Source organism: Ruditapes philippinarum, unplaced genomic scaffold (genome assembly GCF_026571515.1).
Source record: "Ruditapes philippinarum isolate M1 unplaced genomic scaffold, ASM2657151v2 ctg517_1_1_1_1, whole genome shotgun sequence".
In the NCBI taxonomy this organism is placed as follows: Eukaryota; Metazoa; Mollusca; class Bivalvia; order Venerida; family Veneridae; genus Ruditapes; species Ruditapes philippinarum.
In genome coordinates this window covers 276,408-348,496 of record NW_026862442.1, presented here as the reverse complement: position 1 = coordinate 348,496, position 72,089 = coordinate 276,408, and the positions used below count along the sequence as shown (strand labels likewise).

The 72,089-nt window shown below is 32.2% G+C and overlaps 5 protein-coding genes and 2 long non-coding RNA genes across 7 annotated transcripts in view; 3 read left to right on the top strand and 4 right to left on the bottom strand.

Annotated features, from left to right (window-relative positions):
* Positions 1-6,532, bottom strand: part of LOC132719103 (large ribosomal subunit protein P2-like) — a 16,591-nt gene extending 10,059 nt beyond the window's left edge. The window contains exon 1 of the mRNA XM_060702844.1: positions 6,379-6,532. The gene's annotated coding sequence lies outside the window, so the exon portion shown is untranslated. The remainder of the gene's footprint in view (positions 1-6,378) is intronic.
* Positions 3,806-4,360, bottom strand: LOC132719101 (uncharacterized). The gene is made up of 2 exons (XR_009624170.1): positions 4,075-4,360; positions 3,806-3,936 (listed from the first exon to the last, which is right to left on the bottom strand). It is a non-coding gene; the product is annotated as an uncharacterized LOC132719101 (long non-coding RNA).
* Positions 6,533-22,868: 16,336 nt separating the features above from the next.
* LOC132719090 (D-erythrulose reductase-like) lies at positions 22,869-24,579 on the bottom strand. Its single transcript, XM_060702834.1, has one exon. It carries the CDS (start codon positions 24,560-24,562, stop codon positions 23,801-23,803), a length of 762 nt encoding a protein of 253 aa, XP_060558817.1. The 5' UTR covers positions 24,563-24,579; the 3' UTR covers positions 22,869-23,800.
* Positions 24,580-32,311: 7,732 nt separating this feature from the next.
* On the bottom strand, positions 32,312-33,516 carry LOC132719089 (L-xylulose reductase-like). Its single transcript, XM_060702833.1, has one exon. It carries the CDS (start codon positions 33,235-33,237, stop codon positions 32,710-32,712), a length of 528 nt encoding a protein of 175 aa, XP_060558816.1. The 5' UTR covers positions 33,238-33,516; the 3' UTR covers positions 32,312-32,709.
* Positions 33,517-43,171: 9,655 nt separating this feature from the next.
* LOC132719084 (guanylate-binding protein 1-like) lies at positions 43,172-48,219 on the top strand. Its single transcript, XM_060702829.1, has 6 exons — positions 43,172-43,240; positions 44,460-44,638; positions 45,287-45,414; positions 45,600-45,709; positions 47,317-47,744; positions 47,942-48,219. The coding sequence occupies exons 1-6, from the start codon at positions 43,218-43,220 to the stop codon at positions 48,217-48,219; spliced, it is 1,146 nt and encodes a 381-aa protein (XP_060558812.1). The 5' UTR covers positions 43,172-43,217.
* Positions 48,220-48,489: 270 nt separating this feature from the next.
* LOC132719088 (meiosis-specific nuclear structural protein 1-like) lies at positions 48,490-50,514 on the top strand. Its single transcript, XM_060702832.1, has 3 exons — positions 48,490-48,706; positions 48,879-48,975; positions 49,758-50,514. Exons 1-3 carry the CDS (start codon positions 48,491-48,493, stop codon positions 50,228-50,230), a joined length of 786 nt encoding a protein of 261 aa, XP_060558815.1. The 5' UTR covers position 48,490; the 3' UTR covers positions 50,231-50,514.
* A 20,146-nt stretch (positions 50,515-70,660) lies between these two features.
* On the top strand, positions 70,661-71,324 carry LOC132719087 (uncharacterized). The gene is made up of 2 exons (XR_009624167.1): positions 70,661-71,055; positions 71,239-71,324. It is a non-coding gene; the product is annotated as an uncharacterized LOC132719087 (long non-coding RNA).
* The last annotated feature ends 765 nt before the right edge of the window (positions 71,325-72,089 follow it).

Here is a 72,089-nt window from a genome sequence, read left to right as displayed (position 1 = left end):
CAAGTTTGAAGTTCCTAGGCCTAAGGGTTCTTTAGTTATTGATCCGAAACTGTTTTTACCTAAGAGGTCAATGTGACCTTGACCTTTGACCCCTTGACCCCAAAATCAATAGGGGTCATCTACTGATCATGACCAATCACCATATCAAGTTTGTAGTCCCTAGGCCTAAGGGTTCTTTCGTTATTGATCGGAAACCGTTTTTACCTACAAGGTCAATGTGACCTTGACCTTTAACCCCTTAACTCCAAAATCAAAAGGGGTCATCTACTGATCTTGACCAATCACCATATCAAGTTTGAAGTCACTAGGCCTAAGGGTTCTTTCGTTATTGATCGGAAACCGTTTTTACCTACAAGGTCAATGTGACCTTGACCTTTGACCACTTAACCCCAAAATCAATAGGGGTCATCTGCTGGTCATAACCAATCACCATACCAAGTTTGAAGTTCCTAGGCCTAAGGGTTCTTTTGTTATTGATCGGAAACTGTTTTTACCCAAGAGGTCAATGTGACCTTGACCTTTGACCCCAAAATCGTTAGGGGTCATCTACTGATCATGACCAATCACCATACCAAGTTTGAAGTTCCTAGGCCTTAGGGTTCTTTACTTATTGATCGGAAACCGTTTTTGCTTACAAGGTCAATGTGACCTTGACCTTTGACCCCTTGACCCCAAAATCAATAGGGGTCATCTACTGATCATGACAAATCACCATACCAAGTTTGAAGTTCCTAGGCCTTAAGGTTCTTTAGTTATTGATCGGAAACCGTTTTTGCTTACAAGGTCAATGTGACCTTGACCTTTGACCCCTTGCCCCCAAAATCAATAGGGGTCATCTACTGATCATGACAAATCACCATACCAAGTTTGAAGTTCCTAGGCCTTAAGGTTCTTTAGTTATTGACCGGAAACCGTTTTTGCTTACAAGGTCAATGTGACCTTGACCTTTGACCCCTTGCCCCCCAAATCAATAGGGGTCATCTACTGATCATGACAAATCACCATACCAAGTTTGAAGTTCCTAGGCCTTAAGGTTCTTTAGTTATTGATCGGAAACCGTTTTGCTTACAAGGTCAATGTGACCTTGACCTTTGACCCCTTGACCCCCAAAATCAATAGGGGTCATCTACTGATCATGACCAATCACCATTACCAAGTTTGAAGTTCCTAGGCCTTAAGGTTCTTTAGTTATTGATCGGAAACCGTTTTTGCTTACAAGGTCAATGTGACCTTGACCTTTGACCCCTTGCCCCCAAAATCAATAGGGGTCATCTACTGATCATGACCAATCACCATACCAAGTTTGAAGTTCCTAGGCCTTAAGGTTCTTTAGTTATTGACCGGAAACCGTTTTTGCTTACAAGGTCAATGTGACCTTGACCTTTGACCCCTTGCCCCCCAAATCAATAGGGGTCATCTACTGATCATGACAAATCACCATACCAAGTTTGAAGTTCCTAGGCCTTAAGGTTCTTTAGTTATTGATCGGAAACCGTTTTTGCTTACAAGGTCAATGTGACCTTGACCTTTGACCCCTTGACCCCAAAATCAATAGGGGTCATCTACTGATCATGACCAATCACCATACCAAGTTTGAAGTTCCTAGGCCTTAAGGTTCTTTAGTTATTGATCGGAAACCGTTTTTGCTTACAAGGTCAATGTGACCTTGACCTTTGACCCCTTGACCCCAAAATCAATAGGGGTCATCTACTGATCATGACCAATCACCATACCAAGTTTGAAGTTCCTAGGCCTAAGGGTTCTTTAGTTATCACTCGGAAACCATTTGGTCTACGGACCGACAAGTGCAAAGCAATATACCCCCTTTTTTTCAAAAGGGGGCATAATTAAATGTGTAACACCTGTAGTCATGATAGTTACCATTTGTGCTACAATCCATCAATAAATGGTGACTAAATGGTCCCTATAACCATCTTCAAATTTTTATCTGAACTTTGACCTCTATGTGTAACCTTGACTTTGGTCGCAGGGATCTGAATTTTGCATGCGACACTCAGCCTCACAATGGTGAACATTTGTGCCAAGTTATATTGAAAACCCCCTATGAATGTAGAAGTTTTGCTCCGGACAAGCGTTTTTCAATAAGCTCTAAGTGTGACCTTGACCTTTGACCTGGAGACCTGGATCATGCATGGAGCAATACATATCATGGTGGTGAGCATTTCCATAAAGTATTATAAAAATTCTTCCATACATGTAGGAGATATGCTCCAGACAAAATCTGGATATTTCACCATCTTTAGTGACCTTGACCTTGCATATATTGACCTAAAAAGTACATGTGTCACAGCCGTAGTCATTATAATGACCATTTGTGTTACAATCCCTCAATAAATGATGATTAAATCGTCCCTATACACATCTTCATATTTTTATCTTTTTTTTAAACGGGCGTATAAAAAGTACATGTAATTTAATAACTAAAAATTTCTGATTTAAGATTTTATTCTAGGGAAATACATTTCATTACAATTCTTAATCTTTGAATGAGCTGAACTGATATTTACTTGAAAATCAAAATATAATTAAATTTCTATGAGAAAGTATTTACATTTGATAAGGTAATTACTGTATGATCTTTATGAACAAATACCAAGTCTACAGAACACCATAGTTATCACAGTTAAGTATCTTGACCAATGAATGAAACATGTGTAAATAAATGTTACAATCTTACAACATACTCAAGTCCAAGAAAGAGGATTATTTCATGCCCTTTGATTAAATTCTATTTTTAGAAAATAGATCAAGGGGAGTAATTGTGTAAGTCATTTATGAACAAAGTAATAACTTTGTTGTCTCCCTTTGATTAAATTCTATTTACAAAATCTGGATATTTCATCATCTTTAGTGACCTTGACCTTGTATATATTGACCTAAAAATTATATGTATCACAGCCATAGTCTTGATAATGACCATTTGTGTTACAATCCCTCAATAAATGATGACTAAATGGTCCATATACACATCTTCATATTTTTATCTGAACTTTGACCTCTAAGTGTGACCTTGACCTTGGCCGCAAGGACCTGAATCTTGCACGCGACACTCCGCCTCACAATGGTGAACATTTGTGCCAAGTAATATTGAAATCCCTCTATACATGTGGAAGTTTTGCTCCGGACAAGCATTTTTCAATGAGCTCTAAGTGTGACCTTGACCTTTGACCTAGAGACCTGGTTCATGTGCGCGACACTGCTCCTCATAGTGGTGAACATTTATATGAAGTTTCATTAAAATCCCTCCATACATGTAGGAGATATGCTCCGGACAAAATTGGACGCCGCCCGCCCGCCCCGCCGCCCGCCAGGGGCGTTCCCATAATACGTCCCGTTTTTCAAACGGGCGTATAAAAATGTTTGGAGGGAACGCCGTGTTTTTCTTACCAATTCGAGAGTGTTATTTTCAGAGTAAAAAAACCTAAAAATTCCATACATCTATTTAATTCATTTTTATTTCCGAGGCACTCATAGAAAGCTTATTGAGTAATCTTTCATTTGATACCAATAATATTGGACTTTTTATAGATCTGAAATAAACTAGAACTGCCATTATCATGGCGTGAATACCCCCGCACACCACTTTGTCAGAATCAACAGTGGCCATTTAGAGCTCAAGGACAACCTCCCTGCCAAATCTGAGGTTACTAAGCCAGTGCATTGCTAAGTTATGTATTCTACATGCTTCAAATGTGAAAATGTCAAAATCAATACATTGCGGACAGGACATTCTTTAACAATTAAGAAGAAAAGCTTTTTTGTCAAGGTCCCTGTGACCTTGAACTTTGACCCAGTGACCTCAAAATCAATAGGGGTCACCTTATAGTCATGATCAACATCCATGCCAAATATGAAGACTGTGGGTCATAAATGGGTGGACAAACTTTTTGAAGTCAAAGTCCCTGTGACCTTGACCTGGTCACCTCAAAATCAATAGGGGCCATCTACAAATCATGACTAACCTCCATTCCAAATATGAAGACTGTGGGTCAAAGGAATCTTAAGTTATTGGGCGGACAAGCTTTTTGAAGTCAAGGCCCCTGTGACCTTGACCTTTGACCTGGTGACCTCAAAATCAATAGGGGTCATCTACTAATCATGACTAACCTCGATTCCAAATATGAAGACTGTGGGTCAAAGGAATCTTAAGTTATTGGGCGGACAAGCTTTTTGGAGTCAAGGCCACTGTGACCTTGACCTTTGACCTCAAAATCAATAGGGGTCATCTACTAATCATGACTAACCTCCATGCTAAATATGAAGACTATGGGTCAAAGGAATCTTAAGTTATAGGGCGGACGAGCTTTTTGAAGTCAAGGCCCTGTGACCTTGACCTTTGACCTGGTGACCTCAAAAAATCAATAGGGGTCATCTACTAATCATGACTAACCTCCATACCAAATATGAAGACAGTGGGTCATAGGAATCTTAAGTTATTGGGCGGACAAGGTTTTGAAGTCAAGGCCCCTGTGACCTTGACCTTCACCTGGTGACCTCAAATCAATAGGGGTCATCTACTAATCATGACTAACCACCATGCCAAATATGAAGACAGTTGGTCATAGGAATCTTAAGTTATTGGGCGGACAAGGATTTTGAAGTCAAGGGCCCTGTGACCTTGACCTTTGACCTGGTGACCTCAAAATCAATAGGCGTCATCTACTAATCATGAGTAACCACCATGCCAAATATGAAGGCTGTGGGTCATAGGAATCTTAAGTTATTGGGCGGACAAGAAAAAACCGACGGACGGCCAGACGGACAAGCTGATTCCAGTATACCCCCCTTACAACTTTGTTGTGCGGGGTATAAAAAGTTAGAATGGACGCCGTGTTTTCCTTCACTTTACTGAGAAATAGGAGAGAGGCGATGGGTATTATACCTGTCCGTACATGTCCGTGATAGAAGATCGCAAATACTCAGAGGCGGGGCGTCATGCATGACTTAGAATCGTCTAACTTTGTGAATCTACTTTTGTCATTTTAAACATGTAACTGTGTAAACGTACTGTTGTAGTTCTACGACTGGAACACGTTTTATTAAATTATATTTTCTGCATTCGAGTTTTACATTTCATTTGTGTTTTTCAGGTACAGATATATATATCTACAAGTGTGTAAACATGCTTATGTATTATATGCAATGGTAGATACGAACTTGTAAATGTGTTGTTGTTCTCCATGTTAGGTCAGTTGTTAAGATTTACATGTAAACGTGTTATTTAAAAGCGGGTGCCTTCAATTAAAAAATTGGATTAAGAGGCATATCATTTGCTGTGCACGAATGCAATAAAAAATGCTAGACATACATGTTCGCATTTTCAAAAGTAGTTTCCAAAAGGAACACATTACATGTCTGGAATTTTGGCAATGATCGCCCTCCATAGTAGGGAACGTCCACCAATAATCGTGCCAGGAATCTGACACGCTCGTATTCATTTATCGAACATGCCATGAAGTAAAGTGAAGCATACCTTGATAAAACTTTATATAATCTGTTGTGGACAAATTAAAATCTTATTACGGACATAAACTACCAAATAGTTTCCGACAGGTAAAATTTTTGGCACTTGGCCGCCATATTGCCAAAATGTTTGACCACATGATTATGAGATTGACCTTTATGAACCCATGTGCTTCCAATATTTTTATAAATTATTTTTTTTAAGATATTGAAAAAGGTGATTTCAGGACTCAGCATTTTCAGACTGGGGCCAGGGTCCATGCAGAGGGGGAATTTTGCATGATTTTCAGATATATTTCATTCAAGGGGGATTTTTTTTTCCCGGTAAGACTTGAAATTGTGCGACATGTTGGAATGCTAAAAACTGTACACTCACAACCTTTTCAATTTCTGTTTGTAATTGAGTGTAATTCTGAGTACTTTTATAATAATTAACTACTCCTTAATTTTTTATAAACTAAGCAATCTAAACAATCTACATCCTAATATAAGTTTTTAATAGAGGGCCGAGTTGACCCGTGCCGAGTTGACCCTTTACCAAAGTATGACGGCCCCTGCTATAGAAGGAAAAAAAGTCCAGACTTGTAAATTAAGTCAACGAAAATACTCAAAAACAACCTTTTAATTACAAAGTAATTGTCTTTTATTACATGATTAACACAAAATATATCAATGGTTTGAAGAGTGAACTGGTCAACAGTTTTCCCGTTCCGAATTAGTAAAGGGACGAGTTGAGAGCACGTGTTATTTTTAACTGCAAAATATATCGAAGAAATTGACATTTCTCCACATATATTTTCTTATATATTTTGACAAAACATATTAGAATGACAAATGATATATTTATATGTATATTCAGCTAAGTAATTACTTTCAAATATAGGAAAAATATACTTTTTAAGTCGTTCGACACGAAACGCAGTCACACCAAACACAAGATGGATGACGAAAGGAAGCACATGGGCCGAGACTCTTTAAACTTGAAATATTTTACTGAATAATCATCAAAATGTAACAAAAATAGTAGAAATCATTTATTATTTTAAATACACATAATAATGATACACAAAAAGTATTGTCATCTTATAAAATTATGAATTTACACCATAGTGTTATTTAGAGATTATTTTAATTTGAAAAACCTTTACCATACTAGTGAGTACAGAACATCAATTGATAAGTATTAGCCAGTATTTAAACAAGTAAAATGGTTCCCTGCGGTGAACTTTTTAATGATATAAAGATATTTCATTTAACTATTTTCAACATTATTTGGGGGTAGGGGGAATCAACGTTTGTATCAGAAATTTTGTTGACAATTGAATAAACGATATAGAAGAAGGTCTTTGGAAACTGGTGACCATTGAAGACCGGAGAAGGTCGAACATAAACAATTATTTCTTTTTAAGAAAATGATTAAATAGGACTACCATTATATGAATAATTCCGAGCAAAAAATAAATAAAGTAAACACACAAGTTTACGCAGAAAATATCTCTATTTATTATGGCAGATGGCACTACGCATATTTTAATTTTGTAGATTTTCACTGGGACATACTATATATAACGACTTATCGTATGTCCCAGATTTTCAGTTTAAACAATTTATTGTTTGTAAATAGCCTGACCTTGCTCTAAACACTATCAGGAAGGAAGGTCGTTTATATAGGATAAGAAGAGGCAAGGTCCCAGGACCGAGCCTTGGGGGACACCAGAGAGAACAGGTAGGTTGTCAGAGGTTTGACCATCAACAACGTCCTGTTGGGTGCGACCATATAAGAATGACCTAGTCCATGAGATGACCTCTGAGCTCAACACCTAGTCTGTGAAGTTTAAGGAGAAGTTTATGATGGTCGACTTTATCAAATGCTTTGCTGAAGTCCATGACAATGACATCGATCTGCTGGCCTTGCTCTAGATTGTATGAACTTCCTGGGTGAAACTGATAAGCTGGTTTCACAGCTATGTTTTGATCTGAAACCATGTTGGAAATTGCTGATAATATCATGCTTGTCATAGAAAGACATGGTATTGGAGACAATTATAAGCTCCATTAGCTTAGAAGCAATGCAGGTTAGTGATATAGGCTGTAAGTTACTAGGCTTACATTTTGGGCCTTTCTTATAAACAGGGGCAATGAACTGCGGACAGTACCAGATTTTAAGGAATTTGGAAGATGTGTGTGAGAACTGGAGGTAATTTCAGTATGAAGTTCTTTCAATAAACCTTGGGGAGAGTTGGTCGGGACCAGAGCTTTGCTCGGGTTTATAAAACCTCTGAGGAGTTTCTTACTCCTTCCTCTGTTATGTTTGATATTTGGCATTTGTTGGATGATTTTGTGGAGAAAGCAATTGTTTACATGACTGGTTTAGACTTAATGGTTGGGGGCGGAGAAGACAGACAAAATTGTTTATTTAGTATGTCTGCTTCATTTTAGGATCCAGTAAAGGTTTGATCATCACTCTTTAAAGGTGCTACTCCACAGTTTTTCTGTATTGTTTGATTTGATGAAAGAGTAGAACTTGTCTAAATACAACCAGTATGAGTTCCTTATTTCTTTTTGTATTTTACCGCTAAGCTTTTTTTTTAATTTGCTAAGCAGGGAAGGGGTATTAGACTGTTTAAATTTTGAATACAGTCGATGACGTTTCCTTATTTGGCCAATGATGTTTGGATTAAACCATGGTAGATCGTAACGTACCTTAGTTCTCTTCGAGGGGAATATGATTAAACTGAGTTGCGTTAATTCATTCTTAAATAAAATCCAGCATGTTCATTTATCTATTTAATTCTATCTATCTATTCTTCCATTAATATCAAACCCTTCGCGGGGACGAAGACATGACTCTAGACTAGTCACTTGAGAGAAAGCTATAAGATACAAGGGAATATGGGAACTAGTCCTTAGCTCTTTTGGTTTTTTTACATGCCCATTGTATAGCACTGATACATTACCTGAATTTCTTACCAATACACCTCTATTTAGGTGGGAAACACTGAAAGTGTCTCTAAAAAATCCCAAGGTTGTTGCTGGGCGGAGGCAAAATTGTGTGTGAGTGTGTGTGGGGGCTATCCTAATATTAATAAAACTGGTACAAAAATAACCGATCAACTACATTGATATATCTTACGCAGGGTATGGGGGTCCTTCCACACGAAAGGAATACAACAAACAAAAACTGCATGTCCTATGGTGACAGCTGCTCTATTTTAGGTGCACATTTTATAATACAAGTTTCTACATATTTTTCTCATAATTTCCAAATAATATGCAACCTGTGGTTTTAGACTTTAGTCGATATTTGATAAAAAAATCTTAAAATTTAATAACATAGAAGTTTTTGATGTCATATTTCACGTACACAATTTAAAAATTTGTGTTCCCTACAATTTCCAAGAAAAAAATATTTCAAGACTTCTTTTGAATACTAAATGATGCTTCTGATGCAGTTTCTACATTTTCCAGATCTTACATTTGTTTGTAACTTTCATAGTTTACTATTTCATGAGAGAGATCCATGGCAATAAAAGGATCAAGGGATTCCTAAAATAAATCTCATGCAAGGATTCATTTCATTTGAAAAAAATAGTGATTATCGATCCCTGAAGTGTAAACAATATTATCTGAAAGACTCTCTATGTATATATTCTGTGTCTATATAATTTTATTGTATTAATACATGCAGCTTCTATAGACCAAATGGTAATATGCATTGATCTATATCATGATTCAAGACAGCTAGTGAATAAAACATAAAACAACGAGAAGTACATGTAGGATGTTTACAGTTCATTATTGCTACGGATAACGAAATTTACCGTGACAAAATTTAAACATCAAATGTAAATTTTTGATGTAAATAAACATTTATGTTGACAATGAAATTATTATATAATGGATTAATGGAAGAAAATCATTGTCCGTTCGTCCGAACTTTCGCCATTTCGTCCATAATCTTAGTTTAAAAGAAAAAGCCGGTAAAAATATGTGTAGAAATGGCAAATAAAGATCGCAGAAAAGCCCATAAAACCTCAGATGTTGGCACATCCGCCGTATGTCCGTCCGTCATGTTGTTGAAGCATAAAATTTAAACACTTTCAGTAAGTAACCTAAAACGTCATGTCTGGTCACTAAGAAATACGTACAGTGTCAAAGAAACATAACTTTTGTAAAATTTTGAAATTGCTGTCCTTTTCTTTATATTTCTGAAGGACATAACGAACGAATAGGTCTATATTCATATATAGATATGTATATACATTATTCGAGAGTTCTATGTGCAACGGAACTGTCAAAGTGTTTTTTAAAGAAATTATTGCCATTTCATTTTTTTAAACTTTAATTATCGGCAATAATAAAATACTACTGTAGTCACTACACACATATTAGGGCTAATCAATTATACATGTATTCTGTAAAATAGAAAAAACATAATATACAGTTCTATCTATATATACTGTAATCAGAATCGAGGTATGAATGTTGTGTACTAAGTATTCGTTTCCTGGTGTAATATACATGGATATATAAAAATTTATTCCTGTAAACAGTGTTAATTTGCACCCAACCTGTGAAGATTGACGAATTTATTCATCTTCTTAGATCAAACAAGTTTTCAGTATAGCATTTTTCAGAAGAACTGTACTGTATTATTAAAAACTATTTTAAATAAGTTTATTTCAAAACAAATTCGTACTTACTTTTAAAACTATTTGATCAATCTATCATTTGATTATTATAAAGTCGTCTGGTTGCGTATCCACATGCGTAATCTATTATTTGACAAGATATATATATATCTGTATAGTATATCAATATATTATTGCACAATAATGTGATATAAGTCACTGTACTGTATGGTGTAGGTTTTTAAAAAAGGAAATACGAGAGTAATCGAACTTTTGTGACCCGGAAGTTAGAAATGGCGTAGTTGGAAACAGGGAATTCCGTTTAAATTAAAGAAGAAATTATGTTATTAAAATCAGCTGGGCTAGATTTTTATCCATTAAGGTCGATAAAAGTTTGTATTAAATAATATCTCAGTTTCAATTTATTGCATTAGGTCGTGTGTTTACAGATATTGTTAATTGATAATAGATATAACCAAACTCAAAGAAAATTTATTATGAATTTATCTATTTAAACTTTTTAACATTTTAACTTTCGAATTTATTGTAAGTATTTGTTACACTACTGGTCGAGGACCATCAAACGGACACTATTTGAACATTTTCCCTAGACAGATTTTAAAACTTTATAGCTAGAGATCTGAAAATTTGAGGTTCTCATAACTAACAAACTAGGTTTGTTAATTTATGATTATCATTATGTTGACACTTATATCCGAGTCTTGTCATGGAGGGTATCAAAATTAGCAGATTTTCTGAAAGATGTCCGACCAAGGGACATGTACGACGTAAGCTTAAATGGACAGTCTGACAGGTTTAATTTTTAGATTCAAGGGAGACTAATATTTAGGAAATAGATATCAATTCTGAGTGCATTGTTGTAGAATAATGCACGGTTTGAGTTCAAATGCGTAGTAATAATATAATCACGAAGGCCGATAGGCCTTAGTGATTAATTACAAAGCATTTGAACGAAAATCGTGCATTATACAATAATGCACAAAGAATTAATATCTATTTCCATTCTAACACGTCAAGAAAAAATATAATTATTATTATAAAGTTGGGCTTTATGTTTGGTGGTTAAATTTGTTTTTCGCCTCAGAGTTTCCAATAGAAATGTTTTTTAAGGCTGTTCCAGTGGGTTGAAAAAAACTGTCGTTCAATCTACCGTGTGTAGAAACATTTTCAGAATAACGAATTTTAAAACGTTCATAAAACTTTGTTTGTTTATTTTATTTCACTCTATAATTTTTCAAGCGAAATACAAATTATTAAAAGTTGAATAAATTTTAAACTTAACTCGTTTGCGACAGTAAAATATCGTATTTGATTTGATTGCTTTGCACGTGCTGTTTGGCGCTACATTGTGACGTCATGACACAACACTTTAAACGTCTGTACAGCATTAACGACTGAATTAAAGATATTGGTGTTCGGATTCATTTTCTTAGTTTGACCATTTTCTTTCATTCTAGATAGTTTTCACAACAAAATTCCACAAAAAATGTTTTTATTTATCAGATTTTTTCAAACAAAATGAATGGCGCCCTCAATGTGAAAATACACAGGGAGATAATAAGAACTGCGAGTGCATTGTTGTAGAATAATGCACGCTTCGGGCCTTCTTTGTTTATATAGAAAATATTCCTATAGTGTTAGAATGATGAATTACACAATTTTTGCTTGTGAGATTACTCTTCCTTGAACATTGCACACTGTAAAAATTATTTTCATGCAATGGCCGATATCATGAAATAAACCAATGACCGATAGCTGCACAATTAGCGTTTACAGCACAAGTAAACATGGCATGCTTGATGTATTACAGGGATTGAGTTTAATTTGAAGGTTAAAATGTTATCTTACACCTTGCTTGTTTTCAAATTGCTGAAAAATGTGTTGGGCTGACAGATTTTTTGTCAGTCTGACAAAATTCAAGGGTTTGTCAGACCGAATGTTTGATACTTTTTTCAAAATCTCAGGAAGTCTGATATTAAATTACCTAAATTGTTCCAGTATTGGAGTTTGGCCCTTTTTCATGTACTATATGATACAAATGTATGTAGAGAAATATTCTTTTGTGTATTACACCTCTCCTGCATTCAATGTTATGTATGTATTTCCAATAATAACAGACTTTTCAACAAAATTTTGAATTTTGTTATCTGTTTTAATGTTTCAGGTTTTGAAACAAGGGGTCAATGGGTGCTGGTGTTGTTAAAACCAGATTTACAGAATGGAATTCATATTCAGATTCATACAGGTAGAAAATCCAGCCAGTATGGGATCACATAATTCATCAGAACTGAAGTGCGAAGAATGTACATCTAAGTTCTCACAGATTAGAAAACAGGTATAAAATGCATAAAGATATATAACCTATTGAATTACTCAGATTGGGATCCAAGGTTTCAATTGAGGTAAAACTGGGGTTCTGATAGTTAATGCTTTTCTCTATATTGGATTTATGATGGCTAGAATATTATCTTATTTTATTACCCAATCAGCTTGTTCATGTAACCAAATCTTTGTGATTTACATGTTTGCCATGTTCTTATTTTACTATCAAGCCAGTGTTCTCACACTATTTGTGCTATTTTTTGTTAGACTCACTGAAATTTTAAAAATTAATTTTTCTTTGCCTTATTTTTTATTCCAATGAGAATGCAAAATTTTAGTATTTCTGACAGTGTGTTTTTGCAAAAACTGTCTTCCAGTAGCATTTGACCATTCATTTAAATGTCACATCTAGATAAACACTTAATGTGCCTATGAAAAGCACATCAACAGCTACAAAAAAAAGGGAAGTCAATCCTTATCTTTTTAAATACATATTTTATTAATATTTTTTTTTTAGCGGGGGAACTGTTCCTTTTCCCAAATTTAAAAGAATCACATTTTTTTTTAAAGATTTATTATTTTTAAATTTTTTAGCTTCCATGTAAGGTTGTTGGGGAAAGGGAAATTTTGCTCCCCTGTGCTACAACAGTGCTTTAAGACAGTGCAAGAAATGCCAAATTTCCCTGCCCGGGAAATTTTACTCGTCCACAGTTTAAAACCCAATTTAAAACCAAAAAAATTTAAAAGCATTACGGGTTTTAAAAAAAAGGTAAAAAAACAACCAAAAATGCCGGGGGGAAAGATGCCCCCTTATTCCCCCCTTTTTTCCCCTTTTAAATTTTGGTCCACTAATTAGGGGGGGAAAGAAACCCCAAAAACCCCCAAGGGAATTTCCCCAGTAAAGTAGCATTTGGGAAAACTGAGGGGTTTTTGTGTAAGTAGGTTGCCGATTTTAAACCCAAAGCAAAATTTCAACTTCGCCCGTTTTCTTTACTTAGGGCTGAAGATCTTAATTATCCCCATTAAATTCCCTTCCGGGCCCCTATATTTGTAACTTTTTCCCTTTGGTAACACATTTTCGTTTTATGTAAACATGATATCCCAATCCATTAGCCCAAATTTCCCCTTGAAAACCCCTTTAAAACTTTTTTTTTTATGTTTAAAAATTTTGTTTTCCCCCACAATATCCCCGGGTTTTTAAAAAAAAAATTCCCTTTTTGTGGGATTTTTTAATTTCCCCCCAAAAAAGGAAGGGGGGTTTTTTTTAAATACATTGAAGAAACTGCCCGGGTTGAAAATTTAAAAAATTTTAAGGGTTTTGCCCTAAAAATAACCATTTCCAATGAAAACTTTGGGTCAAATTTAATTTAAAAAAAAACCCTTTTAATAAAATTAAAAATTTATTTTGTTTTTTTCAGAAATTCATTCGTCAAAAAATACTGTAAAATTTAAATTTTTATAAAATTATTATAAATTTTTTTTGAAGACAAAATAAAGCTGGCACAGGGGCTGAGTTTGGGTTGTGTATTTGCGTTTTTTACTCCCCCACCGGTTCCCCAAAAAAATTGGGCATTCCGAAGATTTTTAGTCATTTTATTTTTTCGGAAAAATAGTGAAAAATTACAGATAAAAGGAAAATTTGCCCAAAATTAAAGAAGCTTCTCCGGGTTCTTTTAGCGTCCCAATTTTTAACCCCCATACACGGGCCCTCGTTTTAAAGGGTTTTCACCCCGAAAGACTGTTTATTTAATTTTTATTGGCCGGGCCGGGGTTTCGAACCCACAAGTCGAGATTAAAAGGGTCTCGCGCTCTAACCGTTTTGAGCTATGGGGCGGGTTTGGGGAGCTTTTTTTTACATTTTCACTCCCCGCCGTAGAATTTTTAAAAATTTTTCCCCAAAAAATATATGATAGTTTTGCCCCAAATTTAAAAAGGGGTTTAAGTTTTTTAAGTTTTGAGGATAACAAAGTTTAAAACCTTTAAACTTTTGTTTTGATTTCGGGATGGGGCCCCAAGAAAAAAATTTAAAGGGGAGCAAAAAATAAAATGGGCAGGTGCTAGCCCCAAGTCGGGGTTAACCCCCAAATAAAAACAGAAACCCAATTTTCAAACAGGAAGTGGTAAGGGTTTGGAACCTTTCCAAAAAAGGGGAACCCCCAGCAGATCAGACAGGAAAGGGATTAAATAACCAGTCGGGAACTGCGTACACTTTCCAGGAAAAAATGACCAATTCAGAACCCATGGATACAAATGAGGTAATTTTTTATGAACTGAAGAGAAATACACATAATACAATTAGCTGTGTATAATCTTATTTACAGTTTTATTAAATGACTTATATGGAAAAAAAGACTTAATGATTTTCTGCTGCCTTTAGCGACCCAACCACAACTATTTACATCTCTACATTTTCAAGGTTTTTGGTTTTTACATTCAAAGCACCTTACAGGCTTACAGATTTGAAACAAGGAGCACCTTACAGATTTGAACAAGGAGCAAATGATAAATGGTCTATTGAGCAATCAGTGGGTATTTTTTACCTACATGTGCATAACAACGATCACATAAAACATGTTTTTTCAGTCTATCATCCTCTTTAACAACACATTTTCTTACATGCCCAAACCCTTGGGTAAATCTTTTACTAACAGAATAAAATTATTATTTTTTTCATCGTTTATTTTTCAAAAAAATTTTGAGATGATATTTACTAAAAAATTAGAAAAATGTAAAACCAGAAGAACATAAAAAACCCACCCCAATTTTAATTCAAACGTCAAACTGCTCAAAAATTTTTTTTCGCCCTATGGGTTGCTGCGGGCGCGGGGCCCCGGGAAACGAGTGAAGCAATTTGGGAAAGAGGATCGGGCCAAACAAACAGAAAGGAAATTCAAATTTTTGATAAGATTTTGATTTTAAGCCTGCCTTGTAAAAAGTTAATACAACTTTATGTAATCTTTTCCTGAATTTCCTGTTATGATGTATTTGGGGGAAAAAATTTCCCAGGGCCTTTAAAAAAGGCTCCCGCCGGAAAACCCAAAAGTTTTCTTTTTTACAGTGCAATGAACACACATTACTTAAACAAAGTGCATGAACATATGGTTTAGATATAACGCAAATTAATTTAGTTATGCATATACTTTGAATAGCTTTTCTTCACCATTTATTTTTTAATGAATGTGCATAAACAGCTATTTCTGAGTCTATTTTTATGTTCCATATTTTTTTCTCAACTGATTTTAGAGCTGTTTCTGTGCACTTTGTTTGATCAATTCTTTCTCTGACTTAATTGGTTGGGAAATTGTCATGGAAAATGTAAAAGAAACTTTACTCAGGAGTATGAAACAGCCAAGAAAACAGAACCTGAATTCACCATTACGGATGTTATTTGAGAAAAAAGTTGTTAAGGCCTAAAGAGGACTCCAATCCACATAGATATATAGAGTAATGGACCAACATGATGTGTTTATGTTTATGATCTTGCAAACATGGGGTTTTGACCCTGTGTTCAGACTTCTAATTGTCTTTGAAAAACAGTGCTGCATTTGTTGAAATGCCATTTTCTGTCAATTAAAGTTTCAACAAAAGAACTAGTATTTATTATATTAAATTCTGTGTAATTTAAATGTTAACTTAATTGAAAGCTGTTATGTTTATACTAAAATCTATTTCGTCTAATTTTCGGTATTAAATGAGATTGTGTATGGGCATCAGTGAGCCTCCGCCCTGTTGAAGGACAGGAATAGAAATTTATCATTAGCAATATATATCTCTCATAGAATTATTATTGAACTTAAACTTCCTAAAGTAAGTCTTGTTTAATTTCAAATTATATCTTATTTGTCTCTATGTTTTTGACAGCTGATCAAGCAGAGAAAAGTGTCGGATGACCCCCATCACTTGCCACAAAACATGTCTTCTAACAGTGAGGATGACCTGTGTAAAATATGCATGATGCAGCTATAGATTGTGTCCTCCTGCGAGTTGGTCACATGGTCACATGTGACACAATGTGGCAAAAGACTGTCCGAATGCCCTATATGTCGCCAGTACGTCGTTACGTGCTGTGCACATATTCAAGGTTTAATTTGTGTGACTTTCACAAATTTATTAAGTCACAATGATGTGACAATTTGACTAATAAAGTGACAGGACTTTTGTCTGATTTTGGTTTACATGACAAATGGTTTGCAGTGTGATAAAAAACCATAATTGGCAGTCCATTCGAATCAAGTGTGATATTTTGTATCAACCATTATGATGTTGGTGCTGATGTTTTTGGTTGTGATAGTTACTTGAATGTTTAATCTTAAAAACAGGTTTTTTGAACTTGTAAGTGCATAGTTAAAGGCATTCTTAACTTTGGGAAATAAAAGAATTTTATAAACATTGTTTTATGATGTTTAAATAATTTTGATAAAGAGCATGTTAAATGTGTATCATGTGAGGAAAGTAGCATTGCATGTGACATAGTATTTAGTGTTTTTGTCTTTGATACAAAATATTAAATCACTATAAACTTTACCAATGGGCAAAACAAAGAGAAAGATGCTTTACATATGTTGTTAAGGAGTACCCATTTTTCTATAACTCTTGAGTATGTTTTTTAACAAAAAGCGTTTTGATGAATTAAAATAAAAGCACATTTGTTGCATTATGAGCCTTTTTAAATATATCATTTGACTTAATGCACAAGTTTCATATGAAATACAGCACCCACCACCCAAAGGCAAATAGCAAAGACATTGACTTTGGATTTTCAAAACCTTGTTAAGGCTTTGCACTGCAGGAACAGATATAAAATCCTCAATAAATGCCCCCCCCCTACACTGTTAATTGGACATTTTTGGGCACCCAAACAAATCACCGCTTGACCCAACAGTGCAGCAAGAAGATGGAAATTAGAAATTGCCTAAAATAACTCCCTTCTCCCCCACTCACACACTGTACTGCTGACACAAATCCCTGCACTGCCTTTGGGATGGCTAAGAGGGACTGGTTTGTAACAGTAAACTAATGGCATGATAACTGTCGGTTTCATTTTATAATGTTTGATATAAAGGAAAATGTTGTTCAAATTATTGCATTTATGCTTCCTTATAGTAAAATGGAAGTTATATTTTTGTTTATTTTGGCCTATGCACTTACCTGGGCAAAATCATGGTTAATTATTTGAAAGTTGGCATTCACTGTATTTCTGTATATCAGTAAATTCAGGACAAAAAATAGCTTAATTTACCAGGAAGGGGACCAAAATTTATTTTGTATCTATAAATATTTGTTTTGTTTCTATAAATTTTTGTAAATTTAATTATGTAAGTAATTTATGATTCATTGTACCAAAAACAGACCTGGTTTGGATTTAAAAACTTTACACTGCTTTACATAAGTGTATTTTTTTAAAATTCTGTTTTGTATTCAAACAGTCTGTTTATAAAAGTGTAAACTAGAACATGTCATAGCTCCATTGTGGCTTAAGCGTATACTTATTTTTAAGAAATATAACACGAAAAACATGGTTATGTTACCAAACGAAGGCTTTAATACATGAAATAAGGCTAATTTTATTATAATTGAATTATTATTTTTGATTACTTGATTGTTTACTAGATTGATTTCTGTGTCATTTTTGGGACGTGAAACCTTTACTTGCAGGATAAATAGGGATAACTTTCAAGAAATATAAAAAACAAGTAATCTTGATAGGAAATGATGTCTCTGTTAAAACTATTTGTGTCTTGAACAGGTTCACTCAGGTTTATTTATTTGAAGAAATAAACCTAAAACAGACATTAAACAGTTGTCGACTGAGGTCAAAAAGCTTAAAGATATAAGTTTAAAATTCTTACATAGATCAGGTGAAGGTATTAAAATTGGAAAATCTGCAAAGGATAAAAAAAGAAATGTACTTAAAATTAAATAGAATATTGATTTTTGTGTGATTCTTAGCCTGATTTGAGCATAAGGCGTTGCAACGCTTTTCATTTTTTGGTCATATTGCACATGTAGTTATGATCTGAAAATTTGCACACAAGTTATTGGTCCAGTCTTACATCAAATAGTGCAAAAATATCGGAAATATATTTCCAGTCCTGTCATGTCAAAAAAAACCTCAGTGGAGTCCCTCATAAGCTTTCTACTCCAAAGTAAAAAAATTACCTTCCTTGTGTTATATACTTTTTTTTGCTTTCATCAAAAACAGGAAAAGAAAACTAAATGGAGATACTCTGTATTTGGCAAATGTCAGGTTTACCAATATAATCCCAGGCTGCCAGCAAACTTTTTCAGTAACAACTTTGTTAGATCACTTTATTGTGAATGGTTGACGCAGTGATACTTATAAGTTTGTTTGTAACAGGGAATTAGATGGGAAATGCCCACCTTTACCGAGTTTCCAAATAACATTTGTATGAGTGCCACTTCTATAGATCTGTTTATATTGTACTTGGTATGTAAATTTGTTATTTAATATTTTGAGACTCTTTTACATGTTTTAAGAAATATATGCAAAAATGTCAAAACTAAATACCATAATCTAACTTAAACATGGTAGTATGCAAATATGTATACATTTGTATATAAGATTATTGTATTATAAAGTGATTTTGAAATCGTTTTGGTGACAGTCTGCAAAACTATGCCAATAAACCCCAAGACCAAAAATATTTCAATGGGTTTATTGATTTTGTAAAAAGTAAACCCTCAAATTAATTGTTTTCTGTAACTAGCCTTTATAAGTTTCACTCAATATTGTTTATTTAGAAAACAATGATATTGGATGTAAGAATGATTTTGAAAATAACTTTAATTAATTTCAACAATTTGTTGGAGATTATATCGTAAATATTTGAAACAAAATGTGTTATTTTAAAATATCTGTTTTTCGATTTTCAACATCAGCCCATTTTTTAAATATCTTTAAATAACTTCATTTTGAAATAATTCATACTTGAATAGGTTTTTTTTAAAAAAGGCTCATGTTGCACACTGTTTGAACTTAGATAGTAAGATACTTGTTTTTATTTCATTTTCAAGTAATTTGCAATACTTTTTTAAAAGGGAACACCCCAATTTTACATAATTAGGTTAAATCAGTACATGTATCTTATTCATTAATCAGCTTAGCCTTTTGGAGCCAAAAGTGGTCAGCCTTTTCCACCAATATAAACCAGTCTGCCTCAGTCTGACCTGGTTTACATTTTTTGAAAATTTTATAACATCAAACTTTGATAATGAACATTCCAAAACTTACGGCTTGACAAAGTACATTTTTGGGAATTTGCAATTCAACCCACCCTTATTTTCTAACCATAACTAATTAACTAGTATATTTTGGTGTATTAAACCTTGAAAGTATGATGTTGAAACCTTGAAGATTTGATAACCCCGACCTTTTGGAAAGGTGTATTATAAGTACAATGTTGACATTGTTAAGGATAATTTTTTGAATATTTAGATAAGAAAAACTATCTTAAGTATATACATTTTACTCATAGCATTTGGCCATAGGTTCTAGGTATTTAATTTCACATTGTTTTACATAAAAATTACAGAAAGCAACAAGGGGGAAATTGACTAAGGCATTTTAAGGCAATTGTATGGAAATCTTTTAACAGTTATTCCACATAAAGTTGAACTACATTATTTGCAAAATTTACCATTTGAAATTGACTTTTTCAAGCAGAATTTTACTTCCCCAGTACTATACTTTTAAAAGCAAGGGCCAATTTTTCTCAAAAGTTTGTTTTCTTTTCTATGTAAGATAATTTATTTCTTTAGGAGTTTCTAATGTTTATGAATATGTTGCAATTAATAATTATTTAATTACTTTTCAAGTTGCAATTTTACTTCAGAGAAACAATTAAAAAACAAGTAACACCACCATCCTAAATTGTTTAGACTTGAAATTTAAAAAAAATGCCAGTATTGTTTTGTTAAGTTTATTGTCTCGGTTCTATAGTTTGTTTCTTTTTTTTATTTTATATAAAATAGATAAGTTCTTAGTAGTTTAATATTCTTCTGTTTATCATATCATTGAGATACTGTTAACATTTACTTACCAGTGACTATGAACTTACCTAAAATATTTACAGTTTTCTGTAAAGGTCACTGTAACAAAAATGTGTAAAATTTTTATTTTGCTTTAATTATTTCTTAAGTACCTAGCTATGTTTATTTTTCAAAATCAAATTCTATGATTTTAGATTTTGATCAAATAAAAGTTTCAATCATTATTTTATTTATTTTTGTTCTTTTTGAAAAAAAATTACCTAAACGAATTATTAGAATTATCTTTTACGCTCAATTGTTTTTTTTATTTATATGAGTTTTTTTGTTCTACTTTGTTTATTTTCTAAAAAACCATTATCATTTCTTTTCACCATGTTTAAGGTAACACATGTAATTTTGATTTTTATTAAAAATGATTTTGAAGTTTAATGATGTTTTATTTCCTCATATTGATCAATTTAGGCTCAACTAGTCTTAAGTTATGTTTTCATCTACTAGATCTTCAAAGTCGATCGCATCTTCTCAGTCCTTTCCATCAAACTTTAAACTTCGGATTAGAACCTCGAACACAATCGTAAGAATACACAGAACAGATATATCTGTCTAACATATGGTAAAAAAGTGAACATGTAAACTTATAGTAATTTAATGCTAGTAGTTGTTGACTATTTTTCCCCCAATATATTGAGTCTATCTAAGTTAAGTATATCCATAGATATGAAAGTAAGCAGTACATTATTTGTATACTTATTACTTACTATTATTGAAAGTACAAAATTGTACAGATTTGGTTATCAGTGGGCATTTTTAAATTAATTATGATTGTTAGACATATTTCAATCAGTATTTTACCGACATATATACTTTATTTTCCTTTGGATGTCAAATATAATCATTCGTTACACGTCAAAAATTATTACACCCTCTGTTTTTGTTAACATCTAGAACTAGGTGGTAGAATTACTTTCAACCCGGTTATTATGAATAATATCCGACTTGTTTCGATTCCTCCAAATCCCTCTCGCGGAGAAGGCACACGACAGGTCAAGGTCAAATCATCTCGAGTACCAGAGATGATTTGTTGACCTGTCGCGTCGTGACTAACTCGGAAGGGTGGGACTGACAAGAGCCGTTTTATGTTACTGCCTGTTGTCCGACGGAACATTCTTTGCCATTTTTCAAGGAAAAAAGGTTTGAGGAAATCTTTAAAAAACTCCCCATAACCCACATGGATACCGCATAACCTAATTTTCGAAAAAAAAAATTCCCGGCGCCGAGCTAAAATAAAACTAGACATAATAATTGTTTCGATAACGGAATACGAATTAACATCAACATGTTAAACGGGTCTCTAATGACCAAAGCCTATAATTCTAATATAGCATTGTAGCGAATTAGGAATAAGGGCAATGTTAGAGTGAAATAAAAAAATAATAGTAAACTTATAAGCAAGGCAGACCTGGATAAATAAATAATATTCAAATATGACATGATTCAAAATTCACATGAACCGCAATTAAAAAAACAATTTAGGATGATGTACGTCATACCATGGCATCATGGCATCCGAAATGATGAAATATTCTCAATAAAAACGATTGAAATAGCCTAACATGTACAAATATGGACTTACATGTATATATATACAAATGTTACCATATTTCACTGTTATTCAATTTTTCAAAGTTTGTGTCATTATTACCTTGATGATTTGATTGTCTACGCATTACATACTTTAATATGGTGGACAGGTAGAAATTTATTAATTTCATAAGTTTGTAGATTTTCTGTTAGTTTAGAATCGATGTTACAGAACATTTATTAGTAACACTTCATACTTGTTTTTCACTCGTACATACTTTTTTCTACCTGATCAAGAGTTAAGTCTAACTGGAAAAATGAAAAATATTTAGATGAAAGACACAGGTTACTACAATATATACAATACCACATTCTAAATATCATTTAAATCGCTGTTTGATCATCGTAAAAGCAAAATCAATACGTCGTCCATTGTTTATAGTTTAATTTAAAGTGTATAAAGCTATATATCTGATGCAAAAATAATTGTTTGGATTTTAAAAAAGCATACTTCCAAAATGCTTGTATGAAATAAATATGGTAATTTATTGCCTTAAACGCGAATGGCGCATGCACAAAATCATTGATAAACGGATAAAACCCTACTTAAAATAGCAATATAATATTTTGTTCCGGAAGATTTTATTCTGTTAACGCACATTATTCTTATTTTTCGTGTGTATTAAATAACAGAGGCATTCTGTGGAACAACTTTTTCGGGAATCAACCATATAATAATGGAACTAACATAATTTTGCTGTTGATAAATTTTATTAAAATATTTCAAAAGATATAGATTTATACCCTAGGTCTACTGAGAGAAAGTCAAGATAATTGCAACGCAAGATGAAGAAGTCCGACGCAAAGAGCAATCATAAATGACGTAATTAGAATCAATTTAAGAATGCATTGAAAATACTGTAGTAAACTTGAGAAATACTCTGCTTAAGGTTTTGATAAACAGAAAATTATAAAACAATGTAATATTTGAATCTCTTTTTCAAAAGTAATATCATTTACATAGAGTTATGCTTATGCGACTGAATAACACAACACTATATATTTTTCTGTCTTGATAAATGAATATTTCGTAGTTAAGGCTTTATATTCAAACTTCCTGTATAAAAGGATCTTTTTTGTTCAAAGTTAACCACTTACTCCGATCAAAACTTGATTGCGTCTCCATGTCTGTTTTCACTTGGTATACATAAAGTAGTTTTTCATTGGATTCTAACAGTTATCATATCCATCATAATCCTGATAATAAATGAAAACTAATGTTTCACATTCAAACGAATAGGTCCATTGAATTCCATTCTTTTTTGTTTCATGTAAAAAATACAATCTTTTCATGACTTGAATAATACTATTTTATTCAATTTAAATGTAGGTAAATAAAAAGTAAATCAACCCGTATATGCTTTGTTTCGTAATATTGCACGTTTGTGACGTCACTTATTATTGGATAGTCTTCACGTTTATATAGTTTTATATACATTTTTCCGTCAATTTATGAAAAAAATGTTGCTTTTTATCGCTGTATTATAAATTCGTTAACATATTCCTGTCAGGTTATATGAACGAATACAAATTATTGTATGGAATATAATCCTCTGCTATATTTACGAACGACCGTTTATATAGAGCCATATAACCTGACCTAAAATCTTTATAACTTAAAATGTAACGAAATGAAGTCCTTATGAATACATTTTGTATTTTTTTTTCACTCCAAAGGCATGTAAATAGCACTAGTAAATTATGCAATTCAAGGCTCCACCATCTATGATGTTAGCAGTTGCCGTCACCATCGAAGAAAGATCACTAAGGAAGTAAATCACGGTACCTGTGACGTCATCAAGCTCTACAAGCTTTTTCATTGGCGTTCTATATTCAATTTTTTCACGAAGCTCCGGATTGCTTTTCAAATTCGCATTTGTCATGTCTGTTCCCCAAACAAGACCAGGATTTACAGAGTTAACTCTGATGCCATGTGGTCCCAGTTCGTAAGCAAACTGTCGCGTTGCTGCATCAAGCCCTGCTTTTGATATGACGTAAGGCATTATTCCACCATAAACGGTGCTCAAAGTAGAATTACTCGAAACGTTCACTATGGATCCTGATTTTCCTTCTTTGATCATTTTCTCAGTGACCACATTTGTGCAGTTAATAGCACCGAGCAGATTGGTTTCCAAAACTGCACACAACTGTTGTCTGGTTAGCGAATGAACTGGTGCAAAGTCATTCATTATTCCAGCATTATTGACTAAGCCATCCATCACTTTCAAATCTTCAATTTTTCTTTTAGTATCCTCCCAATCATTTACATCTCCAACGATTGGCACGATTGATTTATGTTCTTTAACAAGCGATTCTAACGAAGATGGCGTTCGGCTTAACGCGTAAACATTGCTTCCCTGTTTAGATAGAGTGATAGAAATAGCACGACCAATACCTCTTCCTGCACCCGTCACTAAAATGTTTTTTCCAAGTAAATTCAATTGTGCGGCCATTTTATGTTTTAAGTATTACAGCTTAATACATGTATGGATAAGAGTTTAACTGCTTACATGAATTTCATTTTGTAGTTGAGGTTAACCTTTGTCGCGGTCTAAATATTGTTTTCAATAGAGGATACCTTTACGACTTAAGTGGTATTTGTATATCAAATGACAACCCTAGCTTTATTGATATCATGTTTTTTTCTTTGTTGGATTTTGTTCGTAATGCTTAAATGGTTCCCCTTTTATAGTATATAGTTAAAACTTAACAAAAATCCCCCCACTTAAAAAAGCTTTAAACAACGCCTGCCTTTCTTTGTACGCCAAAATAGAAGGATCGAAACTTTTAACGATATTCTATTGAAAATTGATGTTTCTCTGTGAAAATAATTACATATTGATCAAGCACAATTGTATGCATGTGCTTCAAACATTAGCCTGAAATTCCCCTGTACAAAGGAAAAAGCTACAGTTACAGGTACTTTTTCCCAATACAGAGAGCCCTACAATAAAACTTACGTAAGGGGATTACATCCTCACATGTATAGTCTAATTTTATTGACTTGTTAATATTGAATATATTATAGTACTGATTTAAATATTCGACCCAACTTCGGTTCTGTCCGTGTAGTTTATGAGAATTGACATGGAGCATATAAAGCCCAAGTCACATTAGAGTTTACGACCAGTAAAGACCAGTTCACGATCACCAGTGACCACTGGTCGCGGACAATCTTTAAAACGTCTTACGACGGTCATTGGTGATCTTCAATAGTCGCAGGTTATATTATTTAGGTCCCACGACCAATTTCAGTCGTAGAGAGGTTTCTGAGCTTGCACAAATATCTCTCTGCGATCAGACAGGTTGCTAGTGATCTTATAAGGTCTTAAGCTGTCGCACGATCGTCGCTCGAAAATGCGACAATCTTACAAATTGCCAGTAGTCACTGATAATCTTGAGTAGTCTTTAGTAATCGTGTGATGGTCGTACGACAAGTTGAAGGTGATCGCATGACAGGTCACGGGTAGTCCTAACTAATCCCAGGCAATCTTGAGACCCTCGTACGTTTGCTGATGACCTGTCGTGCGTTTGTCAATGATGATTGGTCGTACAATAATCGCAAGAGTAAATTTATCTGTTCAAAGAGGGCTTGGTCGCAGACAATCGCCGGTAGTCGCAAGTAATCCTAAGCTATAATGTGACAGGGGTTTAACTTATATATTGAAAAAAAAATCTGGAAACAAAGTGATCCCTCGGAAGCATTAATCACAACAAAATTACATAAAAATTGCAGACTCGGTTTGATTGAGTCTGTACATGAGGGATAATGAATAAGTGCAACATCCCTCGCGCCCCCTAGCACCGGCTTGATCGGTACTCAATTCTCAACACTTAATAGTGCTGATTATCAGTGACTACTGGAAGTTTTTAAGATTGTCGCATTTTCAATGATCCGGATAGACCAGAAAAATATAACAACACTGAAGTAAAGTACGGGGCAAACAGTACTTGTCGCAGACAGTCAAACAAGCTTAATACATAGATCATCGACACATCAGAAATAGCACAATCCGTTAAGTGATTGCCTAATATATGAGGGGTCCCTATTGCTGCTATTGTTTTAGACTTATTCTTCTTTATTTTTGCAGTGCATTTAAGTGGAAATGGTTGGGTGTTTGAAAATTGTCTAGAGGGATATAAAGCAGTTTGAACCTAGAAAAACTGTTTCGTCTCGTTTGTAATGTGTTTTACGGCATTGAAATGACATTTTTAGTTTTTAACCCGAATGGATTTTGAATATTTATTCTTAAAATCATGTTATTAAGAAGAAAGTACAGACTTAACCAAAATAATTGCAAAACCTATTAGAACAAAATTAGCAAGATATAAAACAATTATAGCTTCAATACCCTTGATGATTCGATTGTCTACGCATTTCATACTTTAATAATATTATGGTGGACTGGTAGAAATTTATTAATTTCATAATTTTGTAGATTTTCTGTTAGTTTAGAATCGATGTAACAGAGCATTTACTAGGAATACTTCATACTTGTTTTTCACTCAAACATATTTTTTTTCGACCTGATCAAGGGTTAAGTCAACTTGAAAAATGAAATATATTTAGACGAAAGACGAAGGTTACTTTATATCTACAATACCTCATTCTAAATATGATCATCGTAAAAGTAAAATCAATACGTCGTCCATTGTTTATAGTTTTAAGTGTATAAAGCTATATATCTGATGCAACAAATAATTGTTTGAATTTTAAAAAAAGTATACTTCCAAAATGCTTTCATGAAATAAATATGGTAATTTATTGCCTTAAACGCGAATGGGGCATGCACAGAATCATTGATAAACGGATAAAACCCTTCTTAAAATAGCAAAATAATATTTTGTTACGGAAGATTATATTCTGTTGACGCACATTATTCTTATTATTCGTGTGTATTAAATAACAGAGACATTTTATGGAACAACTTTTTCGGAAATCAACCATATAATAATGGAACTAACATAATTTTACTGTTGATAAATGTTATTAAAACATTCAAAAGATATAGATTTATACCCTAGGTCTACTGAGAGGAAGTCACGATAATTGCAACGAAAGATGAAGTCCGAGCAAAAGAAAATCACGAATGCGAAATTAGAACCCCAATTTTTAAGTTTTTGCATTGAAAATATATAGAAAACTTGAAAAAAATTTTCTGCTTTGGTTTTTTACGAAAAAGGGGAAACAAAAAAACATTTAAAACTTTTAAATTTTTTTTTCATAAGTTTGTAGATCTTTTAAAAAGGGATGTTTGTACAATGAATAACAAAAACATTAATTTTTTCTGTCTTGATAAATGAATTTTTCATACAGTTTGATTTATATTCAAACATCCTGTACAAAAGGATGTTTTTGGATTCATTGGATTCTAACAGTTATCATAACCATTATAATCCGGATACTAAATGAGAAACTAATGTTTCACATTAAAACGAATAGGTCCATTGAATTCCATTCTTTTTTGTTTCATGTCAAAAAATACAATCTTTGTATGACTTGAATAATACTATTTTATTCAATTTAAATGTAGGTAAATAAAAAGTAAATCAACCCGTATATGCTTTGTTTCGTAATATTGCACGTTTGTGACGTCACTTATTATTGGATAGTCTTCACGTTTATATAGTTTTATATACATTTTTCCGTCAATTTATGAAAAAAATGTTGCTTTTTATCGCTGTATTTATAAATTCGTTAACATATTCCTGTCAGGTTATATGAACGAATACAAATTGTTGTATGGAATTTTTAATCCTCTGCTTATATTACGGAACGACCGTTTTATATTAGGGCCATATAACCTGACCTAAAATCTTTATAACTTAAAATGTAACGAAATGAGTCCTTATGAATATTCTTATTACACTCCAAAGGCATGTAAATAGCACTAGTAAATTATGCAATTCAAGGCTCCACCATCTATGAATGTTAGTAGTTGCTGTCACCATCGAAGAAAGATCACTAAGGAAGTAAATCACCGGTACCTGTGACGTCATCGAGCTCTAACAAGCTTTTTCATTGGCGTTCTATATTCAATTTTTTCACGAAGCCCGGATTGCTTTTTTCAAATTCGCATTTTGTCATGTCTGTTCCCAAACAAGACCAGGATTTACAGAGTTAACTCTGATGCCATGTGTCCCAGTTCGTAAGCAAACTGTTCGCGTTTTGCTGCATCAAGCCCCTGCTTTTTGATATGACGTAAGGCATTATTCCACCATAAAACGGTGCTCAAAGTAAGAATTACTTCGAAAACGTTCACTATGGATCCTGATTTTCCTTCTTTGATCATTTTCTCAGTGACCACATTTGTGCAGTTAATAGCACCGAGCAGATTGGTTTCCAAAACTGCACACAACTGTTTGTCTGGTTTAGCGAATGAACTGGGTGCAATGTCATTCATTATTCCAGCATTATTGACTAAGCCATCCATCACTTTCAAAATCTTCAATTTTTTCTTTTAGTATCCTCCAATCATTTACATCTCCAAAAACGATTGGCACGATTGATTTTATGTTCTTTAACAAGCGATTCTAACGAAGATGGCGTTCGGCTTTTAAAACGCGTAAACATTGCTTCCCTGTTGATAGAGCCGATAGAAATAGCACGACCAATACCTCTTCCTGCACCCGTCACTAAAATGTTTTTTCCAAATAAATTCAACTGCGCTGCCATTTTATGTTTTTTCTAAGTATTACAGCTTAATACGTGTATGGACAAGAGTTTCACTGCTTACACTAATTTCATTTTGTAGTTGAGGTTAACCTTCGTCACGGTCTGAGTATTGTTTTCAATAGAGGTTATACCATTACGACTAAAGTGGTATTTGTATATCAAATGACAACCCCAGCTTAATTGAAATCATGTTTTTTTTCTTTGTTGGATTTTATTCGTAATGCTTAAATGATTCCCCTTTATAGAATATAGTTAAAACTAAACACTTAAAAAGGCTTTAAAAAACACCTGCGTATGTACGCCAAAATAGAAGGAAACTGTTAACGATATTCTATTGAAAATTGATATTTTTTCGGTGAAAATAATTATTTATTGATAAAGCACAATTGTACATAATTATGTGCTTCAAAATTAGCCTGAAATCCACTGTACAAAGGAAAAAGCTACAGTTACAGGTACTGTTCTCCAATACAGACAGCCCTACAATAAAGCACAAAGGGGATTACATCCTCACATCAAAGACTGAGAGGTGTAGTCTAATTTTATTGACTTGTCAATTGTGAATAAATTATAGTACTAAATATTCGACCTAACTTCTGTTCTGTCCGTGTAGTTTACGAGAATTGTGATGGAGCATATAACTTATATTTTGAAAAATCATACAAGCTTAATACATAGATCATCGACACATCAGAAATAGCGCAATCGATTAAGTGATTGCCTAATATATGAGAGGTCCCTATTATTGATATTGTTTTAGACTTACTTCTCTTTTTTTTAAATATTTTAAAAGGGAAAGGGTTGAGTGTTTGAAAATGTCTCAGGGAATAAAGCATTTGAACCTAGAAAAACTTTTGCTTTTTCTGTTTTGGTTTTTTCCCGCATTGAAATACATTTTTATTTTTTAACCCCGAAGGATTTTGAATATTTATTTTTTAAATATGTTTTTTAAGAAAAGTACGGTAAACCAAAAATTTGTAAACCTATTTTAACAAAAAATAGAAAGATTTAAAAAAATTATAGCTTCAAAAATGATGAAATAAAAAACCTACTCGGTCTATTAAACATGAAATTTAGAAAGTATTTCAGGCACTAAAACGTTATTTAAATATTTCATAGCGCAAATGAAATTTAATCATATCTATTGGGATATCTCTCGAATTCCCAAAATATACAAAGTTTAAATACACGGTGCATTGACCGTATAATACATTCACAGGCTAATAAAATCAAACAGTATCATGGTGTAAAACATATAAAGACCTTTTTTACGACGCAGTCTGTTGCAATGAAAAATCGATCGGAAGTTGTATTTTCTCGCGCGTAGAGCATCGCCCTTCTTTGAAATATAATAGAAGTTCATAGACAATTCCAAGTTAGTTTAAGGTAAAAAGTAGATTTTTTTTGAAATTCAAAAACATATTTAAAAGATGTCCTTTTATAGCTTTGTGACAAAGTTTGCCATAAAAAGGCATGGAAAAGATTATTGTTTAAGAATTTCCCCTTACGATCACAGACCTGACATTGACATTGTTGTAAAAATTATGGAAATACATCTTTGGCAAATAAAGAGGTCAACCTTATTACTGTTGAAATAGTGAATATTAAAACTAAAGAAATTTTGATCATCTAGAAAATCGAGGTTGATTAGCATGCTGAAAAAAGTCAGAATATGTGATGATGCATTTTAAGTTTTCATTTTACCTGATATTATCCTTTATCCGATTGATGCCAAACAGAATATTTTTAATCCACATAAAAATGTACACAAGTTTTCAAAATATTGAGAAATTAAGATGGGGAGTGGGTAGTGAAATAACACACATTTTATCATCCGGCTCCTCGTAACAGATGTTTGTTTGTTTCATTTTACGCATTTTTCCAACAGTATTTCAGTCATATAGGCGGGTAGTTTCCTAACCATCGTTCCTGGAGAGTTACACCAGTACTAGACTACCTTCCTCCGCGCTAAACTACCAAATGCTACTGGAACTGGACATGAGCGAAGTAAGATGGACTTCTTCAGGAAAGCTAAGCTTTTCTTGCATATCAGACTGGCGTTTCCGTTAGTTTTACCCATGCCGGAAATTTCATCTGGCATGGGGGGTTCCAGATGAGTCGCGTGCTGTACAATGGCACGATAAAGATGACGTCATTTTACCGTTATGAATGATTTTGTAATGCATACGCTGTTGAATAAAAGTAGTAACGGTTTAATGATATAAATTTTCATTGAAAATTAAGATAAAGAATTTAAAATATAATGGAATATGGTAGAATATGCAAGAAAAAATATCTGACATATGTTTGCGGTTCGGATCGGAATATCCGTCCCTCGGTCACCCGCCCATGGGCGGTAACTCGGCAAGCCTCGTTACCGCCCAATGGGCGGATCACCTCGGGACGGATATTCCGATCCGAACCGCAAAATATGACAGATATTATTAGTCTACAGAACACAAATTATTGCATTGTGATTTGCCAAAAGAATAGAATCAGTCACTCAAACAGAGTAGTGTTCATGCCTTGCAAGTAGAGCATTCAGTAATTTAAGCAACATTTCCTTTCTGATCTAAGTTATAGAAAGTAACACTAATTTAAATTTACACCCTGCCTAAAATAAATAAAAAATGTAAAAATATCTAAGATAATTTGTATACCCAGCCACAAGAAATACTAGAACTTTACAGAGTACCTAGTGGCTGTCAGAAATGACATGAATCCCATGCCTGGGCAGTCTGTCAAGCAGTTTACCATCACATTTGCAATGAACTGATAACAAAACACTGTTCCAATTAAGATGTGTTCCTGATCTATTCAGGAATGAGCAGGCCCATTCATGAGTGACATTAATTCAACCCATTCTCCTTTTATGACAATTCTGCAATGTAACAGTGCGTATTTATCAATAGACATGATCTTTCCAAACGAGGACCTTAGTGATAATAATGAGCTTTCGTAAAATTAAAGCAAAAAACACCAACTTATAAAAAAAGACACCTGCATTGAACAAGATTGTTGCCCCATTTCTAGTAATTGCTCTAGTCTTAACAACTTACATCGCATATTAAATATGTGATATAAAGTTTCTACAAACACTTTGTTATTACGTTATGAAACCTAGGCTTGTATGTACAGACTCAATTAAACCGAGTCTGCAATTCTCTTGTAATTTTATTGTGATTAATGCCTCCGAGGGATCACTTTGTTTCCAGATTTTTGTACTGTGAGCATGATAAAACACCTTGACTGATCAATGGTTACGTATGTTTACAATGTATCTCACGTATGTCTTCAAAAGTGATATCCATATATTTAAAAATTCGTCATTTATGTGATATATTAAACCACTGAAAAGACATATCGTATAAGAAGTAAAGAATTTGGACTAGAAATCACCCCCCCCGTTTTTACAACAATTACACAGCCAAAACAGAAACCAACAATAAAATCTCTCAAAATATAATTTATTATCATGAAATATACAAACATTACAAAATGAAAATTGTATCATAATGCCTTTTTTAGATTATATGTCCTTGTAAATAGGTACATGACTATAATTATAATTCTATATTCAAGCCCTTACATAAAGGATATTAAATACTGAAATTATTGAACAAGCTGAATAAAATCATATTATGCGAGCCTCTGGCGAATATAATATTATTTCTTTTTACGAGTTCAATAAATTTAGTAATGAACTTACATGAATTTATTATTCTTTTTATCACATACCAAAAACAAAGATGGTCAGAAGTGAAAATAACCATTTTTCATTTGCGCGACTATAGTATAACGCTGAATGTTTATAATAATAATGTTTATTATAATGAAAATGACGTCACGTCAAAATATATACACGGCCGTGTAAAACCATTTTTACGGATTCGCAAAAGCGGCACGGGTATGTGATAAATATGTCTAGACAATTATGCAGTTTGTAATACCGCCGTCCAATATATGACAAGTTGCCGTCACCATTAAAGAAAGATCACTGAGAAAGTAAACCACGGCACCAGAGACATCATCAATTCCTACAAGCCTTTTCATTGGCGTTCTGTATTCAGTACTATCACGAAGCTGTGGATTACTTTTCACAATCCCATCTGTCATGTCTGTTCCGGAAACTAGACTCGGATTGACTGAGTTAACTCTAATGTTATATGGTCCAAGCTCGTAAGCAAACTGTCGCGTTGCTGCATCAAGCCCTGCCTTTGATATAACGTAAGGCATTATTCCACCGTAAAGAATATTTATACTGGACATACTCGAAACATTCACTATAGATCCTGGTTTTCTTTCTTTGATCATTTTCTCCGCGACAACTTTTGTGACGTTGATAGCACCGAGCAGATTGGTTTCCAAATATGTACACAACTGTTGTTTGGTTAACGACTGAAATCCTGTGTATTCGTTTATTATTCCGGCATTATTTACTAGTCCATCCATCACTTTCAAATCTTCAATTTTTCTTTTAGTATCCTCCCAATCATTTACATCTCCAACGATTGGCACGATTGATTTATGTTCTTTAACAAGCGATTCTAACGAGGATGGTGTTCGGCTTAACGCGTAAACATTGCTTCCCTGTTTAGTTAGAGCGATAGAAATGGCTCGACCGATACCTCTTCCTGCACCCGTCACTAAAATTTTTTTCCAAATAAATTCAACTGCGCTGCCATTTTTATGTCCTGTATCGAGTGCATGCTGAGTATAATGTCAAGTAGTTTTTGGTAATTAATATGCACCACCCGTCTCGGTCTGCGTGTTTTATCAATACTGTGTGCATAAATGTGTCATATAACATGCATGTATTCAACAAATGTTTTAAAAGCATTTTTCGTTTTAAGTAGAGAATGTTTTTTTTTCGGTTTGCATGAAAGATCGAAATGTATGTCAAAAAGTGAACATCACAAAATGCAATATTTCATGTGCTATGTGACAAAATTCGGTTGAACATGCGAAAGAAATAATGTCATTATAAATTTCTTATGTTTACTGATTATTGCCGCTTATGCGATATTAAAACTATTATGCCACATTTGTTTGATAGTAGAAATAGAATCATCCATATATAAACTTGGAGTAGTGACAATAAACAAAAAGACACTTTTGGATCGGCCACTGGAAATAGCTCGCCAAATTCGTACCACAGTGCTTAAGTTCATAAAAAAATTTACAAATTAAATTAAAAAATGAATCATAAAGCAAATTAATTCATATCACATAATAAGCTTAAATATAAATAAACAAGGAATTATAACGCATTTCAATACAAAGACCATTGAACACGAGTATAATAAAAAAAATAAGACAACATATTATATTAAAGCTACATAATATACTAGCTAAGGTGTATAACTATAATAATAAGTATACCCGGAAAACGAACAATGTTGAAAACCGTCTGTTTAAACGGATACTGCATATGACGAAAGAAAACATTTACTATCGTGAAAAATCGAATGAATAAACATTTGATGTCTGCTAGGGTTGCGAATGATAGAATTGAATATATTCTAAATATCATCAATAATTAGAGAATATAAAAGAAAGATGGAACAGAAGCCTTTTTTCGTTCATGAAAAATATTGTTCCTTCTTGTGCATGTTTAGTTTTGTAGTTATACTACTTGACAATTGTTTTATTCCTATTATTGTTGAATTTTTGAATAATAAAAATGACATTGAAAAAGAAAATAATAATAATAATAAAAAACAACAACAACAAAACAACAACGAAACCCCCCCCCCCAAAAAAAAACAACAACAACAACAACAAAAAAAAACAATAAAAACCAAACCAAACATGCCAGTCCCATATGAACGTACAGGGTTCGGTATACTTGATCTTTTTTATTTTGGCAAAGAAACAACAGCAACAACAACAAATAAAAAGAAAACAACAAACAAACAAACCAAAATCAACAACAAAAAATAACAACAACATATATTTAGTCACATTCAGTGAAGTTCAGGATTCAAAATGAATAAGTCACCGCCTGGTAACTTAACACTTTATGGATATGATTGGTGACATGCCCGTGGTCTGTGTACTCTCAGTGTCTGAAATGGCGGATAGACCCTTATTTCACATAAAACACGCACGCACGCACGCACACACGCACACACGCACACAGACACACAGCTCAAAGCTATGGGCAGTCAGTCTCTGTCCAGCTGCCTTTTTTCGTTCATGAAAAATATTGTTCCTTCTTGTGCATGTTTAGTTTTGTAGTTGTACTACTTGACAATTGTTTTATTCCTATTATTGTTGAATTTTTGAATTATAAAAATGACATTGAAAAAGAAAATAATAATAATGATAAAAAACAACAACAACAAAACAACAACGAAACCCCCCCCCAAAAAAACAACAACAACAAAAAAAAAACAACAAAAAAACAAAACAAACCAAACATGCCAGTCCCATATGAACGTACAGGGTTCGGTATACTTGATTTTTTTATTTTGGCAAAGAAACAACAGCAACAACAACAAATAAAAAGAAAACAACAAACAAACAAACCAAAATCAACAACAAAAAAAAACAACAACATATATTTAGTCACATTCAGTGAAGTTCAGGATTCAAAATGAATAAGTCACCGCCTGGTAACTTAACACTTTATGGATATGATTGGTGACATGCCCGTGGTCTGTGTACTCTCAGTGTCCGAAATGGCGGATGGACCCTTATTTCACATAAAACACGCACGCACGCACGCACGCACACACGCACACAAACACACAGCTCAAAGCTATGGGCAGTCAGTCTCTGTCCAGCTGCCGAAGTGTGAACATCACAAAAATTATTATCTCATATTTCAGATTAATTACTTGGATTCTTGGATTATTTATGAAGTCTATTTAACAGTGCGATAGGTGTAATTGTTAATACTAAAGCATTGAAAACTCGATATACAAGTAGTTATTATATATATTAAATAGCCTCATTTTTATCAAGTAAATATCATCTATAAAAGTACGTTACTGTTATAAACACTATTTTAATTAAAATTGATTTAAACGTTTGAACAAATCATTTTCTAATCATTTGTAACCAATCAACTGGCAAAGAAGCCATAAGAAAAAATATATACCTATAATTAATGTTTATTGTACCAATCATTTCTATATAACAGCCATCCCATGCACGTAACAGTAACAATTCACTTTGGATTGTCTTGATGAAATAAATTTCTTTTTCTTTTTTTATTTCAAAACATATAATACAGGAAAAGTTTAATTTGCTACTATTTAATTGCGCAATACCATTGCATCTTTTGATATCTAGCCATATTATGTTTTGATAACATAACACATAAATGGAACTTTATATTTATTTGAGGTTGAAATTATTTTTGTCCCATAAAATCGTTCCATTTTTGCAAATTCTTTTATACATTCAATGTTTTTAATCAGCACAGACTTTCTAAATCAGTGTATCACTTGCACTTTGTTAAATGTCAACCGTAACTAGGTCAGTGTTTATAAAGTCAGCAAAAAGTATATCAATCTGTCACGCGCGACGCAGACAGATTTAATTTCAACCGTTCCGACTTACAAACACGTATCTAAACTAAATATGAAACATAAGACTTTTAATCAGCGCTTTGTATTATGCGCGATTACTAGTTGTTTAAATCATGTGAAGATACTTTGACCTCAGCATGTAACAACAAGATGTACTGTATATATAAATAAATGTATAACATATTTAGAATTAAGATCAGTAAAATCAGCCTACCGTAAAGAAAGACAATAATTACAGTTGTAAACATTTAAAACAAGAGCACTGTTTGCGGTAATAATACTCGTCTGCAAAAATTACCACTTTGACAAAAACTTTTAAGTTAAAAAGGGATATAAGTCCAAAATATAGCTTTCGGAATTATGTCCATTGTCTAACAAATGCACCGTGTGCAGCTTAAACTCGAATTGTATATGAGTAAATATGAAATAAAGCACATGTAAGTTTTACTTTTCTACCTCTCTGGCACTCTTGAAAATGGTACTGTGTCCAAGTTTTATGTTAATAATTTTTATAATGTTTGAACATTGGGCTACATTTTAGATTTTGCAGGAAGCCGACAACAACGACGACGAACAAAAGTTATTCATATTACTAACATGTTACTTTCCGATACACGACGGAACATTTGCAATAATAGAGTTATTTAATGTTGATAAAGTATCTTAAAATTAACATTTTTTCACGCACAAAATAGGGAATGTCTAAAATGATGTACGTACTGTCACGATTCCCAAGGTAGACATGTAGTTTTTAATTGGTTGGAGCTACTGGACATGAGCGAAGTAAGATGAACTCCTGCAGGACTACAGAACACAAATTATTGTACTGATATTTGCCAGACGTATAGATTCAGTCAATCCAACAGAGTACGATTCATACCAAGCAAGTGGAGCATTTAGTAAATTAATCAACACAAAGTAAATAAAAAAATGTAAAAAATAGCTGAGATAATTTTTATACCAAGCTCCAAGGAATACTTGACAGATACCTAGTGGTTGTCAGAAATGACATGAATGTCATTCCTTGACAGTCTGCTAAGCAGTCTACCAATACATGTACTAATAACCTTCACTTTGGCAAAGAACTAATAACTACTGTACATACAAGTGCAAGGGTACAATGTGTTTGACCATAAATTACTTGTCATGATCAACTACAACTAAAGTGACTCGCACCTTCCGAAATTCGATTCCGTTTCGCCTATTTCACTGTCCAACATTCTACCTGCCGTCAAGTCTGTTTAATAAACCCTATCCTATCCTTACGATGTCAATCTGTGCACCGTGAAACAATACATGAATGTTTTGTGACACAGGTTTAGTATGTAAACTAAGTTGATTTTATAACTAGGTAAAGTGATTAAATATTATATAATCACAATAAGATAAATTGTTGACATTATGATAGTTATCAGTGATGCCCTTGTTTCGTTATATTATCCACATATAAATCTTAAATTTAATTAACTGTTACCTACTTTATTTATACAAAACGTTATATTTATTTAAACATTATATGTAAAAAGAAAAGAGTAATAAGTCTTGAAACAAGTGAATATGGTTTTCACAATTAATAGTAATAGGGTTAATGCACTAACTGTTTAACATAAAGATTTTGAGGACGTCAGAGTAGTATTAAAATAAAATCAACATGTGCTTGATTGCATATTTATTCATATACAATACGAGGGTAAAACTGTCACTGGATGACTCAGTCCGGGCTTTCATATTAAAGCAAGCAGCAGAGAAAGTGAATTTTACTTCATGGGTATCAATACTCCTTCACATGTTCCGTAAAAAGATGGATCGATATTTCCAAATCTTCAAGAGGAATGCTTTCCTTTTGGTAGGTTTTTTTTTTCTAGAGAATTTTTTGAAATAGTTAAATGGCCCCTGATAAGGTTATGGCTAACAGAGTAAGTAGTAACAAACATATGCGTTAACAACAACAAAAAACCAACATGAGTTCATAATCTTTTTCCATACCACTAAAAGCAGCAATAGTCATCAAAAGTCATTGGCATCAAATAACTTAAAACATGTTTTTGTCAGCAATGAATGTCATGGAATTTATGTATATAGATATAAGTTTACTGACACGGTGCACATGTTTTTTTCTAAGGAATCATATGTCGGGATGGCATGTATGTGTCACGTTGAATGCTCCTTGGTTACAACCAATGGACATCTGAAGCTGTTTTTGAATTGAAACAAACATCCGATCTTACTGTTACAATGGTGACTGTGTGAGAGCTTTCTGAATCACAGTAATGCATGTAAAAGCTCAGTTTAATTCATTTGTCTGGTCATCTCACAAACTCTTCTCCTAGAATTATTGAAAAAAAATATATAGCCGAATCGGATTAAATCTCTCATGTATTGTCGGACAATATCAAAAAAATAATTAATTTACTAGATCTAATTTTAGATTCAAATTAATGGGCGTATTTTGGGACAATCTTGGAAAATGCCTGTAATTTTATGGTAAGAGGCTATTTTAATATATATTTGGCAGACCTGTTGGCGAATACTTTCTTAAAGTGCGAGACACTCTGTAGTTTTCTGTCTTTTTCAACAATTTCATCATTTGCTTGATAAACTCTCGTTAGTTCAGAGACAATTTATCACACCATTGGATTACACTTAAGGTACTGGAACCGAAGGAAACTGGCTTTTGCTATCATTGAGCAGGACTCTATACTGTTTGTGACTCATTTTTTATCTTTATCAATATTGAAGTCTCTTAAACGTTATCTGCATGGGAAAACCCAGAACAAATATTCAGTCGGTACATGGATTGTTACTACTAATTCAATATTCCAAAAGCTTATGCAACATCGTATATGCTCTTTTTACGTACAAATATATCATTTTGTATCATTGTTGATTATGAATCCAGCTTTATTTATTTCGCATACACTTGCTGCTACAGTTAGCAAGTGTCAGATAAGATTATCAAGGGTAAACTAGGGCAAATATATGTCTTCTTAAACTTTAGACGTTGGCCAAGTTATCTGGTTAGAAGGATGCTGCAGTTAATTATCTAATATTTAAATACATACACTTACGCTTGTACATATAGGGCGGTTAAAGGTAGTAGATTTATTTTCTTAAAATGTTAAGGATATTTGTTTGTTTGTGTGTAAGATGAAATTTTATTTCATCGAGTGGGCTTTAAAAACAGCAATCTCACGAGTAGCCCACGAGTGAGAATATTTTTAAAGTTCACGAGATGAAATAAAATTACATCTTACACAACAAACAAGCACATTTTCTTTTTTATTTTATGCTTAAAACAAGTTAAAACGAAATTTCCTTAATATTAACGTTAATATTAAAATTTGTTTTCCCAACTGGTAGTCTCTATTATGTACATTATATGTATTAGTCGAATTTCTCATAAAATACAAGAAGTCTTGGGCTGAAAAATAAGTTCGACAATCAACGTAAAATGGCGGTGATATTATTCATGTAATAGACAATAAATAAGTGTGGACAGATGTGGAAATTCAAAAATCGGCTAGGAAAATTGGAAAACTTGGAATTCTTACGAACGCTGGGTTGTTTACTTATTCTTCGGGCTGATGGCTGTCATTGCATTCAAGTTTACATAAAGCATACCACAGTTATTGCTCGTAGGGTACTTAAATATGCCCAAAAGTCATCAAGAGCAGTTTTGCTTATGGAAGGAATGAATTTTTTCAGACTGTAAAATGAAACAAAATAATTAGAGACGATATTTTGGTGATTGGTAATTTGAATGAATAAAAGTAAGTTTTCTTCTTTTTTTATTACTTTTGACAATAAAGTTATTTATTAATTTCAGCTTTACTTTCTCTAAACAGCCTGACATTGTCAGAATTGTCAGGAAAAGTAAAATTGAGGTGCCACATGGGGAAAATCTTTAAAAAATAGTTTCGTCATTGAAAAGACGTGAAATCATATCTTGATAATTTTCACAGTGAATTTTATCAAATATAATTTTCACGGATAAATTAGTAATCCACTGAAAAGCATAAAATAAAATACAATCTTTTAACTTCATTGTCTTCATTTAAGTGATCATGTAAATATTTTGTCATCAATTGCTCTAGAATTGTCAGAACCAGCAAGGATCACAAATTAAGCTCGGAAGCTTATTTCAGATTAAAATCACGCGTTTTTCATTTGGAGCCCAATGAAATAGTATGCTTAAACTTTGCTCGGATAGGTACACTATGCACAAATCAAAGGCTTATTTATGATTGAAATCTCAGGCTTCTCATTTGTATTCACATGAAATAATTTGCATAAACTTTGAAGAGGTACACTCTACACCAACAACATATCTTGATATTTTTACATTTGTTTGGGAAAGAATGACTTTTACAGTGCCATGGATGTCTTACCAAATCTTGTGAAGAGTTATTAAATATGCATAGAAGTAAATTTTGCAGTTTCAACGAGATAATTGTGACCTAAAGGTTGTCATGTCTCACTTGACACAGATATTAGCACCCCCTATTATCACGCCCGTTAACATGAAGCCAGCAGGACAGTTTGATGAAGGAAGAACCGACTACATAAATGTCAGTTTTAAACCGAATTTCCGGGATATGTACCTCTTGTTTTGTCTCTTCTTTTATATGATATATTGTAAAGAAATTGATTGCAGGATAAAGAGCACAGCTTTTCTATCCGCAACCAACGAATCTAAGTGCACACAGTTAAAGGGTGTATTTATAAATTAAGCCAATATTTACAAAATAGAGAGTTGCAAAGGTTAATAATTTCTGCATTATAAACATTGCAAATCTTACTAAGAGATTTTTTTTCGTCGGACAAGACATTAATCAGCTAGTTCCATATAGATATACGAGCCTTTGCCCAAATTATATCTTTTGATGACAATTTATTTCAAAAACCCCCGAACTACAATGTATGGGATAGCAGTTAATTATCTAATATTTAAATACATACACTTACGCTTGTACATATAGGGCGGTTAAAGGTAGTAGATTTATTTTCTTAAAATGTTAAGGATATTTGTTTGTTTGTGTGTAAGATGAAATTTTATTTCATCGAGTGGGCTTTAAAAACAGCAATCTCACGAGTAGCCCACGAGTGAGAATATTTTTAAAGTTCACGAGATGAAATAAAATTACATCTTACACAACAAACAAGCACATTTTCTTTTTATTTTATGCTTAAAAACAAGTTAAAACGAAATTTCCTTAATATTAACGTTAATATTAAAATTTGTTTTCCCAACTGGTAGTCTCTATTATGTACATTATATGTATTAGTCGAATTTCTCATAAAATACAAGAAGTCTTGGGCTGAAAAATAAGTTCGACAATCAACGTAAAATGGCGGTGATATTATTCATGTAATAGACAATAAATAAGTGTGGACAGATGTGGAAATTCAAAAATCGGCTAGGAAAATTGGAAAACTTGGAATTCTTACGAACGCTGGGTTGTTTACTTATTCTTCGGGCTGATGGCTGTCATTGCATTTCAAGTTTACATAAAGCATACCACAGTTATTGCTCGTAGGGTACTTAAATATGCCCAAAAGTCATCAAGAGCAGTTTTGCTTATGGAAGGAATGAATTTTTCAGACTGTAAAATGAAACAAAATAATTAGAGACGATATTTGGTGATTGGTAATTTGAATGAATAAAAGTAAGTTTTCTTCTTTTTATTACTTTTGACAATAAAGTTATTTATTAATTTCAGCTTTACTTTCTCTAAACAGCCTGACATTGTCAGAATTGTCAGGAAAAGTAAAATTGAGGTGCCACATGGGGAAAATCTTTAAAAAATAGTTTCGTCATTGAAAAGACGTGAAATCATATCTTGATAATTTTCACAGTGAATTTATCAAATATAATTTTCACGGATAAATTAGTAATCCACTGAAAAGCATAAAATAAAATACAATCTTTTAACTTCATTGTCTTCATTTAAGTGATCATGTAAATATTTTGTCATCAATTGCTCTAGAATTGTCAGAACCAGCAAGGATCACAAATTAAGCTCGGAAGCTTATTTCAGATTAAAATCACGCGTTTTTCATTTGGAGCCCAATGAAATAGTATGCTTAAACTTTGCTCGGATAGGTACACTATGCACAAATCAAAGGCTTATTTATGATTGAAATCTCAGGCTTCTCATTTGTATTCACATGAAATAATTTGCATAAACTTTGAAGAGGTACACTCTACACCAACAACATATCTTGATATTTTTACATTTGTTTGGGAAAGAATGACTTTTACAGTGCCATGGATGTCTTACCAAATCTTGTGAAGAGTTATTAAATATGCATAGAAGTAAATTTTGCAGTTTCAACGAGATAATTGTGACCTAAAGGTTGTCATGTCTCACTTGACACAGATATTAGCACCCCCTATTATCACGCCCGTTAACATGAAGCCAGCAGGACAGTTTGATGAAGGAAGAACCGACTACATAAATGTCAGTTTTAAACCGAATTTCCGGGATATGTACCTCTTGTTTTTGTCTCTTCTTTTATATGATATATTGTAAAGAAATTGATTGCAGGATAAAGAGCACAGCTTTTCTATCCGCAACCAACGAATCTAAGTGCAAACAGTTAACGGGTGTATTTATAAATTAAGCCAATATTTACAAAATAAAGCGTTGCAAAGGTTAATAATTTCTGCATTATAAACATTGCAAATCTTACTAAGAGATTTTTTTTCGTCGGACAAGACATTAATCAGCTAGTTCCATATAGATATACGAGCCTTTGCCCAAATTATATCTTTTGATGACAATTTATTTCAAAAACCCCCGAACTACAATGTATGGGATAGCAGCTTTAAACAATTTGTCACTTGTTTACAGGAGATTGGTATTTTATCAAACTTACTAATCTAACACGACAATGAACGAGGATAAACACATGAGGTAAATTTCTTCAGATGTTTCACTTTTATACTCTTTTCAACTCAGTTTATCATATTTTATACGAAGGGCGGGCAAAAATAAAGATACGGACTTCTTACATGATCCGTTTCTTACATGCTTTGATCAAAACCTTTTTATTGTAACAAACCTTATATCCAATTTTAACAGCAGATATATGAACTTGCTTCAGTGTGTGTTTGGGTATGATGTATGAGACTGCAAAGAGATCTTTTTAACTTATTTAAGTCCTCTTTGGAGTTTCTTTAACACTGTCTCACTTGTAAGACGAGCCCATATCACTGAACATACTTTGCTTATATTTCTTCAAAAGTTTTATAGCACATATAGTGGCTGTATGGCCAGATGGAAAATATTTGAAGAACTGTCCCATTTACTTGTAGAAACATGTCCAACAATCTTGGCTTCTGATACAAGTAACCACACTGTCCCAGCTCTTAAATTTTCTTAAAAATATCTGGACACATTTAAAGCATTGCTTCTTTCATTAATCGCTGTGCAAACCGACTATATACCTAGTGACAGCCTTTTTTAAAGTACAAACACTTGTTAAGAATTGTGTGCATATTGGCATCTGATTTGCCTGTACACCTTGCTATTTGTCTTATTGACAGTCTTATATCTTGTTCGAGGACAGTTAACATTAGGATGGTTCAGAGTTTATAGGCTACCAGATAGGTTATCACCTTTGGCAGATAATTTCACAACTTCAAAATCCTTTATCACTTAAAATAGAGCGCAATGAGGTGTTAAAATGACTTGAGGACTATATTTGAATTTTTTCAAAAATAATGTTTTGGGAAATGAATCTATATCAAGCCTACTGAAGCCTTTTAGGGTACACATTAGAATTTCGAAAATTCTCAAATATTTTATCAAAACCCATTTCAAAGCAATTTGACAAGAAAATTTTTGAACTTTTAAAATACCCGACACATTATTCAAGTAAAATTTGAGCGTTTAAAAACCCAAGAGTTAAAAAAGCAAATAATGACAAAATTTTTGCAAAACCCAATCATATTGTTAATACATTTTTTTAAATAGAACGTTTTGTGTTATCATTATTAAATGCTCTTTTTATTTTAACAATGGCTTGAGCGAAATATAATTATGTTCACTTGATCCTTATAAATATGTTCTGTTTAAGATAAAGTTATAACACTGGTAACGTAAGAATTTATAATTTCAATTATCTATTTAGTATTTTTGAAGCGCCAAAGTGCTTAGTAAGTACAGATGATAATGGACAATTCAAAGTTGAAGAGGAAATACTGAAGCAAATTCAAGAGATTGATAAACAACTTGTGATATTGGCGATTACTGGGCTATACAGGACTGGAAAATCATACCTAATGAACCGGCTTGCAAACTCTTCGAACGGTAAAATCTTTAGATGTGTTACACAATGGGTAACTATTTTGAGGTGAATGGGGTAAATAAGGTAAATAGATTAGGCGGTACACACAAAAAAAAAACAACATCATATTATTCAGCACTGAAGGTATCAATCATTGTGTGGCGAGGCTGTAAAAGTTGCCCCGTACTTCACTTTACTGTCGTTATATTTTTTCTGGACCATCGGAATTACTGATTCCGGCACATTAAATGCTGAAGATTGAATACCGATTAAACCGTTATTAGCGGGTGTGACGGATGTATCCCTTTACGCTCATGAAAAACATCAATCAAACTGAGTCTGCATCTGCATATACTTGTTATTTTCTTTGCTTCCGAGGGATACACCTTTTCCATATTTTTTATTCATTCCAGAAAGGGAAAGTCCCGATAAATTAAGTAAATGCACTACCTTTGCAATTGTCAATTCTATGATGATTAATGCAATATATAATATATGTCCATTTATTTTGGTGATTTCGAATGAGACATGAGTCTTTTCTGCTACACAAGAGATGATTTAATAAAGTTTTTTCGTGTTCTTACATTAACCCGTGAATCGATATTTGTAGTTTTTGGAAATTGCATCGCCACTTCAATATATTTTGAAAGCAAAACGTTGTATTCTGTCAGGGTTTCCGCTTGGAAAGACTATAGAGTCCAAAACAAAGGGAATCTGGATATGGTGTAAGGATCATCCACGTAAAGACAACACTGTTCTTGTCTTGCTAGATACAGAGGGTTTAGGAGACGTTTCGAAGGTATGGTATATGAATTGATTATAATCAAAACAAACATTACAATTCCTAACCACACATGCACATAATTATAATTTGTAAAGAAAATAAAGAATTACTTATTTGATGTTCAGTAACATTTAGACAACAATTGTTTAGTCTTTTTCCTCTTTGATACTGATCATGATCATATATCAAATTTTCTACAGGGCGACAAGGATCATGATAACAGAATTTTTACGCTTGTGGTGCTGCTATGTAATGTCTTAGTCTATAACATGATGTCAACCTTCAACCAAGATGCTGTAGATAAACTGACGTATCCTTTATTATAATGTTCCCGGTACTAACGTAGTTGCGAAATTGCGATTGACTTTTCAAAGGCCTTCTACCAAACTACTCCACCTTGTTAGTTATTAAAATGTTTGACAGGTTATATGACCCTATATTTACGGTTGTTTACATATATAAGTCGAACCGCTGGACTAGGGTTAATTGTATACAACCATCATATAACTATTTATTACCCTTCCAGATTTTGTCAGCCTTTTTGATTGGATATTGATCACCCGAAAGAAATTGATATTACCGAGCCAGACGGGTAATATACACACTAAATTTCCCCGTTGGGTACCCCACGTTCTTAACGCGCGTACGGTTTGATTCTACGCGAAGTAAATTCCGATGTACAAGCACTTTTTAACTGTCAAATGATAAATATTTACCAAAAAAGAGTAATCATACATTTTCTCAACAGTATTGAAAACAAATATGACCTTGTGAAAGCTTGATATTAATTCCAAAAAAGTGCGTTCAACAGACTACTCCTTTTCTCTTGTTTACATTCGTTATGTTCGAAAGAAAATACGTCATGTATTTAGGTGACGTCATGTAGTGATGAAGGGGTACCCTAAAGGGAATCTTATATCGACGTTTCATTTGAAGTATCAATGATTTATTTTAAAATCAAATCGTCTTAACTCGGCAGGGGAAGGGTAATAAAATTATTATTTTGGTTTTGGAGTTATATATGTGGATATATTACCTGCCAAGATAAAATATCACCCTCGCCTAACGGCTCGGGTGATATTAAATCTTGACAGGTAATATATCCACATATATATAACTCCAAAACCAAAATAACATATAATAGTCTATCAAGAACCTTATTCCTACGTACATTTTATCAATTTCCTTATCGGTTTGATTTCCATTTTAGCGCATGAAAGGTAAATTAAAAAAAAACAGATATTTTTTTTTATTCACTGATTTTATATACTTGTCGTTTTGCTTATTTATTTTTCTTTTATTTCATTTCTAGGTATCATTTATATTTTTCATAACACGGAATTCTTGTTTTTGTGTGTGTTTTTTTTATTCCAAAACAGTGTCATTTCAAATATAGGAATCAATTCCAAAAACATCTCACCTGATCACACGATGAGCTTTTATTATTTTCGTTGGCGATTCGTCGTAATTCCATCACTCATCCTTCCATGACCCCGGCCCATTGTTTACTTCATTTTACATAGTTTCATGAAGGAAACCTTTTAAAATATCAAAACCTCAATGCCTAGTGCTAAGATATTTGATTAATGTTGTGAAGACTTATATCAAGTTTGTTCAAAACAATTGTCTTAATTGGTCTCGCCTTGCGGTCACTTTTTACTTTGATTTATTACTCTAGGAAACAAGGGTAAATCTTTTTTAAAATCTTCTAGACTAGAGCTTCATTTAAGCTATCAAGGACAATCATAACTCTCCTTTTTCATAACAAGCTTCGTGTGGTATAACAGTTGTAGTCAATGTGCTGTTTTCATTCTTTTGGAAAGTTTCACTTTCATGTAACTTAACTCATTTTTATAGTCAAAACCAAATGACATAAGTGTTATTAAATTGGTTATTTTACTTACATTGTACCTAAAGATTTATAACAGAAATGTCGAAAAATATCAGATTCCAGAACAGGACAGAAAGCGTCGATGACGAACAACTTAGAATGATTCTCCCAACTTTTGTTCTTTGTCTTAGAGATTTTTCTTTAGAGCTAGAAAAAGATGGCAATAAAATCACTCCCGATGTCTATCTTGAAGATTGTCTTAAACTGAAGCAAGGAGACGATAGTACAATAAATAAATATAACAGACCAAGGGAATGTATTCTGAAATATTTTTGTAAGCGCAAGTGCTTTGTTTTTGATCGGCCAGGTGGAAGAAAAGTTCTGCAGCAGTTAGAATGCATTCCATTGGAAGCACTGTCCGACGAATTTATTGAAGAAACTAAGTTGTTTTTAGATTACATGTACGCATGCGAGAGCAAGGTGCTCCTTAACAGCAAGCCAGTCAACGGAAGAAGTAATTACAACTATACTTTGATATTGATGCTTTCTGTTAATGTAACTCATATGCATTAAATCTAAATCAAAGTGTTTTCAGGTAGTTCAAGACAAAATAACTAATAAAGAACTATATTGCTTTAAGAGAAAGAGCGAGATTTAAGCTTACAGAACCGCATATAAATTTATTTGTTTTGTTTTATTTTGTATAAACAGTGTTTTCGACTCTTATCGAGACATATGTAAACGCAATACGAAACGGAGCCGTTCCTGTTGTCGATGACGCATTCATGGCTGTTGCAAATTTGGAAAACGAACGTATGGCAGCCGTAGCTGTAAAAGAGTTCGCGGAAAAACTAAAAATGATTGAACTACCAGTCCTGAAGACCAATGATTTCGAAAATCTTTATCAAGAAATACAAAAGGGTGCACTTTCAAAACTGCGGCATGAATCTGTGTTCAACTCAGAAAAATATGAAAAAAATGCAGTTTAAGTAACATTCATGCTCCAGTAAATGCTGGACTAAACATTTGCATGCTTAAACATACACACCAGATACTGTTATATTTTTTAATGTAAACATAATATGTTAACAATAAATTTATAGGTGTAAAAGATACTTGTTTGCGTTACAATAAATTTGATATCAAACACATTTATTTGCAGTCTGTCTTAATTATAAAAGAACGGTTGATTTGTGTTTCTGGCTCAACATGCTCATTTTTCTGTTTTACATGTTTTTTTTCATATTTGGACAGGCGGATATGAATAGCATGTGGGAAGAAATAAAAAAGGAAAATAGGAATATGGTCAGGCTTCACTGTGAACAGAAAATACAAAACATGTATGAATTGTCAATAGGAAACAAAATGAAAAGTGGTCATTACAGCAAACCTGGCTGCTATCAATTATACAGGCTAGATATAGATGAAATGACAATTAATTACGAGAATGAAGTCAAAGATTGTGATGAACATGAGGTATTCAAAACACATTTTCAAAAACAAAAAAAGTATTTATAAAAATCAAGGACAAGGAAATCAGCGGGTGTGGTTGCGTTTATTTAATTGACTTTCTAGCTAATAAAATGTTTTGATGTTTCGTTTTGTATTGTTAAAACTTTGATCTTATAAAATACACGCTTTCTTTCAGACAAAAGTAGCACTGAGTGGCTTCATGGAACAAGAAAAGGTAAACGAGAAAAATGTTTTAATGATGGACCAGAAAATGATGGCAGAGGATAGAAAACGTAATAACTGATATATTGATATTATAGATTCTAATGATAGTCGCTTGATGTAAAAATAAGCATTTTCGATTCTGCATTTCTGTAATGTATATAAGAGATATATAGGGATCCCTTCAGAAACTTTGAATTCTTTCATGTGAGAAAGATATCCAGCTAGCATACGAAAGGTCGGTGGTACTACTTACTAAACGGTGCCCGCTTATGTCCGAAACAATTTATGAAGGAGCACATGAGGTCTTCTGTAAATATTTAGGTGAAAAACGTTTCCTAATATCAAAATATGATAAACAAGATCATCAAGGAAAGGCGGAGTTCAAGATTGACCTAGCCTATCATACGCACGGTAACTTACTTTAAATATCAATACCAAGTACATTGTCCTACGTTTTATGGTTTTCGAGAACCTAAATTTATAAAAAATAATGAACCTAACGAAGCTCACAAGTCGCCATTACTCGTTTGTATTACTATTTAAGGTCATGTGATTTCCTATGTGGATCTATACAGTACATGTTGGAGTGACTTACAATCTAACAAACAAATAATAATAAAAACAACAAAGAAATAAGAAAATAAATAAAGAGAATTCACTGCCATTCTAATCATTAAAGATACTTATATATTAAGGATTTAAACTATTACCATACTGATTTAATATTATATATACTGTGACATATTTTTTAAAATGTTTAAATATTTTAATAACTTCACAATTATTATCGTTAATAGTGCTATTATACTTTAAACATAAAAGTTATTTTCAAACTTCTGATTCTTAATAGGTGAATTTGAACGCTTGGAGAAAACATATATCCAAAGGCAAAAAACCCTTAGAAAAGAATTCGAGGACGCCTTAAAATATGAACAAGAACGGAACGAGAAGCACAGAAATCAAATGGAAATGGAGAGAATAGAATACCAAAGGAAACAGGACGAAAAACTGAATTGTATTCAAATAATGCATGAGAGGGAAAACGATAAATTGAGAAATCAAATAGCAATTTTTGAAGCCAATCAATCAATGCAGCTACAATATCAGCATGCTATGAAGGTAATGGAATCACTTGAATTAGAAAAATCGATTGCATTCGATGTAAGAAAATTACAAGAACAAAACAAAATAGATGCACAGAGAAGGGATGTTGAACGCGAAGAAGAAAATAGAAAAAATCAAAAAAAGTTTAACGCAATTGACATCAAGTTAGAAAATATGCAATCACGGCAAGGGAATAATTCAGGTTGTTTTATTTCATAATTAATGCGTACATTTTACCACTATAAGATTATGACTATTTAATTTGTAAGCAATTTTCGTTTTAAATTTAAGAAAAGTAAATTGTGAGGTTTGAAATGTAGAAGTTCAGGTCAATGTTGAATCACTGAAGACGACTTATTCAATTTATTCTTTGGGGGAAACGAGTAACACACTTAAGGTATGTAACAATGCTGTGATAGTTAAAGGTAACCATTTTTTACAAGCACTTTACAACATTACCTCTCATATGTTGCTACCCATCTACTAACAAAAATAAAGGAAGCTGATCAACGTAAGCACAGTTGGTTTTTTTCTTTCTTCACATTGAACAGTCTATGAGCTGATCCATATTAAAAAGGATAAAGGCTAAGATTATACAGAAAAATATTCTTTCAAATATGTTTTTGGTAACCTCTTCCTTTTAACATAATTTCCTTCAAAATGTGAAGATCGTTCAACGACTTTATTGTCAAGTTTGCGGGACTTTAAGTTCTTCAATTTTATATTGTTTTTTTTTTCAATTGACGGCTTCAGAAATCCTACATAAAACTTTATAATAAACTTTAGAATATTTTACTAACTTTTTACATTTCGGTTTTTACAGCTCTTTACGCAGGGATTAAAAACCTCTGATCCTAATTCAAATTATATATGTACTTTTTTCCCAATCCCATCCATTTTCGTTTAAGCACATGCATTCTTTTACTTTCGGACACAACATGAAAGTTCTACCATGACAATTCAATGGTAATTGCCGTATGAAGACATTTGATGATAATTCAAGATTACAATCTTTATTACGCGCCATTTTCATATTTAAATATTGAATTATTCCGGTATGGGTGTGGACGGTAGCATGCATATCGACTGCCGTCAGCGTATAAGCTCAATCACATTGAGCCTGCAACATTTTCAGTGCGCCATGTTCAACTACATTTGACTTAAAAGCTTTTGACAACCGTTGTTATATCACATAAGCTAGACAATATTTTTAATGCAATATATTATTGGAAAGCGTTGAGTTGTCTTATTGTTTACTTTTGTTGCTATTATTGTGTTTTTACTTATTTTTTCACCTGCATTAATGCTTTATACTTTCAAATTAATCATCATTTGCAAACAGTGTTTTTAATCAAGATGTTTCTATTTTTGTTTCGCTTTTGAGTATCAAAGACATTAGATTAAAATACATGTATATAAAATCTAACTAGAAACTAATCGAGAAAAGGACACGTGCATACGTTAGTTTCAACATATCATTCATTGCTTATAATACAATTCTGTATTTTTGTTGCACTAGCCTAAACTACACTTACCTGTAAATAAGGAGTTTGTGGGTACAAACTCTTAGTTTTACAAGTTGTATATTTTTAATTCTTAGTTCAATACGAGTGTACTTTACAAACGTCTATCCCGTACATATTAAGAAAGCTATGGACAATGTTTATGATTAATTGCAGATTAATATGTATTGTATTTAAATTTTAGGATTTTTTATACACGATTTGTGCACAGCTTCTAGTTTCTTGTATAGAGTAAAGCAAATAATTGCTTATCAGTTATCATTTATACTAATTGGAATAATTTAAACAAACATTTTGAATATGAAGAAAGATACATAGTCCTACAATAGTTACATAATTAATCGAAATACTTTTTTTATTTTATTGGATTTCGGACTCGGATCAATTTAAAACTATGATGTTTTCGTTAAAACATAGAGGTCCAATTTGATACTAGTATTTCCAAAAAAGCGTACTGAAATAACTACACAGTAAAGTCCAGAGTACATGTATAACATACATATAAACTGCAGTCGTATTGTTTGACAATATTGACCTGAGACTCATTAATTTTCGGGAAGTATTTCGATAGTTTCCGTAATCATTATGATTTACGCTGAAGATTTTAAGGATAGTATAGGTTTCGAATCTTTATTGTGTAGTATTCGTAAACTGACCTTTTTATTTCTATTTCTGTTCATCATATGAATCACTGGTTGATAAAGTGTTTGTTTAAGTTCATCTTTTTATTTGATTTCATCATTTCGATAAATACATGTTTTCTTTATTATTAATTTCATTATGTAAAGTCGTACAATGAGTGATTCACATGCATAAAACATAGTGGTCAAGTTTTGAAAAATATTATATAAAATAATGCAAAAAAAACCCATAAAAAATAATTTGATTCGAACCTACAACTAAGTGAAAGTCTTATACACCGTGTCACCGAGGCTAGTAAGTCAAGTGATACGCCGGTAAGTTATACATTTACCGTTGATCAAACGTTCCGGTAATTATACCGACACAAGTCATTGAATATTAAAATTTATTACATGCTTTTCGGTGGTTTATAGAAATATATCAGTGATTTAAAACTGGTAATTTCACTGTTTGAAACAGTAAAATTACCACTTTGATAATTTAACTGTTTTGAATTTAAGCCCCTTACGTTGTTTCAGTGAAATACCAGCGTGCACAGTACTGGGAACCAACTTAATGACGTGACGTCATAAATGACGTCACGTTATATTATTATTTGGCGCGCTTTCATTCAGTATTAGGTTTAATGTCTTTTTAAAACGTTTCTTTGCATATAATAAAAAGAAAATTAGTTAAGTTTAGTGTAAGATCGAAATATATTTCACCTTGTGAACACCAAAAGTTCATATTTCACTCGTGGCTGCGCCACTCGTGAAATATACCTTTTGGTGCTCACTCGGTGAAATATATTCCGATTTTACACTGAACTAAACAAATATCCTCTATGTATCAGGTCAATATTGCCAAACAATTGTTATTGTTTATATTATACATGTATTACATGAGTCATACATTGCATTAGCCACGGAACATAGAAATGAAGAAAATGAAAAACTAAATCAAAATTTAAAAGTAGTGAAATATACACGTGCAGATAAAACGGAAGCATATTTTAAATTATCTACTTAGGGTATGCACCAAATGTATCAGACTATCCACAAAAACTCCGTGAAAGCAATCATGAGCAATCATGAGAAAAAAGAGAATAAACTGAAGATGAATTAGCTATTTCATGAAATTGAAATGTTTATTTCATGAAGTATTAACCGTTATTTCATGATGTTAAAATTAAAGATGGAATCGTAATTTCAATATGTTAAAGTAGCGAATGCATGAAGATGGACGACTCGGGAATTCGTGAAGTTGTATTAATGATTTCATGAAAATTAAAACGTCTCTACCAATGTTACGTATAACTTTGTATAAACAACACCGCTGTGAAAGCCATGAGGATAATTGTGCAAACACAGTTGCAGATCATCCTAAGATTATAATTTGAGTTCAGAAGGTCAAACCTATTATGTAATTTTACTCGGGGATTTTGGAGACGCAAAAAACAGAAATATATATAACAAATTACAGATGTATATGTAACAAATATAACATGAGTTTAAGGCAGACCTGAAGTATACGATAATAGGCAAACATTTTAGGTCTACATAAGTTATGGACATCAGCCACTCTTTTAACATCATTTAGTTCAGGAAGTTTTGTATTTTAATTCAATTGTTTGGCACATTTTGTTTGTTAAAATGTCATTTGATTTAACAGCTTTTGTTAAAAATAAAATATTGATATTTTTTAACAAATAATCTTAATGTGTATTTTGCTAGCACTACTAAAACACGACTTTAGCAGACAGTTTATAATTTTCAAATAAACGAAGAAAAAAAAACAACAACATATCTATGGTTGTAAGTTAATCATCATTTTTTTTGTATTGGTATTTGATGAATATATTTAATAATAAAGAAATCTATTTTTATGTTCATTTGTGAAACAACTGTGTGATATAAAATATATGTCTTCGTCGTACAAATCAGATAGCCGCTTGTTTCGATGCTCTTTCAGTTACTTGTTTCTTCGGCGACTTACTGTTGAAATTGTTGTTTTATGTGTATATTTATAAATGCTATATATTTATTCTTCAAAAAGTGTACGTTCACATTATACCATCAAATTTCTTGCGGAATGTTCATTACGTTAGTTACTCTAACATCAAATTTTTGATGCGGTTTGTCTGATACAATGTCTATCCTTGATAACCAAGGTTATCTTTGTCGAATCAAAAGGATCTGTTATTGATTATTGAATACACTCCAAAGGAAAGTCCGTCGAAGAAACAAGGTCAAACTAGGAGGAAACAAATGTTTCCAAACAAATGTATGGTTCTGATCACTCCTGTGAATTTTGGCCGAAATCCCACCAGCATTTTGACCTGTGATAGCTAGGCAGAATTTTCTATTGTTAGCTTTGACAGTCATTTTGTGCAGCAAAGCAGATCATTCTTGTGCAGTTTCATAAAAATGGCCAGTGAAAGCCGAACAACATTTTTCTATTTATAGCTCTGGCCGCCATTTTGCGGAACGTGCTGGTGATATGCACAAATAGGTATGGTTCTGATCACTCCTGTGAAGTTTCCTTGAAATTTTCAAGCAGTTTGACCTATGAAAGCCGGACAAGATGTTATAGCTCTGGTGGCCATTTTATGCAGCGGAGCCGCCTGTCCTGGCGATATGCACATCTAGGGATGGGATGGTAGAGATCACTCCTGTAAAGTTTGGTTGAAATCAACCAGCAGTTTGACCTTTGAAAGCAAGATGAGACTTTTCTATTTTACCCCTGGTGGCCATCTTGTGCAGCAAAAAGCGACGTGCTGACGATATTCACAACTAGGGAAGGTACTCATCACTCCTTTGAAGTTTTCTTGAAATCCCACCAGCAGTTTGACCTGTGAAAATTGGGCAAGATTTTTCAAATTTTAGCTTTGGCGGCCATTTTGTGCATCGAATCGAAACGTGTGATGTGCACAATTACGGATGGTACTGTAAATTTTGGTTGATATTCTACCAGTAGTTTTATCTGTGAAACTCGGACAAGCTTAACTTGGACGGACGGACAATCAGACGGACAGACAGACATACAGATGGCGAAGGAAAAAGTAATATGTTTCCAAAAAATTTTGGGAGTCATAAATATGTATCAATCAAACTTTAAAAACAAAAAATGAAGGCATGTATCGCATAATTCGTCCTAAAACATGTACCGATAATTATATATGCTATACAGTATAATTCTATATATATATATATATAGAAAAAACTGATTTAGCATCCCTAATTTCGAAAAATAAGCAAAATATTTGATCATAAATTAAATCAAGGTGTTTTTTAAAACTCTTTACAAATACACATTTATTTCTTTTCAATGAATATGTAAATATCCTTATTCAAATTAACCATATATTTTTTCTCAGTCCTATCCAATTTCTTCTTGTTTAATCACATGCATTCTTTTACTTTCGGACAAAACATGAAAATTTTACCATGACAATTCAATGCTAATTTCCGTATGAAGGCATTTGATGAATGTTCTTACAATCTTTATTGTACGCCATTTTCTTATTTTAATGTTGAATTATTCAGTCCTAGTAAATGTGGCCGGTAGCATACATATCCACTGCCGTCAGCGTACACGCTCAATCAAACATTTTCAGTGCGCCATGTTCGACTACATTTGACTATAAAGCTATTGACAATCATTGTTACATCACGTTAGCCAGACAAGGTATTTAATGCAATACGTTGAGTTGTCTTATTGTTTTCTTTTGTTGCTGTTATTGTGTTTTTGTGTATTGTTTTCACTGGCATAAATGTTATATATTATATGAATCATACAATGGCTGCCGGTACAGACCAGAATATCTAGCTCGAGGGTGACTGTTTACGGCGGTAACGAGGCTCTGTCGAGTTAGCCAAGAGCTAAATATCCCCGTCTGTACATATCAATCATTTTCAGAACAGAAATTACGAAAACTGATATTTTCATTACGCATTTTTTTCTTTCAGTAGCGTATAAACGAACAACTTCATTCATGGATTTAACTCAATACAGGATTGGAGCAGTACCTGTAGACGCCTGCAGAAATCATGATCACAAAATAGACAAATATCGTTTTTTTCGCCGATTTTTACATTAGACATAAATCGGTGTGAAAAGATGAATTAGACGTTTTAAAGTTCATTCCGTTGGGTGAAAAAGCAAGATTTTAGCATTTTATCATTCAAGCGCCTTGTCCGGTATATACCGGAATAATGTATTTAGTGTGGTGCTTCAATCCTTTTTTTTAGTCTCACTCCTTAATTCATAACGGTTAAGTGACGTCATCCTAAGAACGCAATTCATTCATAAAAGGCGCGCAGCAATGACGTCATTTAAAGCACGCGACTTGTCTTACATGGGGGTGTAAGACTAATAATATCTGTCATATGTTGCGGTTCGGACCGGAATATCCGTCCCGAGGGGACCCGCCCATTGGGCGGTAACGAGGCTTGCCGAGTTACCGCCCATGGGCGGGTTCCCGAGGGACGGATATTCCGATCCGAACCGCAAACATATGAAAGATATTTTTTCTTGCATATTCTGCCATATTATTTAATATTTAAAATGGTTTACCTCAATATGATATATGTTCATGGAAATTAAAGTCATTTCATCCATAACTATTTTCTTACAATAGCGTATGAACTTACAACTTAAATAACAACGGCGAAATGACGTCATCCTAATCACATATTTTCCTTCTAAAACGACGTCATTTTAACGCGGTTCATTCATAATGTGCGCTAAAATGACGTTGTTGTTTGGCACGCGACTCATCTGGCACCCCCCATGCCAGATGAAATTTCCGGCATGGGTAAAACTCACGGAAACGCCAGTCTGCTATGCAAGAAAGGGTTTTCTAGCACCGGTGTAAACGGTAGATTTTCATATTTTAAATCATTCGCAAAGTCTTTAATTAAGATGTTTTCATTGTTGCGCCGCTTTTGAGTATCAAAGACTTAAAATTTAGATACATGTATATAAAAATTTAATTAAAAACTGGTAGAGGAAAGGAAGCGTGCATACGTTAGTTTAAAAATAGCATTCATTGCCTATTTATCGTTGTAAACTGACTCCATAAAATAATGACCCCTGCTCATTATTTATATAAGATAATGGCCCCCGGTCATAATATTATGACCTTGGAATATAAATGGATTCGTTCTATACATAAAGTAATAGCATTTTCTACAAAGACTATGGCTAGGGGTATGATATTCCACTACAACCCTTGTTTGTTCTTAATTTTGACTTACCATTTATATGCTCAGGTTGTCCATCTTATCACTTAGCCAATTTTGGGGATATATACATATACATAATTATATGAGTATTTCATTGGTGACAAAATATTTTGGAATCATTTTGTATGTTTCGGAACAGATCACCGTTTCCAGTTTCAGAATGCTAACATTACACATCCACACATGTGAAGCTCTTAAACACATGTTAAAGAGGAGGAAGAGAAAACTTCGACATATCAACAAAAACATCATCATCCGAAGTCGGTTTAGCTGCATTTTTAAAAGATGCGTTACGTAACAGCAATTCGAAGAAAAAGTATTTAGGTATTTTGCCAGACCGACGTTATAATAAATAAAAAATCTAAGCTCTCGAATTATAGTTTTGTGGAAGTTTTGGTGTAATGGCAGGAGACATGTATTGAGGAGTTACATGTGCGTACAGAAGTACGTGTTGTCGTCGGTTATTTTTTGCTAAAATGTAAACATATGTACTTGCATTGTATAATATTTGTTAAATTGTATTTCTTATTGATATGTTTCAATCAAATTTCTCTCATCCAAAAAATTATTATAAGTGTCCTGTTTTTTATTTTAATATTGCGGTTATCATATATGTTAAAATAATTTTAGCTGCGATCTTCAGGCCATGCGGGTAGTCGGTTCATTTTTCGCTAAAAAATGTTAACATTTTGAATTTGTGTTATAATTAAAATATGTTGTCTAATATTCGTGTGAAAAATATTTCCAGTCTTACTAACATGTATATAAATTAAAATTACTTTCTTCTAAAAAATACTGAATGGTTCCTTTGATTCTATAAATATTTTGGTTTCAAATTGTCCACATGTGTAATAAAATTTCACGTTGCGATGCCCTGGCTACGCGGGTCGGCTAAAATGTAACGTATGGTTTTTGTGTTGTAATTAAATTCTGTTGTCTACTATTTGCCAAAAAAATGTAGTTCTAATGTTACTAATTGATATGATTCAATCAAAATTCTCCCATTCTATTGAAACATTATTAGTGTCCTGTATTTCTTTTAACATTGCAGTTGTCAAATATGTGTCTTAATATTTTCCGTTCCGTCCTGACCATGCGGGTCGTTATTCTATTTTTGATTTAAATGTAAACGTATTGTACAGATGTTGTATATTGTCTTATTTGTTTGGTTAAATTGTATTAAAAATGTTATTATCTCATGACATCTTTGTTTGCCGTAATAAAATTATGTTCTTATGTTTCGTTTGCCAACCGTCTCCTATAAATATTTCCCTTTGTACTATTGTATGTGATGATAAAACTATAAGATTTAAAGGCAGTTGAAAGAGTTGTTAGTTGATAGTTAAGTGTTCATTTGTCTTTACTGATGAAAGAAGACCCAAGGTGACTGTTGGTAGAATATTTTGATATAAACATTATGTAAATGTTGTTCATTATTACACTTTCCCTTTGATCTTGTAATGCCATGTATTGAGATTCGAGAATGCAGATGGTTGGATTTCCATGAGGTTGCTTACTAGTAGTGGCAAAAAGATGTTGTTTTTTTATCCAAAGAACAGATTTCATTACTTGATGGAGGTAAACGTTTGAACGAAGTTTTACTTACAACAAATTATAATGTTATAAAAATATTATGAGATTGGACTATAGTTTTCTATAATTCACAATAATGACTTTTTCAGTTCTAAATTATATTCTAAATAGAAGTATTCTGTCCTACATAGTCATAAATTGTTTGATGTCAAAAAGTAGAATATAACCAGTTTTTGGACTTTGCTTTTTTATTATTCAGCTTCTAGGATAATCAAGGACTTGACAGACAAGACTTGGAAGTTGATCAAGACTAGTCACGATCCTATTGAGAGGACCGGCACTTATTTACTCGCAAGAATGTTTCGTGTTTGGGGCAGCTTTCTACACCTTTGTACCGGCAGATTTGTAAGACTGGAAGTTGTTTCAGTGTTGAATGAGATGGATATGGTGTATTGTTAGAAAATATTTCAACTTTAATCTTCCAGGTATAATCAAGATAATGATACATGAAAACATTGAAAATGATATGACTATGATAAACAGTTTTTTCAATACTTCAAGATTTCTTTTTTTTAAATACTTCAAGATTACTTTTATTAACCTATGTCAAAACTTGTAAAATCTAATATTTTTAAGAAATAAAGATTTATTCTCTTTTATGATCATTGCCTATAGATTTATTAAACCCTTTTCCATATAAAGAGTTGGAGGTGAAATACAATGAAATATGTTTTTTTTCCTTAAGGTAAACTTGTTATGCTTTCGACTGCAAGAATACCTAATTTAAGGATAACACAATAGATTAATGAAATTCGTTTTTTTTCCTTTTACATCTTTAAGATATCTTGTTTCTATTTCGAATATTTTTTCTTTTGCCAAGATTTTCTTAAGGACTCAAGAAAAAATTGATTTTTACTCTTCATTTGTGAATTGTCTTTATTATATAACTATATATTTCATTTCTTTTGAGACTCTAAAACCGAAAATAAAATGGATTAAAACTATTGTTTTTTCTGCAATTTTGAAGTTGATATTTTCTTTAAAGAAAAACAACAAACACATTTAAAGAGTATGCCTATTTTGTTTACTTCATGAACATTACATTATATACTTTTGTTGTATTATGTACATTTATTATATATTAAATTAATTATATATATATTATATATATTATATACTATTATGCGTTCGTGAATAATAATGTTTTGTGCTACCTAGGATTTTTAATATTACCTCCTTTACAAATGCAACTAAACTGTAATTTAATGTTTAAAACTTTAAGATGCAGTTTTTTCAAAAAATCCTTCTATTATTAACTCTTTGGCTATTTAAATATTATCATTGCTTTCTGTCATAAGGGTATACAAAGTTAATTTCTTTTCTAAACAACTACTAAGCCTTAATTTCCCCAAAATGAGTATTATATTAAAACTCACAGTTCCCATATTTTTGAATATTAAAGTATGAACGCCCTAAAATATCAATTCCTTAACAAATTTGCAAATTTTATCCTGTATGTAATGGGTAACATCTATTAAGGTGCAGTTTTTCAAAAAAAAATCCTTTTTTTTACTTTTTGGCTATTAAGATATCATTTCTTCTGTCATTAAAATACAAGTATAAAAAAACATTTCTAGCAGTTACTTTCTAATTTCCAAAATGACTATATATAAATATGAAATAGGACTGCAAAAGTTTCTAATCATGTTAAGTATTGACGCCAATAATTCTTAAAAGTGTAAGAAAATTAAATGCTTCAATTTTTTTAAAATTTGTAGTAAAATGGTCTTTAGGTTAAAAAGAGGTTTTATTGTCAAAACCTTTTTGAAAAATATTAATTTCAAGTATTTTTTGTTTTGTGTATTCGATTTTTTGTATTGTATGTGAGACGCAATCTGCCATAATGTTAATGATGTTTTTTGCGTTATATTTTAACTTATCTCTTTTATTTTTTCTGCATTTAACTTCATTATGGTTGAAAGTAATACAAATGTTCTTATCTCTGAACTGTAGAGCCTTTGAATGGGTCTAAAAAAAAGATCATTCCTCGTTTTTCATTTTTTTAAAAACAAAAAAACAGTGCTAACAGATTTATTGTCTTCAAGACACAACATTTTACGTTTAAGATATGTACAAAAAGAATTACTTGTTGAATGGAATAATGAGTGTATTTTAAAGCCCTGGAACATTTTGTAACTCCAGAGGGGTAAGCGAATTCTTTTTAATAATAACATTGACTACAAAAATCCATAACAAATTTATTGACCCAATTGGAAATTTTATTGTATTAGACTTAACCCCATTGAAGGGCAGAAGATTACTCTTAGTAAATTTATATGCCCAAATTTACTGATAAACCCGAATTTTTTAATGAAAAATATTCAGTTAATTGACAGGATAGAGAATGATTCATATTTATTATGTGGTGATTACAATTTAGTTTTAGGTAGGACCCCATTAAAAGACTACTTTAACTATAAAAAATATTAATAACAGTAAAGCTAGAGATTACGGTTTTCGATTGATATTGGTTCAAAGGGAAGATATGGTTGAACCCGTTTAGAGAGTTTAATTTCCAAATTTAAGGACGATATACATGGCGTAAAAAACGCCCGGGCCTCTTCAGCAAGCAAGACTAGATTTCTTCTTAATAACTTCAAACTTTGTTCCTTTGTAGAAAATGTTTCCATAACTACAAGCTACCAATCAGGACCATTCCCATTTTGTAATATTTAAACTTAAAGTTAGACGAACTTAAACATGGCAAAGGCCTTGTGGAAAAACACAACAATTCATTAAATTAAAGGACATTAACTATTTAAATACTATAAACAAAAAAATTGATGAAAAATAAAAAACAATATGCATTACCCAGTTTATAATTTTAACAACATTACTGAAATTTCCAGATAATGAAAATTCAATTACAATAAATGATCCAATTGTTTTAGGAAACTCTTTTAAATGAACGGCGAGGGAAAAAAATTTATAATCATATAGTAGTTAGTAAAAAGAAGGGAAAACTAATTTAAACAAAGAAAATTATCATTAAAAAGAAATTTAAATTGATATTAGTTTAGAAGCCGTTTTAACGGAAGATAAAAATGGACGCACCTTCGGGACCTTCCCAAACAGAGCTTCATAACTTTAAATGATTTCGCCAATTTTAACAGGCTATCTTATTCGTTTCTGAGTTAAGGGTGGATTCTTTGAAGGTTGAAAAAAACCTTTCACATAACTTTTGCAGCTTTAGAGAAAAAAAATTTACACTTCTAAAAACTTATTTATAAAAATTCAAAAGGATTGACGGAACCCAATTTTGTTAAAGAACAAAACAGCAATTCTCGAAGAATTAGAAAAAATATTATCAAAAACCTATTATGGCAAAAAACACAATGAAAATGACGATTCCTTGTGAAAATTTTTTATTTCAAACATAAGAAAGCACCGGGGGTTTAAGGTCCCAACAGAGTCCCAAATGCTTTAGGGAAGGTTCAAATAAACTATCCATGAAGCAACTTAAGTTTTACATAACATGGAAAAATAATAAAAAGTCCAGGTCTTTCTGAGTTTCAGCGCAGATGATTTACAAAGTTTTTTTGGTAGAAAAAAAGATAGAGTTTTTGTCGTTAGAGCTATTAATAACGGCATAATGAAATCAGGCATAACTTTCCATAACTTCAAAAAACCAAACAGGGAAATAATTACATAGATGATTTCCTAAAAGACAATAAAAACCAAAATAATTTTTAAAAAAATTGGAGACCCAGAAACTCTTTTAATCACAGGTCTATAAAATGTGCTTTCTGGAGGCATTGCAAATAGAATAAAAAAAAACTTTAAACAAAAATTAATTAGCCCAAAGATCAAACCGGATTTATTTGAAGGGTAGATATATTGGGGAAAATTCAAGACTTTATATACACATTATCATTATTACTGAAGGAAAGAAGATATCCCTGGTTTCTTCTTTTAATTGATTTTGAAAAAAGGCTTTTGATTCTTTGTCCTGGCATTTGTTCAAAAAAAATTGTCTTATTTTATTTTGAATTTTTCTATTAAACATGTTTTAATAAATTTTTTTAAAAGACGCACAGTCTGCCTGTAAGTCAATTGGGATTTCTGTTCAAAAATTTTGTTAAACAATAGGTAGAGGGCTGCAGGACAAGGAGACCCCGCTTTCTTGTTTTACATCTTTATTTTATGTGCTGAAAATTCTCCTCTCTTAAGATAAGAAACTGTAAAGGGAAATAAAAAGGTATAAAGATAAATAAATTTAGAACATAAAATTATTCTCAATTTTTGCGGATGATACAACTTTAATATTTGGACGGGTCAAGCAATTCCTTAAATCAGGCACTTTGAGTGTTATCGAAATTTGCTCATTATATCTGGACTTTAAATGTAAACTTTTGATAAAAAACAAAAGGTAATTTGGAATAGGAAAAAATAAATACTCATCCCAAATAGTTATTAAAAAACACGATGTTGGAAAATTATCATGGAAAACCAAACATATTTTCAAAATGCTGGGCATTTAATTTTTGATGTAAAAATTTGAAACAAAGGATACATTATAAACTATGAATTGAAAGATAAATTAATTAGATTCAAAATTTATAAAAACATTGGAAAAGGAGAATTCTCACTTCCCATAGGAAAAAATCGCAGTTACAAAATGCTTTTAATTTCAATTTTAAAACCATCTTTTTATAGCCCTTACCATCAAACCACCTCAGAACATGATAAATAAAACTTAACAATATGTTTTATGATTTTATATGGCAAGGAAATGTTAAAATAAAAAAAATACTGTTATGGGGGTTTAAGGACTATTCAGAGGGAGGTTTTTAAAAATGTTAAACTAAATGCTTTTATTAATGGCTTTAAAGATAAAGCTGGTTCAAAAAAAATGATTAGCGATGCCTGTTGGAAAAACATTATTATAAATGAAATTTGATATGCAAAAATTATTTCACTGTTTGGAAAAACATTACATAGGAATAAAATTGGCAAAAAGCATTTCAAACGTTTTTGGAAAGACACCATTTTAATGCTTTTTCTACAATATATAGATAAGTATCCTATAAATTTAACGAACTCTTTCGCAGAACTACCATTGGTTATATACGATAAATTACTAATTGGCAATAAAAGTATATTTCTTAATTCATGGTTTAAAGCCGGTGTTATATTATATCGGAGAAATATGTTTGATTCTTACGGTGCTTTTCTCTCATTTAGAAATTTTAAATAATATTATTCAGGCTTAAGGGCAAACTTTTTAATTTTCATGGAATTAAAGAAATGATAAAATTGAAATTGATTGACAAAATTTAATTTTAGTATGAATGACCGTAAAAAAAAACTTGTGGACCAAAAATTGCCTCCTTATCTTAAAAACATTTAATTATTAACAATTAAAAGATCAAAAACAGACTTAACCCAATTTTAAATTGAATTACTAATGAACACAACAACCAACAAGTAAAGCAAAACCTGGATGAAAAAGCTTGATCTTTCATTTTGAGGAAATTAAATGGAAAAAAATTTACGGGAAATTGCCATTTAAAATAAACAAAAGATTCTAAAGGATACAGTGGGTTTCAAATTAGATTATTCATAGGGAATAATTGGCCACTAACTATTATTTACCATAAAATTAAATATAATGAGAAGACTCTTTGTACCTTTTGTAAAAATGAAAACGAAAAACTATCGAACATTTGTTTTGGCAATGTAGTTTTTGTTAAAGGGACATCATTGATATCTATTTCCCAAAACAAAAAAGGGAATATTTTTTTCCGGTCATTTAACTGCAGACGAAAGGGATTTTTGGTTAACAGATGGGAAAGTCCTTTATCAAAACTAAAAAACTCTAATTTTTTAATTTACTTTAAGATTTATATTTATCAATGTAGAATGCAAAGAGTATTCCACCAGTTTTTGGAGCTAAAAAATATATAACATATTGTTTTACCAACATTGAAAAAGAGACTGCCAATGATAAATAACAATGTTTTGAAACCTTTAATTCTGGCGTTTGGAATTCTTATCTAATTTTCCCTTTATGCAGATTAAACACAATATTTTTTGTTATTCTTTCTTCTTAAATTATTATTACTTTTATTATAATTATTATTACTAAATTATTATTATTATTCTCTACATATATGCAGACTTAAACTTTTAGCTTGTATTGACCAATACAAAAACTACACCATCAAAACTATTATTATTTTTTTAAACCCCCCCCCGGCTTTTTTTAAAAAAAAAAAATGGGGGAGGCTTTTTTTTTAGGGAGGGGATAAGTTTTAAAGAAATGACTGAAAAGATGAATAAGATATGGACCAATAAAAAGTTGGAGTTGGAGGTGTGACTTTATGACAGAGACGAATTAGTATCGTTGTGTTGACGGCCTGCATACTCGTATGTATGACTTATTGTAATGAATTGTCATAAAATATAAATAAATAAAACCCCTAACAAATTTGACATTTTTTATTTGATTAAAAAGTATTCTTGACAAAATATGATTGGTAATGTGAATTAATTTAAGATTTAGTTAAGATTGAAAAAATATCTAATTATTTAATTCATTTAAGGGATAATCAAACTGAATGTTAAATCACTAAAATTGTTCTTTTGCGCGCACGTAACATTTATTAACACTTTATCAGCGCATTTTTGCTAAAAAACAGTTACTATTTGTAGATCTGAGCATGGTCAAAGAATTGGATATGACGTGTCAGCAAAGATTACTTGAAACTGAAGAGGTAAGTTTATATGATATTACATGTATAATGTGTTATTCTTGAGCAAAATCTTGCTCTTGATAATTTCTATCATAGTTTATTGCGTCTTAAAAACTTGACTAAAGTTGATTTCTTTTACACAACGCATGAATACAGGTTAATAAATCAAAATAAATATGTGGTTTCAACTCATTTTTATTAAAAATATCTTTATGAAAAATGAAAAAGTATATAAATTATTATTTGTCTAACAGTTGTGACATATCAATATTTCTTAAATATATCCCTTTCCTCTTGACACAAAGTTTCTAAGTACTTTAAAGTATTATTGGCTGGCCGTTTTAATTTTTTAAAGCCAAACATGAAACTAACACTTTTGTGTCAATTATTGTATAATTCCCCAATTAGACACTCGGTCAATTGGCATGTAAGATATTTAAGCCTTAATGATAATACTCTTTTTTAATTTTTAAAAGTTATAATTTTTGTTTCAAAACGTTACTCATTGACCAAATACCTGAGCTACCTTTTGTAACTTATGGGATGAAACCTTTAATACTATATTTGTTGGGCGATAAACATCCCATTTATAACAGCATAATTAAAAACATATTTGCCTTTCCTACAAAAAAATAAACCATTTCAATCATTCGAGGCGTAATGCGCCCTTCAAATATATCAAATAATAAACAGAAATATCCTGCAAGAATTTATAAGTTGGATGTTTATAAAAAGCAGAAGTTGAATTTCAACGGCTAAAATGCAATGAGAAAGCTCGGAATGACTAGAAAGGGGCATACTTTACAAGAAATATTTATATTTTTTTTAGGTTTCTCTAATACACATGAACATTGTTCAGATATTATTATATAAGTGCTTGAATTTTAACCTAAATGTAATATATATCTTTACTGTAGTATGCAATCAAAACATCGATGAAAATCCATGTCATTAGTGATGCAATTGGTATTATCTAAAAGCTAATTATGAAATTTTATTATCCCAACAGAGCACAACAATCCCATCAGAGCACAAGAGGGAATCACAGCACAGGTAATACTTCTTGCTAATTTGAGCATTATTATCCACACATACGATTGCATAGAATCAAACTATGCAGTTAAAGTTTTATGTCGAGAATAAAAGGATGAATTATTTTGTTGACAATACTTTAAAGACATTTTTTTTCGTTTTAATGAACTGTTTACTGTTTAAAGAAATTAATGTAGAAGAAATACGAAATATATTAAACATCTTTTGCAAACTTTTATAAAAGGGGAGTGATGGTCTGGTGGTTAATGTGTATGACTTTCTAACCATGATTCCTAATATGACATCACTACTTGTTAGTTCCAGGAAGTGGACTTCGAAAGTGATAAATATAAGGTGCAATAACTTGTTTCAATAAAAAATTTATTTAATGAAATAAATATTTTTTCTCAGTAATACTTGAATTTTACTATGAATGATATGAATCTTTTTTTTCACAGGACTGATTCTTCATGGCTGACGAGAAATATAATAGATGTGAAACAATTAATTCCGGAATTACACGTGTATGAACACTATTGTGACATTTAATATAGAAACTGTCAGGCCACTGGATGGGGGAGAAGTGTAGCGATTTTGTGTGGACTCAAACCATCCAGTATATTAAAGTGAAACAATGTGTTAGTGATTGGACAAACTATAAAACTACACTTCTCCTAATGCTGCCTAGTTCTAGTAACTAGCATGTCCCAAGCCATGATAAAAGCAGAGGGGGAGAAATGAAATTCATGGTTAATGTAATTGTTTTTTTAACATATACAATGTAAATGCAAAATATTGACTTTTCTTTAAACTCACCATATTACTAAGAAGTTATGTATATGATATTTTTATCCCGTCATAACTATACTACCTATATTTCAAGAGTTCTTTCCCCTTTGGTCTGAAATTTTGATTTAAGTTTATTCTATCTTTGTAATTTTTGGGATCATTAACTAAATTTTTGATAATCACCAACGTCATATATGACAAGGTTTTTTTTACTCTTTAGCATCTTTTCCATAATAGTGATCACTAATATCTCTATATAAATTTCCCTGATAATTCCCTTATTTTTCCCTGACACGACTTTTTAAGTTCAAGCCTTACTTAAGTGGTAAATGTGTCTGTCTCTCAACCCAGGGATTGTGGATTTTAGCTATAGTCGGGTTATACTGCAATTACTGGTAAGGCATTACTGTCTCAAAACGTGGTATTGAGAGTACTGAGGCAGTACTTTGGTTGTCATACATTATAGCATTTTTATTCCATTTCGTGGAAACAAATGGAATCTTCCTGAAAAATGTAGCTTGAGATACTACAAATTGATGATTAGAACTGAATTAAATCTATTTTGATGTAGTTTTTTATGTGTGTCTGTAAAAAGCAATAAAAGGTGTGACGATGTTCATGAATTTAGCCAGACAACTGGAGCAGCCGAAACAATTTTTGCCTAGTCTAGCCAGAGATGAGACAGTAGAACATGTGCAAAAGATCATCAGTTTATTTCACCATGTAATTTCATATTAGTTATAACCTCAATTTCCGGACCGCCAGAATAACCGGAAATACGACTACTGAAAAAAAAGACAAATTAAAAAAGTGTGTGGTGTTTGATGTGTTCTCTGGTATCAGTGTGACTGTCGGTAATACTTTTGCCTGTTAAACCTAAAATCGAACTAATATAGTCATTTCAGCTCAAAACTTCATTTCCGACCAATGTAAGGTATTATATACTGAATCATAATGTGTAATGGGGTTTCTTGACACTCTTAAAAAACCATCAACATATATATAATTTGAATATTTATTCATTTGTTTATCCTATTCTTACCATATATATATATATATGTATATTGCTAGTTATTAATCCTATATTCTTCAACATTAGATTATGTATGAAGTCCTATGAATGTTTTGTTTTCGTTAGCATTTGCTAGTTAGAAATGTTGAAATCTATGGAAAATACTTAAAATACTCCGAAGTTATCCAAAATTATTTTCTGTCAACAACACAAGTTCTCCTAATTATACATAATTATAGAATCTGTATTATACATGTTAATTCATATAAGATGTAGGCATATTTTTGTGGTTTCATAAACTTTTATCCAAGTTATTTCATTTTATGCACATCAATAAGCAAAATGACATTCTTTCTTTGACTCCGATACCTCGCATAGCATAGGGTGATTTCATCTCAGAAGATGGAGACCTTCACGGGGTGCGTATTTTTTTTTAAATGTATAGGCTGAATGCCATGCTGAAATAAGGTACACACATTCCAGTCCTGTGCTAGATAACGAGTTAAAAAAAAAAGAATCTAGTTCAGCTTCTAAATCTAAGAAGTGTCCCAGGGGGAACTTAAAATTTACATTTGATATTTGTTTAAATCAGTATAATGAAGATGAACTTAACATGATTTTTTTAACATTACAATGCCGGAGAAAAAAGAAAAGCATACAACTGGCAATTTATGAGGGGAAAATGTACATCTTCAAATTAATTTATCAAATCAATATATTGCTTGAAGATTTATTTATCAAATCAATATATCTAGTGTCGACTTACCGGATTTACTTTCCAAATCAGTATAATTCTTATAGATTCACAGATGTTGTTTCAAGGTGGCCTGGATCACGGCATGATGCAGCACTTTTCAATGCTTGTGGGTTAAAGGTGAAGTTTTTTTACAATAAAGTTCTCATGTAATAAATTAAAGTTGCATTGAGTACCCTTGATGGACTTCTAATTTTAATGCTAGTTCTAACCTCATATACAAAAATATTCTTTTCTTCCTGGTTCTATTAAGCATTTCTGAATGTTCTGAAGAATGTGGAAAACAGTGCTTATAATCTGTAATCTTTCATACACATTTAGAACAAAATAATGGTGATAAAAAAGCCTTTAGTATACTGTATTGCATATCATTTAAAGTTATTATTGTATTGATCCATTTTAACCTTTTCTGTTTTTTGTTTTGTTTTGAAAATTGATTTAGGATATAATTAAGAAGTATACACCAACTTGTGTCACAGAAAAACATATTTAAAATCGAGTTTGTCGAATTTTAAATGGTATTAATGATCGATAAACTATTTCACTATGCTTCAGTTTTTTTACATAGAACATACATAGATTTAATAATTTTCAACTTGAGCTCGTTAAAAATTATATGAAGGTCCCAAGGGACTAGCCTCAAATTGTAATGTTCAACTCATTATTTTATTTATACAAAGTCATTTAATGTGCTTTGACATAAGCATTTATCACGGTCGTGATGATTCTGAAAATCAAAGTTAGCACAACTGTTTGATAACATGTAACAACGCAGACATTTCATAAAAACAATACAAATTTGAAGTAATTACCTATAAAAATAAAGTCACCAGATAATAGCTTTCAATATTTCTCTATACGACAATATCCTGTTATCAATGTACTGGTATTTTGTTATGCCCTCTGATTATTCGTCCTTGCGACAACAATTGTACGTCTACTCCAGATCTTCCAAAGTAAAATTCATGACAGTTCCTTATTGCTATGTTTCGGATAAGAAATTAAATGTAATTTTCACGCCAAATCTAAATGTTAAAGGTTTGCACCAACAATTTTTTGTCCGAAGTTTACATTCAAACCTCTGAAATGATATTCATAATACTGTTTAATATGCAGAACACAAAATGACAGACACCCAGCTTCAATGTCAAAGTTACAATAATAACATATTGTTACGAAGTTCATTTCGTCCGAACATCATGACACTTTTTATAACTCCGGAAACCAGATTAATACTTGTTGACAGTTATCATATTTATTCTGATTTATAAACATATGTATAATACTTGATGTTTACGCCAGTTTGCCCATTTGTAATCCCTTATTTATTGCTACATAACTCATTAAACTTGTGCCATGCCTTAATTATGTTTCATCCATTATTAGGCAGCACACCACACTAAATGTAGCCACAGTTTCGAAAGGCCAGGGAGGATTTCTTTGAAAGTGTAAATATTCTGGAGTTAAATGACTATTTGAGTTCAAAATGCATTTTCAGCATCAGATTTGGTTTTGTAACATCTAATATGAACTCTGGCAAATTCGAAAATAGGGCTAGTAATAAATTGTTCAGGCAGATATTGTCCAGAACACCGTTTTACTGCATACAGTGCATTTCAACTGCAGGCTCGGAAGAATCAAGACATTTTTCAAGGGGGTACATACTTTCATCAGTAGCAAAAAATCTGCAAGGCCAAGCACCTGTTTCTTTGTGATATTTTGCATGTATAGGGATTTGCCAAGAGAGAAACAGTGTTTCTATAGCTGCTATATTTGCAGGTAATTTTTGACAGAGTGACAGAAATTGTTTTTTTAGGTCTCGGACCACAGTTGATTTTCGGCAAATATCGAATGAATCACAGTTCCATGTATAGTTCTACCACAATACTTGTGACAATTTAGATGTTGATTTGCAATGTTTATTGTAATATGTTGTTAATGAAATGATTCTTTTTTTTCCAGGTTTTCTACTTTCACAGGAGGAAGCGTTTACATTTTGTGTGTGGTCAGGGACGGCAGAAATAGGAAATTTAGTGTGGAGTGCTACCTTAGTTGGTACTGATTAGAATTCCAGATGGAGACGTAGAATATGTTCTGTATTTTTAATCGAGTTAAGATGGAGACAATGTGACGTCATCAACTAGATCACATGACCCATCTGGGTACAAAGTGATATCATTATGTGAAGTCACGTTACTGTTTCAAGGGTCATGTGACCTTTTCCTATAAATACCCCAGATTTTCCCTTGAACTTTGTCAATTGTATTGTCCGCTTTACAGACGCAACCTCTATACACAATGTCTTATAGAAAATATCCATCTGGAGAGGTAGTACCCAGAATCATTTAATAAATATATTTCACTTATTAAAATAACTATAATAAACGTATTAATTACAAGTATTTATAAACTTGTACAGAATATTTATCTATGTAACTAAGGTTAATAAACCCAACTGGAGTGGTTTCCGGATATGTACCCATTTTGACTACATGTATTATTTATATTACTGTTGACTGTATATACATGAATGAATGATGTTGATGATGAATAAATGAGATGTTAAACTAACTACTGGTTTTCTCCTGATACAACATACCCTGACTATTGAATACTTATAGAAGTGAAGCTATAGTGATCTACCCGCTATATAGGCCTACATCCTGAGAAGTATAAATTGTTACCCGGGGACTAGCAGGCTCTCCCTGGTCTGGGACGTAACAATATTCTACAATTATAACGTCTATCAAAACTTGAGATTACATTTTTATTCATATATTTTATAAATACCTGTTGCCTGTTGTATAAAACAC

Excerpts from the sequence above, each read along its gene's own strand:
- LOC132719090 (XM_060702834.1), bottom strand. The coding sequence starts at position 24,562 with ATGGCCGCACAATTGAATTTACTTGGAAAAAACATTTTAGTGACGGGT.
- LOC132719089 (XM_060702833.1), bottom strand. The coding sequence starts at position 33,237 with ATGGATGGACTAGTAAATAATGCCGGAATAATAAACGAATACACAGGA.
- LOC132719084 (XM_060702829.1), top strand. The coding sequence starts at position 43,218 with ATGAACGAGGATAAACACATGAG. Across the intron at positions 44,639-45,286 it reads GCTTGCAAACTCTTCGAACG|GGTTTCCGCTTGGAAAGACT; the intron begins GTAAAATCTTTA and ends GTATTCTGTCAG. Across the intron at positions 45,415-45,599 it reads GTTTAGGAGACGTTTCGAAG|GGCGACAAGGATCATGATAA; the intron begins GTATGGTATATG and ends AATTTTCTACAG.
- LOC132719088 (XM_060702832.1), top strand. The coding sequence starts at position 48,491 with ATGAATAGCATGTGGGAAGAAATAAAAAAGGAAAATAGGAATATGGTC. Across the intron at positions 48,707-48,878 it reads AAGATTGTGATGAACATGAG|ACAAAAGTAGCACTGAGTGG; the intron begins GTATTCAAAACA and ends GCTTTCTTTCAG. Across the intron at positions 48,976-49,757 it reads GATGGCAGAGGATAGAAAAC|GTGAATTTGAACGCTTGGAG; the intron begins GTAATAACTGAT and ends GATTCTTAATAG.